Raw genomic sequence first — 72,089 nt, 5'->3', positions numbered from 1 at the left:
CCTCCTTGCCATGTGAGTCCTCTCCATGCCCAGCTCCGCAGGACGTGGCCAGGCTCTTTGTTAGTATTATAAGGGGTGATGCTAGTGGGTGTTGAACTGTGGCTGTTGAACCCTTTCCTTTGTGAAGGAGATCTGCTTCCTGTTTTTGAGAACCTTTGACACATCTGTTGTTTGAAATTGGGCAGAGAGAAGCCTTGGGCTAGAAAAGTGCCTTTCTTTGTCTCAAGAAATTCTGTTCACGTTTGGCAGATATATAAATTCCTGAAAATTACCATTTCCCTCTGATGCTCAGATTCCTCAGGACAATATTAACAGCAGCCAAAGTAATAACATGAATATTCTTAAGAGCCAATGCTCCTCACTGCAAGCCCCAGGAGCAGATAGCCCCTCCCCACCCACAGCTCCACCCGATGCCCAGGACATGGCCCCAGGGACCTATCCCCCTCCGGGTACCATAAGGAAGACAGGAGACAAGCTTGCTTCACCCACCGCCCAGGAGGAAGGTGAGCCACAAAGCTGAGCTTGGGCACTCTGTTCTCCGGGCATCTCTCCCCTTCCTGAAAGGAAATGGGCTTCAATCTGTCACAGTATCATAATCCTAACCAGCTGCTTCCCTGTCGCTCAGCACCATGGATGCTGCCTGAGCTTCTCCGGAGATGTAGGGAGCCAATGGGAGGGCCCATATCCTCAGGCTGTTGAGGTCATGTGTTCACCCAGGGGGAGTTGGGGAAGCCCAGGAGGGCAGGACCAGGTGTTGAGGAACAGGTCAAGAAGCCAAGTGGGGGCTAGAGAAGGAAGAAGCAGAACAGACTCGACAGGAGACAAGCCAAGAACCCAAAGGCCTTGGCGAAAATCACAAGTTAGAGGGGAACGAAAAGGGGGAAAAACCAGAACAAGGATTTGTAGAGAAAGCAGGCAAAATTGTATGTGAAAAGGTCAAGGGCCAGAGTGATCCAGAGCCAGAACAGCCATGTATTGAAATGCAGGGTAACCTGGGGGAGATATTAAAATGGGGGAGAAGCCCAGTGATATAAAAGGGCCTCCTGGTGTGAAGAAAGGGGGGCAGAAACAGAGATGTCAGAATTACCCCTTCCGTTACAGAGCAACTTAGAATCACAGAATCATAGGGTTGGCAGGGACCTCAGGAGGTCATCTAGTCCAACCCCCTGCTCAGAGCAGGACCTAATCCCCAACTAAATCATCCCAGCCAGGGCTTTGTCAAACCTGACCTTAAAAACCTCTAAGGAAGGAGATTCCACCACCTCCCTAGGTAACCCATTCCAGTGTTTCACCACCCTCCTAGTGAAAAAGTTTTTCCTAATATCCAACCTAGACCTCCCCCACTGCAACTTGAGACTATTACTCCTTGTTCTGTCATCTGCTACCACTGAGAACAGTCTAGATCCATCCTCTTTGGAACCCCCTTTCAGGTAGTTGAAAGCAGCTATCAAATCCCCCCTCATTCTTCTCTTCTGCACACTAAACAATCCCAGTTCCCTCAGCCTCTCCTCATAAGTCATGTGTTCCAGTCCCCTAATCATTTTTGTTGCCCTCCGTTGGACTCTTTCCAATTTTTCCACATCCTTGTTGTAGTGTGGGGCCGAAAACTGGACACTACTCCAGATGAGACCTCACCAATGCCAAATAGAGGGGAATGAACTTTTGCTCAGTGAGGATGGAGAAGGTTCCTATGGTCATTGTAGAGAGCCAGTTTAAAGAGACCTTGCTCCTGGAAGGGGAGGGCAGCCCACAGAGGGAAAGCAGAGCCCTGGGAAGGAGAGAAAAGGCCCCAAATGGGGAATGGGGGCAGTGTGGGACAACAGGTGAGTAGCATAGAGTTGAATCATCATTCCTGTGTATTTTACAAGGCTCCCCATATGGGCCAAACTGAGGAGCTAATTGGTTAAGGGCAGGATGATTAAACAGCTAGCAAGTTGATTCGGCTCAGCTCAGCAGCAGGGACAGTTAAAAGAGAGACAGGAAAGACAAAGTAGAAGGGGAAGGCTGGGCCAGAGAAGCTCAGGCTTGCAGAGAGATGAACCCCCCACTTTCTCCACTGTCTGGGGAGAAGGTAAAAGTGTATGTTGTGGGGGGCGAGCACTGGTCTAGCCCTGGGAGATTGCCATAGGCTGAATTTTTTTTTTTTTGAAAACTCTCAGCAGAAATAGTTGAGCGGCTTTTCAGAACAAGGTTGGGAAAAAAGTATGTTGTGGTGTTCATGCTAAAAAATTATCTCATCTGTTTCATTGAGACACTCCAGCACCTCTGTGCTTTGGAGTAGGGATTTTTAAGCTGACAGAGGTGAGCTTGGGGTCAGGGAGGTGCCTTTTGCCATTTCTGTGAATATCCACCCACATTTGGCCATGGCATGAACCACTGGGAATCTCAGTTTGCACATATTCAATAAAGACTCATTAGGGGCTGCCTGCAATGAGCATGCTCCATCCCAGGGCTGCTGGGGGCTGCCGGGCACTGGAACTGAGAGCAGGGAGACCATCTCTCCTGTGCTCTGTGTCCTCACTGAAAGTCCTCAGGCAGCATGGAGGAGTAGGAGTAGCCTGACTGGAACACAGAGGGGTGAGGAGCCAGGCCAGAGGAATTGGCAAGGGGAGAGACTGGAATGAAGTGCCAGAAAGGAGGGACTGGAACAAGGAGCCAGGGGAGAGTCGGGAACTGGGATGAGGAGCTGTGTGTGTGTGTAAAACAGACTGGGATAAAGAACTGCGGGTGGGGGGGAGAGATTGGGATGAGGAACTAGAGAGGGGAGACTGGGACAGGGACAAAAACATGGGCAGGGTGGGAGTGGAAGACATGGAGCTGTGGGGGGACAGGGATGTGGAGCTTATAGGGAATGGTGGGGACACTGGGACAAGGGCAGGCTGGAAGGTTCAGGGGCAGAAAGGTCCGTAACCATTATTTTGGGGGAGCTTATTAGCATTCCTTATGGGCATTCCTCTAATGTCTACAAATAGCTGTGGAGCCCACTGGCGAAGTATACAGCTCATTCCTCCTCTGGTGACTGGTCCACATAGAGATAACAGCCTATTGCTGCTCCCAGTTACTCTGTTAGCTCAAGTGGCAGAGGTCTGTGTACTAAAGTTCTAACCCTGCCAGTTACCTAAATGGGGGTCAGTATGATTCCACAGGATAGAATTAGCTGTTTGCCTTGTTAAAAATCTAGGAAATTACAGGCAAAAACCTATATTAAAAGAATGTGAATGTTGCAAAAATTAGGAAATGACAGAATTAAGGTTGTCTGTGCATGATATGTGACAGTCTTCAATTACATGATCACATACTACTTTTCCACAGGACTCCTGCATCATTCAGTGTACAGAACGGACCCTGCTCTGGGATGAATCAGGTTGTGTAGTGAAGGACACTGTTGTCAGTAGGACCCTTGCCTCATTTGTTGCAGGAGTTGGAAGGCGTAGTGTGAACGAGGCAGGGGATTGCAGGAAAAGAAAGGATGGTCTCATGGTTAAGGCAGTCAAATGCTGCACTGGAGAATTGGATTCTATTCCTTGTTGGGCAAGTTAGCTAAACTCAGCTTTTCACAGGTGGATACTAATTAATTGTAGGTTCCTCATTTTCTGGGTGCCCAGCCTGAGACACGGGGTATGATTTACAGAAATGCTAACTGAGAGGTCAATGGGAGAGGTGATGTGAACATATAACATGCTACAAATCTGCTAAATTCTCTAAAAAAAATCAGGTCCCAGGCAACTCCGATTGGGCACCCAAAATGAGTGGCCATTTCTGGCCTTAATCACTCTATGCTTCGTTCTCTATCTGTAAAATGGGGATAATAGGGTTGCGCAGGCAGCCTTAATTCTGGCATTTCCAAAGTTTTGAGTGCTTGACTTAGCAACCCAATAATGTTTTTTTAACATTTGTTTTTGGACGTCAGTACTTACAGACAGTGAAATTCTCCCTTGTGCAGAGGTCATAGAATCATAGAATAACAGAGTTGGAAGGGACCTCTGGAGGTCATCTAGTCCAACCCCCTGCCCAGAGGAGGACCAATCCCAACTAAATCATCCCAGCCAGGGCTTTGTCAAGCCTGACCTTAAAAACTTCTAAGGAAGGGGATTCCACCACCTCCCTAGGTAACGCATTCCAGTGTTTCACCACCCTCCTAGTGAAAAAGTTTTTCCTAATATCCAACCTAAGCCTCCCCCACTGCAACTTGAGACCATTACTCCTTGTCCTGTCATCTGCTATCACTGAGAATAGTCTAGATCCATCCTCTTTGGATCCATCTTTCAGGTAGTTAAAAGCAGCTATCAAATCCCCCCTCATTCTTCTCTTCCGTAGACTAAACAATCCCAGTTCCCTCAGCCTCTCCTCATAAATCATGTGTTCCAGACCCCTAATCATTTTTGTTGCCCTTCGCTGGACTCTCTCCAATTTTTCCACATCCTTCTTGTAGTGTGGTGCCCAAAACTGGACACAGTACTTCAGATTAGGCCTCACCAATGTTGAATAGAGGGGAACGATCATGTCCCTCAATCTGCTGGCAATGCCCCTACTTATACACCCCAAAATGCCATTGGGCTTCTTGGCAACGAGGTCACACTGTTGACTCAACAAGGGCACACTGGTCCAGCGTATGGCCTCCAAACCACTTAAGTCCTAAATTAATGGGCAATAGGTCCATCAACGGCTATTAGCCAAGATGGTCAGGGGCACAACCCCATGCTCTGGGTGTCTCTAAACCTCCAGTTGCCAGAAGATGGGATTGGATGACAGCATGAATCTCACAAAATTGTTCTGTTCATTCTCTGTTCTATTCATTCACTCTGAAGCATCTGGTATTGGCCACTGCCAGAAGACCGGATACTGGGCTGGATGGCCCATTGGTCTGCTGTAGTATGGCCGTTCTTACGTTAAGGTCGTAAATGGGGCTTTGGTGGTGCACAGGCATCAGGCTGGCTCCCTGCAGGGAGTGCATGTCATGCATTGTGCTCCAAAGCATGTCAGGTGCTTTTCAGACCTATAATAAACAGGACCCTGCCCTACAGAGCTCACCATCTAAAGGGGAAGGGGGGCAGGAAAGCCCAGTTGTTCATCTCCGTGTTTTCAGTTGTCTTTTACCCTTCTCTGATTATATTAGCTTTGCTTGTTTTAGCCCATTCCTTTTTTTTATTTCTCTCCCACTCCACCCCCCGCTCCCAATGCTCCCCCATTCCAGGTTTTTATTCTGTTAGTTTTGTTTTAGGAGAATGCCACCGTGGAGTGCCCCAATGGCCCCTGCACCCAGTAGCCTGACCCCTGGTGCCAGCTGCATCAGAGGAAACCCTTGTGCCACAATAGACAAGAGCCATCTGCAGAACCAGTCAATATGGAAAGGCTTTGTGTGATGGCTCCCCTTCCACATACCCTCCCTTCCAAGTACACCGCAGTCTCCAGCTGGGCCCTGACAGATCTCCAGAAATACCATCACAAATGCTTTTCCTAATATAGACCTTCAGCTTACAGGCGGTGAGGTTCAGCCTTTCTTTGTAACTATTGGAACCATATCTGCTGCGGGGGGAGGAGGTCTGTTGTTTTGTTTACTCACTTGGTCTTACTCCAGAATTGAAAGTTGTCCTAAAAATAGCTGTTACCAGATCAGTACACAATCCACATCAGCTCTGGCTGTACCACAGCCTAGGCGGGGCTTTGGCTAGTCAGGCCTTCTCCCAACACCAGCTGTTGGGCAGAAGTTGCCCAGTTTGCCATTGCCATCCCATTTCTAATCCTGCATCCTCTAAACCCTTGGCTTCAGGGGTCCCAGCTGGGCCCGGGCTCTTGCTTCAGCCAGGCTTGACAGGCAGGGTATTGAGCTGACCAGGTTTTCACATCATGTCCCAGGATCTTCGTTCTGCACCCCTGAAACCTCCATTATTCCCTGGGCGTTTGCCATGTTTGTTCTGGGTACTCTGCAGATTGGGGGGTGTTTGCACTGTGTGAACAGGAGCTGATGCATCGCTCTGGGAGTGGAGGGTGGGCGCTCAATCATTCAGAGCACTGCACTCTGCCACTTGCAGGGAGTGTGAGTGAGACTTGGCACTGCTGGTGAGAATCTCGCTCAGCCCCTGAGTTACTGGAGAAAACCCAGGCAGCGCCCTGCGTGATTCACCAGGTGACTGGGGGTGAGGCCCGTGATAGTGACACCCCCACAGAGGGGATAATGCAGCTGTCGTGTGTTTCACGACCCTGAAAGCGTCCAGAGAAGCAGAAAGCACTGTGGGACAGGTCTGTTGCGGGGGAGGCTGAAGCAGCCCTGGGGTGAGTGGGAGGTGCTCATGCTGGGGGGGGGTGCATCCTTGGAGTATATCTACACTGCAGCTGGGAGGTACTAAAATTAGCAGCATGGACATTGCGGCTCTGGCAGAGGCTCAGGCTAGCTGCCCCTGCCAAGTCCCCCCAAAGCCCTGAGTTTGAGCTCACATGCCGCAATGTCCACACTGCTATTTTTAGGTGCTAGCTTGAACTGTCCTCCCGGGCTCGGCCCCATCCCCACAGTGGCAGCGTGGCTTTGGGGGCCACAGCCCATTTGGAGCAGTGCTTGAAAGAGCCAGGAAGCAGGGCGGGGAGGTATGTCAAAGTGGAGCTGGGATTGTCCAAGCAGCTGATGGGAGTTTGTGGCCCAGACCCATCTCCAGCCAGTGGACTAGGGGCTCTTTGGGGTATCTGGGCTAGTCCACCCTGAGCTTCCACGGTGCCATGTTAAGCCTCTGTTTACCTGCCTGGCCCACCAGGGCACTGCTGCCTCCTGATTCCTGGCAGGTCCTGCCCTCTGCAGCCCTGCCAAGGGGCTCTGGCCTGGAGTGCACTCAGTCAGGGGTTTCCTTAGCCTGTCCCAGGCCAGAGGGCTGATCCTAGTTGAGTGCCCCAGAGGCCTTTTGCCATGTGTGCCCCTGGGCTTCGAGAACTATTGGCTGTGATGAAACTGATTCTGCTCCCCGCCATCCTGCAAGATGGTAAAGAAGCCCCAGCCCGTCTCTGGGCACTCCCTCTGGGAAGGCAGCAGCCACCCGGGAGGTGTGATGGGGTGTGGGAGCAGACAGGGCTGACCAGAGGCCCTGCAGCCAAGGACTGAACAGAGGCTCCCAAGGGCACAGAGCCAGCAGCCAGCCCAGAAGCCTGACAAAGGTCAGTGCAGACAAGTGCCCCACTCCCAGGTCACACTCTGGCTGGGGGCTGGAGATGAGGAGAAGGGCCCTCTGTACATCAGGGCTGGGGGCCTCGGAGCTGGAGTCCCACAGCAGCACACTGGCTGGAGCCCCGCAGGGTACAAAGCCGCAGCCAGGGGACAATGCAGAGGGGACATCGTGGGCTGACCGTGGCCAGAAAACTGTCAGGCGCCTGTTGATGGCTGCCAGGGGTGGGCTGGAGCGGGTACCTGGGCTCTAGCGCAGAGAAGTCTAACCTTGCTCCGGAGCCCCCCAGGGCCCAAGCGAGGAGCTGCTGCATTTTATTGGGACTGAGGGGATTACAGCCTTCGCTCTCCTGCCACCCCTTTGCTCAAGGCGTGGGACCCCCTGGACTTGTACCTGGAGGGTGTGGTGGTTGGAGCGATGTCAGCGCCTGCCCCTGAGTCACAATGCACCTGGTGCTCCCAAGTCCCTATGAGCTCCAAGCACCAGCAGCCGCATTGACTCCTCTGCAGCCCCTCCCCCTCAGGCCGGGACGTGCCGTGCGAGGCCTGCCTGTCACTATTAAAATGCTATTTGAGGGATTTTTACAAGAACCAGCCAGTAAACAGCAACTATGTGCTGACTGACAGTGCTGCAGAGCTTAGGGCGGCACCTCCGACAAACAAACACATGGGGCCGTGTGCTCGCCCAGCTTTGCTGAACCGAGCTGGAAAGCGAACTGTCCACAGCCGCTCGCTCGGCCTGAGGGGCTTGGCATGGGACGGAGGGGTGCAGGGGCCTCTGCCTTTGGAGCAGGGGATAAGCCTCTTCTGTGGGACACCCCCCAACCCCTCGGGAGGGGCTTCTCCATGTTGCCCCGTGCACATGTGCCCTACATGGGAGCGTGTGTGCAGAGCATGTTGGCTCGCCTTTGAACAGCTAGATGCCCGAGCTCAGCACCAGACAGACCAGCCTGCGTCCCCCCTCCCCCGCCCCATGCAGGGAGAGGTCTGGGCACCTAAGGCCAGCATTCGACAGACTGGCCTACATTGCCCCATGCTGGGAGAGGTCTGGGTTAGGGGGTAGGACATGCACATGAGCATTGTGCAAGGAGGCTCATTCACTTGCTGCTCCTTCATACAGACCCCAACCATTAGTCTAGGTATTCATTTGCCTTCCATCACCATAGTGTCTGGGCACCTCACTCTGGGAAGCAGGGCCAGGTTGTTATCCTCACTGTACAGATGGGGGACTGATGAGCTGCTTCTGCCTGCTTTGCTTAGCGCTGTGGCTGCCATGTCCCACCATGTGGCACAGCTGTGGCCTGAGGACCAACAGCCTCTGCCATCCCCACAGCATCACTAGTATTGCTTAGGTGAGTGGATTTGGGTCTGTTGGGAGGTGGGCCCTGGGGATGGGAGTCCTTGCTGCCTCTCCAGCACAGGCTCAGGGTGGGCTGCAGTAATGGCAGAGCCTTCTTCCCACAGTGGTGCTGCCCCAGGGGTAGGAGGACAGTCCAGTTTGCTGGGCGCCTCCAGCCAGTCAGTCACCATGGAGTCATAAACATAGCCATGAGGAGCTGGACAGAGACTCACCACATCTCCTCAGAGGAGACAGATCATTGTCTGCTGGGCACCATCAGTCTGCGGTCAGCAGAGATTTCCCCCTCCCTCCCCCAGCCCAAGCAACTGCCTACCTCAAGTCTCTTGCTGGCTGTATTCACTTCCCTAACGAGCCACTGCAGCTGCTGGAGGATGTGACAGGAGAGGCCTCTGTGTCTGTCAGGGCTACACTGCTCCAGAGCTTTGAAAAGTTGCTTCTGGCCTCCACACATCTCGAAAGCAGAGTGCTGAAATGCAAAAAAATCTGTTGTTTTTGTTAACACAGATTTGACTATTTACAGAAATTGCTCATGCCAGGAGAGTGAACCAGGAGCAGCCGATCTGGTGTAGCCTGCGAGCCACCAATCGCCCCTCTCTGAGTCAACCTGGTGTGGTCTGTGGGTGGACAATGGCCATTCTAAACCCACCTGGTGTAGCCTGGAGCAGCTAATGGCCACTCTCTGAGCCAACCTGGTGTGGTCTGTGGGCAACCTATGGCCACTCTCTGAGCCAAGGTGGCATGGACTGGGACTCTGCGCTAGCTGCTAAGCCACTGCTTGGAATTCAAACTCTTGTTATCTGGATGGTTATGGGACTATTTGGGGGGCAGGGTGCACATGTCTGATGTGCCCCTCCATCAGTGTGATTGGCAAGCACTGTGATTGGCAAGCGCAGTCAGAGATAACATGGGAATAGCATAGCTAACAGTTCAAGGCTTAAAAATGGTTTGTGTTCTCTTTTTTTTATCTCCACAATACCCCCGGCATTGGGACCAGACAAGCACCCAGCCTCAGCCATGCATTGAGCCACTGCACCTGAGATCTTTATGCAACCGAGTGCACCACGAATGTGAATGCAACTGCATGCGCATTATGTAAAAATACCATCCTAAATGCCCAGTCATGTGGCAAAGGTGGGCCATGTGTGCATTTTGCGGGGAAGCACCTCCAAATTCAGCTTCCGAGTGCACACGCTCGCATCAGTAACTGACTGAAGATCAAGCCCCACGTCTTGGATAAGGGCAACAGTTGTCAAGCTTTCTGCAGCCTCAGGAGCCCCTCAAGAGAATCGTAGAATATCAGGGTTGGAAGGGACCTCAGGAGGTCATCTAGTCCAACCCCCTGCTCAAAGCAGGACCGATCCCCGACTAAATCATCCCAGCCAGGGCTTTGTCAAGCCTGACCTTAAAAACTTCTAGGGAAGGAGATTCCACCACCTCCCTAGGTAACCCATTCCAGTGTTTCACCACCCTCGTAGTGAAAGTTTTTCCTAATATCCAACCTAAATCTCCCCCACTGCAACTTGAGACCATTACTCCTTGTTCTGTCATCTGCTACCACTGAGAACAGTCTAGATCCATCCTCTTCGGAACCCCCTTTCAGGTAGTTGAAAGCAGCTATCAAATCCCCCCTCATTCTTCTCTTCTGAAGTCTAAACATCCCCAGTTCCCTCAGCCTCTCCTCATAAGTCATGTGTTCCAGTCCCCTAATCATTTTTGTTGCCCTCCGCTGGACTCTTTCCAATTTTTCCACATCCTTCTTGTAGTGTGGGCCCCAAAACTGGACACAGTACTCCAGATGAGGCCTCACCAATGTTGAATAGAGGGGAACGATCACGTCCCTCGATCTGCTGGCAATGCCCCTACTTATACATCCCAAAATACCATTGGCCTTCTTGGCAACAAGGGCACACTGTTGACTCATATCCAGCTTCTCGTCCACTGTAACCCCTAGGTCCTTCTCTGCAGAACTGCTGCCTAGCCATTCGGTCCTTAGTCTGTAGCGGTGCATGGGATTCTTCCGTCCTAAGTGCAGGACTCTGCACTTGTCCTTGTTGACCCTCATCAGATTTCTTTTGGCCCAATCCTCTAATTTGTCTAGGTCCCTCTGTATTCTATCCCTACCCTCCAGTGTATCTACCTCTCCTCCCAGTTTAGTGTCATCTGCAAACTTGCTGAGGGTGCCATCCACGCCATCCTCCAGATCATTTATGAAGATATTGAACAAAACCGGCCCCAGGACCGACCCTTGGGGCACTCCGCTTGATACCGGCTGTCAGCTAGACATGGAGCCATTGATCACTACCCGTTGAGCCCGACAATCTAGCCAACTTTCTGTTCACCTTTGGACAAGAGCCATTGTCCCATCTCGTCCCGTCCCCATCACAAGTCTTGCACAAGAATCATAAGGGATGGCACCACTGCAAAGGGAAATGCACCAACAGGCTGCGGGGGAAGGGTGTGTCACCAAAAGCTGCAAAATCCCACCGCCACCATCACAGCATGGCCCAGACCCTGCAACCCGGCCTGAACGCAGTAGGACTGGACTACAAGTGTGGGGTTGGAAAACAACCAGACCCAGTTGGGTCGGGTCAGCTCTCCTCCTCTGGCTGAGGCGTCAGCATGGCAGTGTCCCACCGGTCAGCCACCACCACCTCACTACGCTGTGCATGTGCACCAAGGTGTCAAGAGTGCCTCTCACTATGCAGAGCACACAGTGCAGCAAGGGCTGGTAGCTGGTAGCAGGGCATGGAGCCGCCAGTGCACACAACCACCACGGGCAGTAGGTGACTGTGGTGCTGACTCAGGTTCGGAGGGAAGGGTCAGAAAACAACTCGATCCTCTTGGGCTTAGGCCCAGGGTCAGTCTGAAAAATTAGGACTTAAAAATTAGTCCCAAGCAGACCTCTAGCCCCAAACACCCTGGCTGGTGTAAATCAGAATCGCTCCATAGGCTTCTATGGCATTGCACAGATTAGCAGAGGGAGGAATGATGGGAACTGACCACTCCTTGTGAAAACAACCAGCACCTGATGCATCTGGGTGGGATACAAGCTCCTTGGGAGCTTCCTGCAGGTCAGAGTGGATCATCACAATGCTGCCTTCTGGTCTTAGCTTCTCTGGATCTTGGCTGAAGGACCAAAGCAAAGGAACTCGGGGACTGCAACTCCCCTCTCCTCAGGTCCATACGAGGACAGTCATGCTCTGCGTGTGCCCATTCACAGGGGCTCATACAGAGATTCCCCCTGACACTACAGCCTCTGGGAGTCTCAGCCCATCTGCTGGGGCAGCTCAGTATGGGAGAGGTGAGCAATTCACCAGTGATTCAGCAGAAGAGCAAAAGTCCTAAAGTGAGCCTGGCTGGAGGGGCAGGTCGCAGATAGGACAAAACAGGATGGGGGGGGAGAGCTCCGGGCCTATTAATAGGCCTAGTGGGAGATGCAGGCCACAGAAAGTTTTCATAGAATCATAGAAGATTAGGGTTGGAAGAGACCTCAGGAGGTCATCTAGTCCAACCCTTTGCTCAAGGCAGGACCAACCCCAACTAAATCATCCCAGCCAAGGCTTTGTCAAGCCAGGCCTTAAAAACCTTGAAGGATGGAGATTCCACCACCTCCCTAGGTAACCCATTCCACTGCTTCACCACCCTCCTAGTGAAATAGTGTTTCCTAATGTCCAACCTAGACCTCCCGCACTGCAACTTGAGACCATCGCTTCTTGTTCTGTCATCTGCCACCACTGAGAACAGCTGAGCTCCATCCTCTTTGGAACCCCGACTTCAGGTAGTTGAAGGCTGCTATCAAATCCCCCCTTACTCTTCTCTTCTGCAGACTAAATAAACCCAGTTCCCTCAGCCTCTTCTCATAAGTCATGTGCCACTGCCCCCTGATCATTTTCGTTGCCCTCCGCTGGACTCTCTCAAATTTGTCCACATCCCTTCTGTAGTGTTTCATGGTGTTACTGTGGCTTTAAGAGAATGACTAGAAACTCCAACGTGTGGGAGCTGACGGTGGGAGGAGGCAGCTGGTTGGAGGTTAGACTGGCAGGTTGACTGGAGCTAAGATGGTCTATCTGCATGTTAACTACGGATCTAATAAAGACTGTTGTTAAATTACTAGCAAGTAATTAGCACTAACACTAATGGATTATTTGATTATAAACCAACCTATGATAGCAGCAGTGAAGGAGGTGATTCTATGAAAAGAACTGGAAGATATTAAAAAATGGAGGTAAAAGTTACTCAAGAGTGAAAAAGAAGTTTGAATGGAATCAGCTGGCTCAGTGCAGAGTTCCCATTTCTAAAAATGGCACCCAATGGTGCAGAATGCTAAAAAGGGGTTACAGAATACTTGCGTTTATTTCTGAGGCCATTGGAATCTTCTCCTAAGGAAGATGAACAAAAGGTCGCCATCTTTTTTATTATTGCAGGTCCTGAAGCAGTTTGAGCTTAATGGTAGAGAATGAGCTGACTATGTGTAACCCACACACCTCGTGGGTGTGGTGTTCTGTCCCATCTAGTGGCACCAAGACCACATAGAGAGATAAAATGAGTCTGCTCTACAGCCTTTGCTAAAAGCTGGTTGGCTTTTAGCTCATGTGGTACAGGATCATGCACTAAGCTCCAGAGGTCCGAGGTTCAATCCCGCCCACTGACGGACCAGGGTGTGTCAGCTTTACACATGAATCATAGAATATCAGGGTTGGAAGGGACCTCAGGAGGTCATCTAGTCCAACTCCCTGCTCAAAGCATGACCAATCCCCAATTTTTGCCCCAGATCCCTAAATGGCCCCCTCAAGGATTGAACTCACAACCCTGGATTTAGCAGGCCAATGCTCAAACCACTGAGCTATCCCTCCCCGCAAGCTAACCCTCCTCTCCAGTTTGTCTTAGCAAAACTGGAGGGTACTGGTCACTAGAAGGATGAAGTGTGAAAGATCTCAGCATTACTCAAATGGAGGAAGAGCCTTTTGAACCATTCTTAACAGAAACAGAAGCTCCAGGGTGTGGGACCTGACAGTGGGAGGAGGCAACTGGTTTCCAGAGGTCACTAGACTGTTGTAAGAGAACTGCTCCTAGGCCTTGTTTCGATGTATCTGAAGACAGGTTTGTAAGTCTCTTACTCTCCAATAGTTTTAATACTGGAGCTAGTTTTATTAGTTGCTTAAGCTGCTTAAATTCTAGTTGACGGCTGAGCAGCATAAAACCACCCCCAGCATCATGGGCGGCACGTGAATCCCCCTCTTTGGGGAGGCTAGCCCCGACAGCCCCCTTGCCTGCCAGAGCACCAAGCACCCCTCCCCACCTGTCCCATCTGCCCCAAGCCCCTAGCCAGCCTGCAGTAGCCGTACCAGCCACCCCGACCCCCAGGCCTCCAGCTGGCCCAAGCACTGGGTTGCTGGCCAGCCTGAACACTAGCCTACCTGGGCCACTGGCCCAATCCCCAGGCCAGCCTGAGCAGCCCCAGGCTGCTGGCCGGCCCAAGCTGCCCTTGGCCACCCTGGCCCCCAGCCCGATCCCCGGGCCACCGGCTGAAGATGAGCCCCCACGGGGTGTGAGGGCAGGGCCTCAGGATGGAGCATGGGTGGGGACACAGCCTGCCCTGGCCTATGATACCTGCTGCCCATGCCCAGCATTAACCCTGCTCCTCAGCCTGGCACTTGGGGCCACTGAGGCCAGCACTCAGGAGACCAGAGCCCTGTTGCTAGCTGTGTCACACACCTGCTGGGTGACTTGGGCCCTGTCCCATTGCATCTGTTTCTATAACTGCGGCTAGTGGCATCGCCTGCCTCCCTGTCATTTGTAAAGTGCTTTGAGATCCAGGGAGTTTAGTCTCCAAAGGCTGCATGGAGCCTGCTCCCAGCACCTGGCCCTACCACAGGGGCGGTGAGGCCTGGCCTAGGCCAGGGCAATTAGCAATCCAACTCCAGCACACCTGCCCAGCCTGCAGCTGCATTGGCAAAGCTGGGAGCTAGAGTCCCTCCCTTCAGCTCCAGCAGCGAGAGGAATGCCGCCCTTGTGGCCAGGATCCTGGGCTGGAACTCAGGAGGGCTGGGACGTGAAGCCTAGCTCTGCCCTGGGTGAGTCGCACAGTCCCTCTGAGCCCCTGCTCCCATCTGTGACATGGGGACACTAATCTCTCTTCTGCCCTTGTCTGGTGTGTGCATTTGGCCTGTGAGCTCTTTGGGGAAGAGACTGCCCCTCACCCTATTCAGTGCCCCTCACAATGGGGCCTGATCACAGCCAGGGTCTCTGGGTGCTCCCATCCTAACGCAGCCTGCAGCACGGAGTAGGCCAGGCCAGAGGCCTTTAATGCCCTGCTTGGAGCACGGTTGAAGCTAGAGAGTCCCAATGCCCACACACTCAGCTCACAGCCTTGAGCTGTGGCAGAGGTGGCAGCCCATCCCTGTCCTGGGGAGAGCTCCGAGGAAGCAAGACAAGGAAGGCTGGGAAGAGCCCATGTGCTGCTCCAGTGCTGTCAGCCCCAGTCCCGTCTCTGTTTGCTGGAACAATGAAGACTCGATGGCTCCGTGAGCCTTGGCTGAGCAATGCTGGGAGCTCAGGCATGAATTCTGCGGGATGCATGCCAAGAGCCTAGCCCCCATACCAGGAGTGAATGGGCTGGGCGCACCAAGGAGCTGACACATTCACTCAGGCTAATGACCCTCCTCAAGCTGGCAGCTCCATTATCTCCGTGTGCTGGCGTCTGGCCCAGTGGGTTGTGTGCCGTGGAGCATTGTTTGTATCTCACTTCACAGCAGATAATGAGAAGAGTCCATTGAGGGGTGACAGTCACTGCTAGGGAAAGGGCAGAAGCCATTAGAACAACAGAAAGACACAGGGTGAGGAATTAGAGGGGAAGGATGGTCCAGTGGTTACTGCACTCACCTAGCAGGGGGGAGACCCAGGTTTAAGTCCCTGCACTGTTACAGCCTCCTTGGTAGTGTCTCTCTGAGCCTCGGTTCCTCATCTGTGCAATGAGGATCAGAGCCCTGCCTTGCCTCACAGGGGCAGGATAAATACCTTAATGACTGTGAGATGCCCAGATCCTGTGGTGATGGAGGCCAGATAAATGCCTTAGATCTCCTCCCCACAGGTCTGCTAGTACTCCTGCCTACAGCCTCTTCTGTTATTCAGTCCACCCAGCTCTGCCCTGCCCTGCGCCCATGGCTCATCTGACCACCCTTCCCCCAGCTCTGCCACTACCAGAACCCCCTGGCTATTTCAGTCCCAGGCCGTGAAATCTCCCAGGGGAGGAGTGTCTTGTACCAGTGCTGGAGTCAGCCCTGAGCCCAGCCTCCACTGTGGGGAAGCTTAGCAGCTGAACTCTGCAGCTGCCCTGCCTCTACAATGGGACGAACTAAACTCCAGGTCCACACACCCCGAAAGGTTGTGAAAACCTGCCTTGTCCCCCTCCAAGGGCAGAGCAAGGCAGGAGCTGGCTGGGGAGGGACACTGAGTCCACCGTCCACCCTCAAGGGGGATAATGGGAATTTCACCACAGACAGTGCAGGGAGACATGCCCATGTTTTGCAGGTACTGCCCCCAGCGGGGTGCTGCCCAGCTATCCATTAGGGTTGGGGTGACTGGAGCCCCCAGTAACTAGGGTGCAAACCAGACCCCCTTGGCTGGGTCCTACTCCCATCCCATCTGCTCTGCCCATCTGTCCTGCAGGCCTCACCACAAGCTCTGGGCCCTTCAAACTGTGCTTCTATGGGCTCAGTCACTGCTGTCCTCTAGCGGCTACTCAGGAGTCTTACATCCTGCAGGCCCAGGTGAGCGCAGTTCCCCAGGCAGATTGTCCAATAAACCCAGCTCCTGCCGTGCTGACCACCTACCCAAGGGAGCGCCTAGAAAGCCCTGCTCGAGTGCCAGCTGCGTTGGGAGGGTCTGAGCAGTGCTGTGACAGGCAGTCAGAGCACAGGGGGCTCTCAGCCTGTGCTCCCTGATTGCAGCTCTATAGCCTTCACCGGGACCTTCCCCTTTCAGCCCCCAGGCAACGGTGGGTTTCACTGAGATGGAGACAGTGAAGAGGGACAATCTCCCAGGGACTTTGCCCCAGGTATCAACTCTTCCACTTTTTATAAAGGTCGGATGTAGTTTTACTGCACTGGACAGGAGACTAGGAAAACCTGTTAGACATTGTTACTTCCCTTCACAGTTCTGCCAGTGCCCCTTAGTCCTGACCCACATCCCCTTGCTCTCCCAGCCCCGGGCTCCCTACACACAGAGTTCTACCAATGCTCATTAATCCTGACCCGTCAGACCCCGGCTAATTCAATCCTGGGCCCCTGCAGAGAAGACTGCCAGTTGTGCTGCATTGCGCAGTGTTTTTGATGCAAGCTGGTGACCCCTGTGGATTCGGCTGAGCCCACCAAACTCATTTCATTTGTAATTGGAGCCAGATTGAAGCTCAATGCTGCAAAAATGCGGGCTGGTGCCTTTAACCGCAGCATTACAGAACCTTGGACTCTTTCCTGCTGCAGGAAAGGCATCAAAGCGCAGACACCGTTCCAATGCTTTCCCCTCCAATGTATTCCAAATGTTCTAATTATCCCGGCCTCCCACCAGCATTTACACTCTGGCTCTGATACCGAAAACAGATGAAGAGACATAAACATGAGGGGACCTCCCCTCCTCCTGGAACGCGCCAATCCACAGGAGTCAGCCCTGAGCAGGGATTTTGCCAAACACCACCCCGCCCCCCTTCTCTTCCTCCTTGTGTTGGGAAGCAAAGCCCCAGGGGGTGAGCCTGGCTGCAGGGTCTGGATGGGCCTGTGCTGCAGGGAGGATGCACGGCCTAGCTGGCAGAGATGGGAGGGAAATGGTCACAGAACCCAGCGCAATCATTTGGAGCCAAGGCTAGGCTGGGGAGAGGCCCCATCCCCCAAGGTTATGGGGGCTGTAAGTGGGGCGCAGGCCATGCTGGTCTTTGGCACAGGGGTGACGCGCTCACCCAGGCTTCTGAGCCTTGTCACATGTGTCACTAACCTGGAGCCATTTCTGCCCCAGGTATTTATTCAGAGGCTGCACAGGTGCTTGGAGGATTTGGGAGAGTCAGGTCCTAATCCTGACTCTGCAACTGCCAGGCCTGGGTTCAAATTCCCTATGCCACCTTCCTGTGAGATCTGGGGCAAGTTCCTGTGGGACACTGTGCCTCAGTTTCCCCTAATGCAACATGGGGATCATGTAAAGCACTGAGGTCTGGTCTACACTAGGAAATTAGGTTGGTATAACTATGTCACTCAGAGGAGTGAAAAATCCACCCCCCTGAACAATGCCGTTAAATGGGCCTAACCCACAGTGCACATAGCACTGGGTCAACAGGAGAATGCTCCCATCTACCTTGCTACTGCCTCTCAGGGAAGTGGAGTAGCTACGGCCACAGGAGAAGCTCTCCCGTGGGTGTAGGTAGTGTCTTCTCTGAAGTGCGACAGTGTGCAGGTGAAACGTTTTAAGTGCAGACAAGGCCTCAGAGAGGGGCCAATCAAAGGAACAGGTGCATGCACAATGTGAATGTAAACCCGGCCCTGGGCTCCCACTCACAGATGTTCCTCTTTTACCACTTCTCAGACAAAGCCCTCAATTTGCACCAGAACCAAGGCAGCAGTTCCAGCCTCCTGGAGCTTTTGCTTCTTTATAGTCCATGAACAAAACCTTTGTTTTAAAGGTCTCCAAGTTGGGTAAGGGAGATGTCCCCAGCACAAGGAACTGTGGAGTCAGGGGCCATCTCTGAAATTCCCCCAGCACCCAGCCAGCATGTTCCACTGACTGACAGACTCTGCATTGTCCAGGGAACAACTTCCATCTGCCTCCACTGGATCAGGATATGCACTACACACAGCACAGTGTAAGCCAAGCCTGCCCCACACCCACACCACCCTGTGCATGCTCCATATGCCTGCCCCACACACCCACACCCTGAAATCCTGAAAAACCAAAACTAAAACAATGAAAATACAAAAATTTCTAAAACAAATACTTTCTATTAAATTTTTGCAAAAGGTTTGGTATAGAAAAAATTGTTCAGGCTCTTGACTTTAAAGGAGTCAGGATTGCACCCTCAGTCTGTATTATCACAGAGCCCAAGTTGCATCCACACTCCCAACAATCTGTCCAACCTAGGTGCTTGGCTGCATTGTCTGTAGTCGCTGCTTAAACCACTAGACCATCATTGCCTTCACACAGCCAGGAGAACACCCAAGGATTTCTGACTCCCAGCCCCCACCCCCCTCTGCCCAACTCTAATCATTAGACCCTACTCCACTCCCAGAGCTCAAAACAGAACCCAGGAGTCCTGATTTCGAGCCCCCACCCCCCACACTATCCCAGTAGACCTCACTCTGTGTCCTCCCAGAGTTGGGAATAGAACCCAGGAGTCCTGATTCCCAGCATTATACTGCAAATAGTTATGTAACCCATTGGGAAAGCATAAGTGTTTCTGACCCTTTTGGGGGCTGCTCCAGAAAGGAGTAACAAGTATTGCTCCAACTCATCCCAGTGGTCAGGGGGTCATGACCTGCTGGTCCCCAGGGGAGGGGTCATTAGTCCTGTCCATGATCTCAGTGCAAGTTGTCCAGTTTTCTTTAAAAAACAACTCCTCTTTCATTTACTTCACACACAGAGAAAACAGTCTGAGGCCGTGAGCTGCGGCTGTCCTGTTGCAGGCAATCTGTATTTTATCTACCTGAGACACCGATCTGCCCCCTCATTGTAGTGTGTGAGCCTCACAATCTTTAATCATTATCCTCTCCCCCGTTTCCGGGAGCTAGGGCACTGCTCTTCCCCCCACTCAGCTGGGAAATGGAGCAACAGCAGTGAGCCCAAGGCTAGCCACACAAAGATGCTTAGCTAACCACTGTGAGGTCACCTTCTGGCCCGTGGAATCCATAGGAGGCATGGGGAACACGAGCGCCTCATGCTGGGACCCACACATGGCAGTGTGTTGGCAGGGAGCCTCAGCCGCCGAAGGGAGATGCTGACAGGAGCAGTGTGTACTCAGCCCCAGCCTGCTCAGGGAGTTAGGCACCTGAGCTGCCCCCCTGCAAGAACCAAGGCAGTGCACACCTAACGCCATAGAAAATGGGGTTGGGAGGGGAGGCGGTGGCCTTCTTTATACCCTTTAGGCTGGGGATTACATCACTCACCTGGATGTGGGAGCCCTGGTTCAATTTACCCCTTCACCATAGTCATTCCAATGCTCCCTCTGGCCCGATGCACGTTTAATTATTCACACAAAGTAAAACAGCTTCAACAAGGCAGATTGAGAGTCCCCTCAGAACATCCCCTAGCCCAGTAGCTAGGCACTCAGCTGAGAGGTGGGGAAGCCCTGCTCAAATCCCTTCTCAGCAGGCAGAGGTGGCAGTCGAACTAGGGTCTGGGGGAGTGCCCTAACTGCTAGCCCAAAGGGGGGCCTGTGCCTCCTCCTGCTAGCTGTTAGGTGGGCTTTGAGACTGTGTATCTGATCTGAGCAGGCACTGCAGGCAAGATAGGCAGGACAACACTTACCTTCCCCTGACTTGAGGAGCATATTGGGGCACAGGTGTGAGCTAGGCCTCCAGATACCCAGGGTGAGGCATTGTGCACACAAAATTAGGCTTCTAGGGAGCTTTTACAGCAAACATGTAGGTGCAGAGGGATTTGGGGCACCTTCAGCCTCAGACAGCAGCTGCCTGGGGGTTCTGAGGCTCTCACTGGCACCAGGGGTGGCCCTAGACTAGCTGCCAGCAACTGGCGCCCTTGGAGAACCATGCAATTGGCGCCCCCAACCGCAAACCCCAAGGGCAGATCTAGGCTGAGGTTTTGGGTAAACTAGGAAACATTTTGCCCCTTTTTTCCTTTTAATGTTTTTTAAGCATTTTTTTTTAAACAGAGGCTTAATTATTTGGTTTGTCCGTCCGTCCGTCTGTCCAACCAATGTTTCTGAGATCAGATAAAATAGAAACACAAAATTTTCAGAACAGATTTGTTAACAACTAGATGATATTTCAGTCCGATTTCAAATAAAAATGCATTTAAAATGTTAATTATAATTTTTATTATTACAAATCCAAAATTATCCATTACGCTGTCCTGCTTTAACTGCCATTACTACCACATCCAATAAAGAAAGAAATAAGAAAACTCTTCAATGAACTCTTCAATAACCTGTATTTACAACACACTCCAAATAAAAAACACTGTGCTCTTAAAACATGACTTTTCTTGCTTTAAGTTTTGAAAATTCAGTCACTAGTTCTTTTAGATCCAGTTTTCCAGCTATTTCATGCTCTATTGACATTGTGGCAAGTCCAACAAGTCTCTCTTGCACCATTGTTGAACGCAGATATGTTTTTATCAATATTAACTTTGAGAAGCTACATTCCCCACTAGCTATGGAAACTGGAAAAGTTAAAAGAATGCATAGAGCTATAAAAATGTTTGGAAAACTGTGTGAGAGTTTATTTTCACAAACAAACTTCAGTACTTCTTCAGGAGTGGAATATTTCTTAAGCTGTCTTGAAAAAGCCTGAAGCTCACTACACAAATCTGTAGCATCAATGTTTTTTGAATTTTCATGAGTCAATGCCGACTCCAGTTTTATATAAAATTCTCTTATCTGTTTCGCTGTTTTCTTTTGCAAGCTATGGATCTCATATAGAAAGCAAAATACTGACTCTAGCTGCTGCATCTGTTGAAATCTTTCGTCAACCAGGTGAATAGCAGTATCAAGGCCTGGGAAGTAGAAATTCACTTTGAACCTTTCTTTTGGGTTCTGAATGGGTGTGTCTCGTCTTTCATAGGAAAACTGCTGTTTCTTTTGCCAAATGCGAACTGGCTCTGGTTCAAATTCTGTTGGAAAGTCTACTTCTTCAGCAAGCTCAAGGGAATCTATCAATGTTCTTTCAAACCCTTCATCACTTCTGAATTCCTCCAGAATAGCAGAATGTACATTCAAGTTCTTTTCCTGAAGCTGCTTACTAGTGAGGTTAATCTCAAATAGGATATTATGTCACAAAATGAGTGAAGTCACAAATTTGAACTTGGAAAGGCCATTTGCAAGAGCTTTTGCATCTGAACGTGCCATATTGCCAGATGATCCAGTAAAGGTAGTATCATCAGAAATTTCAGTTAGGGCATCATAAATGTTTCCAAGTTCATAGCAAAGAGGCTTCAAAGCATCAGTGCAACTCTCCCATCCTAAGTGGTTTCACAGTTAGAGAATTCACATGGCGAGTCAGAATCTCCCAACAGTGTGTTGAGCCTGAGAAAAAACACATAAACACGTTGCACCAGGTCAAAGAAACTGCTGCAGCATCATTGACAACCAAATTCAGAGAATACGCACTGCAAGAAACGAAAAAGGCCCCAGGATTGATTTCCATCATTCTCCTTTGCACACCATTGTCTTCACCCTTCATATTACTCCCATTATCATAGCCACGTAAGTTTTCAACAGATGACAACACTGTTTCAAACTCTTGTAGAATAGCTTCAGTCATAAATGCTCCAGTTGTCTCCTTCAGCGGTATGAAACCCCAAAAATGTTCCTTTATAAGCACTTCAACATTATCTTCATCTGCAGACTTTTCCGTAGCCACAAAATGAATGATCGTCGTCATTTGTTCAACATGACTCACATCGGGTGTATAGTCCAGTATTATTGAAATGTATTTTGCAGAATGGGCAGCTTCTACAATTTTCTTTTTAATGCCATTTTCTAGGATTTGAATCAGTTCATTCAGCATATTTTTTCCTAAGTAATGAACCTGTGTTTCATGATCAGTTATTTTACGTAGATGCTCCTTCATGACTGGATCAAACAAAGCTAGGTTTTCAACACATTTAAAAAAGTTTCCATTACCTGGAGTGTATAATTTTTTATTTCTACCATAGCCGCAGAATGCTAAATTTTGCCCACCAAGAACTCTCATAAAGCAATCAGACACTCTAATATTTGTTGCCAATATTCTTCTTTTTCCTTGATCACACGTAAATTTTCTTCATCTATAGTTTTTGCTTTTTTCAATCGTAATTCAAGTTCTTTCCAATTTTGAAAACATTCCAAATGTTCTGTACTTCTTTCATGTGAAGAGAGAATTGAAGATATGTTTTTCCAGTCCTTCGAACCATTTTCAATAAGTGATGTACCAACTGCTTGATTTCTAAACAACTTGCTGCAAACGCAAAACGCAGAGTCCTTTGACACTGAATATTGTAACCAGTTTCAATGAATTCCTTCCCCATTAATGAGTTTCCTCTTGTAATGCTGAGCAGAGAATTTTCTTTTATTTCCATCCTTAGGGAAGGGAAATTCATGAACTTGTTCGGGTCCATGTTCCACGAGAATTTGCCACACATTGTCATCATATCTGGGCCATGAAGCTGGGTCTCCATACTGTAACTTGTTTGTAACTTCCTCATCCTTTCTTCCTTCTATTTCATTTACTTCAATTTCTGCATGTGTCTCTGAAGGTGAATAAATTTTCTCCACTTCCATATTAGTCTGATGCTGTGAGCTGCCTTCATCTAGAAGTAAGTTTCCATCATCTTGAGTTTCCAAGCTGCTCTTTTGTGATGTGAGCTACCCTCATCTCGAAGTAATATACCTTCATATTGATATTCCATAGTGCTTCCATGCGGACGTAAGCTAACCTCCTCTCCAAGTAAAAGTCCTTCATCTGGATGCTGTGAACTGCTTCCATCTTTATTTGGCTTAAAGAGAAGATATTTCAGGAAGGATCCCTGCTGTTTTGCTTGGTCCTTTTCCCTCTCAGCCTTTTGTTTACGATACTCAGCTCCTGAGGGTTTTCTTCCTCCTCTTTCTGCCATGGGACATTTGAATATTATGTACTGTGCTCCTGACTGAAAGCATTATAGCATTAAGGATGGCTGACATACCCACCACATGGTTGACTATTTAAACCGCATTGCAGCCATCCCAACACGTCTTTTCACTGGTTCAATGATTAGTAACATAAACTCACTTACCTATTAAAACAGTTAGTTACAGAGTTTACATGGAAAAAAATGACCTTTTTCAACATTATAATCCGACACCAACTGTTTGGAAAGTAATCCCCTTTCTCAGGGTTACCCGCTTGGAGTGTGACGTTATCACTTTCGTAGTCTATTAAGCGTTAACGCTGTTACTTTTCTTTTATGGACCTTATTTATTACATGTGAACCAGTTATAACAAAGAAAAGTTCATAGTTATACAGCCCGATAATAACGCCAAGGTTTAATAACGCTTAAAGATACTCACATTTTGGATTTATAATGCTTAAAGACATTATTCTTTATTCTTTGGCACCAAGAAACACAATTTTCCACAGTATTCGCTCAATTCTTAACCATCTACCTGTGACGTGTGTTAAAATGACTGTTTGACATGTATCAACTCGCAATATCGCCGCTCTACATGAATTTCCTGCTATGCGACCTTGATGTATATTTGAGTTAGGTGTCGCTAGCATTGCAGCTCTTGCCACTGGAGATGTGTTTCACTGTGGCTGAGTTATTGCTTATCAAAATTGTGGAGTGGGTCATCTTGACCCTATGTCACAAATTGGAAAAAAAATTTTGCTAAAATATTATTTATTTTTGCAGTAAATAAAAGATTTGACATTAATAAATTCTCAGAAATGTAGATAAATTAATTATAATTCATATTCCCTCCGTACACACATGGGAATTGAAATAATGACAGCTTAGTTATTTTATTTGTGGGTTTTTTCCCATCTTTTTCATTATTTTTTTTTAAATTTGATTTTTTTCCTCGACTTTGGTGCCCCATTTAACTTGGCCCCTAGGCGACCGCCTAGTTCGCCTATATGGACGGGCTGCTCCTGACTGACCCCTAAGTGACTTCCCAAGGCTGCACACAGAGCTGTGGCAAAGCAGGGGAGAAATGGTTACTTACTGGAACTGAGGTTCTTTGAGATGTGCTGCAGGGTGTATGCTATGTAGGTGTGTGTGCGCCCAGTCCCTGGAGCTGGAGAATTGTACCAAGCAGTACCCGTAGCGGCAGCACTCGGCCTTGTGCTCATGGCCCCTCCTCTGGCTCTATGACGTGACCCTGCCCTGGTCGCACCGAACGCCCAGGGAGCAGACTCCAGTACAAGGGGATGGAGGGTGGTTGTGGCATAGAAGTTGTCAGGACAAATTTTTTGATGGCCTCAGAGTGCAGCCACCAATTCTTGCTGGTGGCCGCTCTCAAACTTTTCCCTAAAATACTTAATTAGCTTTAGGAAAACCAAATAAATATGCACATAGACACACCCAAATCATTGTAATTTATTTATTGCTAGCTAGCAAGTCTGTTGTGAAATGTGCCATTAACAAACATACAAGTACAGTATCACTTTTCACGGCAGACTTATTCAGCCCTGGCAAGCCGGAGACAAATTAAGCCCTGGATGGAGGGTTGGGGAAGGCAGCAGAGGCCAGGAGTGATAGGGGTGGGTGGGGGAGGCAGCGGGGGGCTGGAGCCTGAAGCCCCACGGCTGGAGCCTGAAGCCCTGCAGCCAGACGATGGGGCCCAGGGAAGGAGCCAGAAGGCATGTGGCCAGAGCATGGGGCTGATGTGCAAAGCCTGAGCCCCACCACCCCCGGGAAGGTGGGGAACTCACCGCCTGCCTGCTCCTCCAGAGTCCTGCCTGAGGTGTCTCCAGAGGGGGCAGGGCCCAACCCCTGCTGGCGGCCACAGCAACAACACCAAGGCGGAACACCAAGGAGGGGGAGGGGCCACTACTTTGTCCCCTCTCCCCCCATCACAGCCCAGGAGGCTGTGGCCATAAGAAAAGCCCCTGGTGGCTGCATTTGAGAAACGCTGCCACTTAAAGGTAAGTAACTGTTTCTTCTTCAAGAAGAAGAATACACAGCCATGTATTCCACTGAGGTGACTCACAAGCAGTACCCCGACAGGACGCAGGGCTCAGAGTCTACCTAAACAAGAATTGCAGCTCCACCCTACCAAAACTTCCATCTGTCCTGGAAGATGCGATACAAACATTTACGAGCCATCACTGCATCTATGACCATATAGCAACCCTGCAAAAGTCCAGTATTGAGACGTCACTGAGGAATGCTATTGACGTTGCGGCACTCTCATAGAATGAGCTCACACTGCTGAGGTGTAGCCAGAGCTATTTCAAAGCTTCCCCTCCTGTCCCTGACACCCCAACTGTCCCCCTCTCTGCATGCAGAGCACCCGCCCCACTTCCCTCCTATCATAGAATCAAAGGGACCGAAAGGAACATCTAGTCTAACCCCCTGCCAAGATGCAGGAATTGCTGTGTCTAAACCATCCTAGACAGATGGCTCCAGCCTCCTTTTGAAAACCTCCAGTGAAGAAGCTTCCACAATCTCACTAGGCAGTCTGTTGTATTGGTCTATGTTCTAAATGCGGAGGCTTTTCCTGAGATTTAATCTAAATCTGCTGTGCTGTAGTTTGAACCTATTGCCTCTTGTCCTGCCCTCTGTGGCAAGAGAGAACAACTTTTCTCCATCTTTTTAGGGCAGTCTTTCAAGACTGCTATCATATCCCCCCTTAATCACCTTGTGACGCATGGCTAGAAAGGGTTAAACATCCTTGTCATGAACTCACAGGTCGTGCCCACTCTTGGCCCTGTGCAGTCCCTGGGAGGAACCCCCTTCAGTGAGACAGCCCTTTTCGGGAGTCCACTCTTTCTCTTGGGGGTTAAGCCCCTCCATCTCCTGGAACCGTACCCCTCAGGGAGTCCACTTGCTCTGGACCCTCGGGCCTCCATTCCCAGAGGGAATAATGCATCCCTGTTCTCTAGACCGGAGTGACTCTCAGCCAGCGTAAAACAGGAGGGCGTCTGAACATAGCACAGGAAACTCTCAGGGCCCTCAGGCTTGGCCTCCCTCAGCAAAGCACAGCACATCTAAGTCTCCCCTGCATCCAGCTCTCTCTCTCTCCAGCCCAGAGCACCCGCACTTCCCAGCTGGGCATCTGACACCACCAGCCCAAAGCCCACCTCCATCCACCATCCTCTCTCCAGGCAAACAAGGCCACCCGGGTCTCCTCTCCTCTCCTCTCCTCTGTCCCCTGCCCACCCCTGGCTTGAACCAGCCGGCAAGGTCACTGGGGTCCTCTCTTCACAGCCGACCATCCTACCACAGGCCAGAACCGGCTGTGACTCCTGAGCTGGGCCCCCGGTGACCAGGTCCCCAGTCGCTGGGGCATCCACCCTCCAGGCCATTGGCTGGGGTCCCAAGCTCCGTCGCCAGTCTCTGTAACAACAAACTCACTCTCCCATCACCTCGCCAAACCAGCAACACCCAGAGAAACTGAGTCCCACCCCCTCTGCATGCAAACCATTGGAAAAACAAGGAAAAACCAAGAAAAACCCGCACTTCATCACAATCCTGCAGAATAAATAACCCTCAAAAGACATGTGAGGAGATAATGTTTGTGTTTTTGTGAATTTTTACACATATATGAGTAGGGTCGACAATGTAATCAACAGTCCCTGTCTATATTGTATTCTGATATCTTTTAAATGAATTGTAAACATAGGATATCTCGGTATTCATCTATCTTTGAAATGTACTGTGAATGGTGGAGGAAAAAGCAAATGGCCTTATGTTAATTCATATAGCTAAGTACCGGTAGTGGACCTCCTTCAAAGTCATCCTAATTACCTTTTGTTCCCTGAGGAAATCCCAACTTGTCAAAGGGGACATGAAATTGTATAAAAGATCCGTGGGTCCTGATTCTGCAATCTTAAATCTACTTAGGCTTCATCAGGGAAAATTTGAGTCACATGATTGAGGTCCCAGTTATGCTGGTATGCCCAGAATATGAGATTTGGACATTGGACTATAACCTATGACAGCGTTCTTCCTGGCAAGGCCCACGAGCCAGTGGCGGCTCCCATTGACCCTACGTGCGGCTCCCTAAGTTCCCTCTAAGCTGCGCGGCTGCACAGCCAACTATAAATAGCCGTGCAGCAGCTCTAAAGGGCCACGCAGCAGGGACCTGGAGAGGAGAGATGTAGGGAGTGGGTGGGAACTGGGGAGGGGAGCAAGTTGGGCTTACAGGGCTGCTGTGGGCCTCTCCCCCGACCCTGGAGCTCCCGTGCTGCCTGCTGGCAGGGAGAGAACTGGAGGAGTCCTCTGGCCTCAGCCTTGGGGCAGCCTGCTTGCACCCCAAACTCCTCAGCCCCGACTCCACCCCAGAGCCCGCACCCCGAGCGAGAGCCCTCATCCCCCCACAGCCCAACCCTCTGCCCCAGCCCTGAGCCCCCTCCTGCACCCCAAACCCCGCATCCCTAGCTCCACCCTAGAGCCCTCACCCGCAGCCAGAGCCCTCACCCCACCCTCTGCCACCTCCCACACTCCAAACCCCTCAGCCCCACCCCATGCAGCTCTCACATTGAAGGTTTTTTTTGCCAAAGTGGCCCCCACTTCAAATATAATGAAAAGCACGGTCCTATGAACTATTTCTGAAAGAACTTTTTGCAACTACAAAGCTCACCATCTCTGGTATGAATTTGAACCTCAATGAATTGATCTCATGTCTGTATGTATAATGATCTTTTAACCTTACTCTCTCTCTTTTGTTTTTTAATAAATTTTAGTTAAGTTAATAAGAATTGGTTGTAGCATGTATTTGGGTAAGACCTGAAACATTCATTAACATGGGAGGTGATGTGTCCGATCCTTTGGGATTGGTAGAACCTTTTCTTTTATATGATGACATAATATTTACAGAAATTTTCATCATATTTGACGTGGATACCTGGATGGAGGCCTGAGGCTAGATCACTTTAAGGGAACTTTGTTGTTTGAACTTCTAAGTAACCAGTAAGGTAATAAAGAAACCGTTTTGTGCTGGTTTGGTGAATCTAAGTATTGGAATATCCACCAGCCTTTTGGGGCCTGTCTGCCCCATTTTTTGCAGTTCACCCAAATTGAGTGACCACAGCTGGCACCCCACTAGGACCCTGGTCACAGTGGCATAGGCCTGCTTGGATACACATTACCACAGGTTAATTGGGTCTTTGGATCAGAACCACACACTTGTCAAAATTTAATTCTGATATTGGAGATTTTAAGGGTTAAAAATCAGTTACAGTGAGTGACCCATGATTGAGATCCTGACTGAAAAAGCCTGGAAGAACTGTGCTCACAGAGGGGGTTGTCTTTTAAGAAAAAGGCCCCAGAACAGGAACTGAAAAATCTGTTAATTGCCAGTGATAAGGAAGCAGACCCAGCGAAAATGCTTGCAGTAAGAAACCAGCAGCAGTGTGAATATGAACAAAGAATGGCGTATCTTCGATTGCAAGAAAGGCAAAAGATAGCTAATATGGAAAGAGAACGCCTGTGTTTTGAACAGGAACAAAAAATGGCATAGATTAGATTGCACAAACTAGAAGCTAAGGCAAAAGTGGACAGACTTAAGCTCCAACTCAAAAGCATAAAGAAACAACAGGAATTGTATCATCCTGAAAAGCCAGCTCCTCTCAACAACAAAGATGGGGATAGAATCCATCCAGTTTGTAACAATGTTGGTATGTTGTTTGACTCTTAGCCAGGGGTGGCCAACCTGTGGCTGCGGAGCCACATGTGGCTCTTCAGAAGTTAATATGTGGCTCCTTGTATAGGCACCAACTCCAGGGCTAGAGCTACAGGTGCCAACTTTCCAATGTGCCAGGGGTTGCTTGCTGCTCAACCCCTGCCCCCACTCTGCTCAGTACCCTCGCTCCCCCTCTCCTGCACACCATGAAACAGCTGATTGGGAGGTGTGGGGAGGGAGGGGGTGGTGCTGATCGGCAGGGCTGCCAGTGGGTGGGAGAGTTGATGGGGAGCTGCTGACATATTACTGTGGCTCTTTGACAATACACATTGATAAATTCTGGCTCCTTCTCAGGCTCAGGTTGGCTACCCCTGCTCTAAGCAGTTGTCTGTGTGTAACCAAATTTACCCCAACACTGCCACCTTTTATATAAATGCTTTCACTGTGAGTTCAGGTGAAGGTAACCCCATAATTTGTGCAGAGAATGTAAAAATCAATGGTAAAAGCTGTTTAGGGAAAATTAACAGATAATAGCTCATCTTAATTAGCCTCTTACTCCACCTTTTCGTGTGTGTGTGTGTGTGTGTGTATTTTGCCTTACTATATGTTCCATTCTATGCATCCGATGAAGTGAGCTGTAGCTCACAAAAGCTTATGCTCAAATAAATTGGTTAGTCTCTAAGGTGCCACAAGTACTCCTTTTCTTTTTGCAAATACAGACTAACACGGCTGTTACTCTGAAACCTGTTAAATGTGTATGAATCCACTGGCCTTGCTTCAGAAAGACCCAGTGTGGATAGCTTTGAAAAGATTTTAGATGAAATAAAAATTAGGGAGTTTAAACAGCACTACAAGCTTAAACAGCTTGTTGAGGAGACAATGTTGTTGGAACATGAATGTCTCCACGTTGATTCTTTAAGTAAGCAGTCTGTGACTCAGGTACTGAGGAAAGATCGGGTTACTGGTTTTTCAGAGCAGAACAGCCTTATAACTGAACCCACAAGGATGCAGGGGAGAGCAGGCAAATTCTCATCTCTAGATATTTTGGATATGACTTGCAGTCTCTTAGTGGACTTGACATCTGATTCAACGTGGAAGAAGAGGTTGGTAATGGAAGGACAAAAGAACCTTGAGTCTAACATGCTAATGAAAATAGATAGAATCTCTTTAAGACAGAGTCCAGCCTTGGAATTGGTAAAGCTTGAGGATCTGAAAACTAGTAATGAAGCTAGTGTCTGTGTTGCTGCAAATTACCTGACTGATTCCGGGGGGAACAGACTTGCCTGTAGCTGTTAGCAAAAGGGACACACCCAACCAGTCAATGGATTCTGTTAAGCAAAAGAGCTCAGATTTTGACCCTCCAGAACAGGAAGGAAGGGAAAAAGTTTATTATGCTAATGGAAGCCACAGGTGATCCCTAAAATACCAAAACACCAAGGAAATGGTTAAACTAAAAACCCATGTTAAGGAAGACCCTAAGGTCAAGAAAAAGCTACAAAGATTCAAAAGGGATGTTGAACAAGCTGACCTAAAGAATGATTTGTCTAAACCAAAGGCTTGGCATGACAAAAATTATTGTAAATGTACACTTGTGATAAAACTGATGTTGTTGCTAATGATTATAACTGACTTGTTGCTGATACCAAAAACTGTAAAAATGTACAATGTGCAGGGTTTTTTGAAAAAACCCTTGAACATCTTGGGAGTGATACATAAGAACTCATTATGTAGTAAAAGTCTTCATGGTTATACTGTTTCATTAGATGACAACACACTTTATGTTAAAAGGCCTGATAATACTGATATTTCACAGTTAGTGCCTGTATCTAATCTTGAAACTGTACACAGCAGAAAAACCACTACAAGCTTGAAAAAAGCTGTGCACAAAGGGAAACTGAGGTACAACACCTCACAGCCTTTATGGCTGAATGCCAGAGTAAGTGCTCTCTGAAGAACATTAATGGCTATGTTAAGTCAGCACATAGACCAAACCCTGGAGTCACTGAAGTATTTCACAAAGTATGGACTAAGTTTCTGGCTAGGGCCAAAGCATGCATCAATAATTTGGCCTTACAAAGAATTCAATGTAAACACAGCTCATATCAATGTTTGAAGGTCCTTAAGGTGTATCCAGGAGCTCTAATTTCGCCCTTCCACACCAATCTCAAGTTGGGGTGTGATGCATGGCTAGAAAGGGTTAAACATCCTGCAAAATAAATAACCCTCAAAAGGCAAGTGGAGAGATAATTTTGGGTTTTTATGTATTTACATATGTATGAATAGGGTCAACAATGTAACCAACAGTCCCTGTCTCTGCTGTATTCTGATATCTTTTAAATGAATTGTAAACATGGGATATCTCGGTATTCATCTATCTTTGAAATGTACTGTGAATGGTTGTGGAAAAAGCAAATGGCCTTATGTTAATTCATATAGCTAAGTACCGCTAGTGGACCTCCTTCAAAGTCATTCTAATTACCTTTTGTTCCTGAGGAAATCCCAACTTGTCAAAGAGGACATGAAATTGTCTGAAAGATCCTTGGGTCCTGATTTTGTCATCTCAGATCTGCTTAGACTTCATCAGGGGAACTTTGAGTCACAAGACTGAGGTCCCAGTTATGCTGGTATGCCCTGAATATGATATTTGGACATTGGACTATAACCTATGAACTATTTCTGAAAGAACTCTTTGCAACTACAAAGCTCACCGTCTCTGCTATGAATCTGAATCTCAACGAATTGAACTCATGTCTGTATGTATATTGATCTTTTAACCTTACTCTTTTGTTTTTTAATAAATTTTAGTTTAATTAATAAAAATTGGCTGTAGTGTATATTTGGGTAAGATCTGAAACATTCATTAACATGGCAATGTGTCTGATCCTTTGGGATTGGTAGAACCTTTTCTTTTATATGATGAAATAAGATTTACATAAATTTTCATATTTAACGTGGGTACCTGCATGGAGGCCTGAGGCTGGATCACTTTAGGGGAACAGTGTTGTTTGGACTTCTGAGTAACCAGTAAGGTGGTAAACTGTTTTGTGCTGGTTTGGTGACTCTAAGTATTGGAATATCCACGAGCTTTTTGGGGATTGTCTGCCTCATTCTTTGCAGTTCACCATAATTGAGTGACCACAGCTGGCTCCCCACTAGGACCCCCACCTCACTCTCTTTTCCAAACTACATATACCCAGTTCTTTCAGCCTTTGCTCATATGGCTGACATTCCAGCCCTTTGAACGTCTTTGTTGCTCGCCTCTGGATCCTTTCCAATTTCTCTACATCCTTTCTATACATTGATGACCAAAATTGGACACAATACTCCAACTGAGGCTAACCAGCACTGAATAGAGCAGTACTCTCACCTCCCGTGACTTGCAAGATATGCCTCTGTTAATGAAACCGAAAATTGCATCTGCTTTTCTTGTAACAGCATTGGATTGCTGACTCACGTTGAAGTTGTGATCCACCACTACTCCCTGATCCTTCTCAGCAGTGCTACTGCCAAGCCAATTATCCCCCATTCTGTATTTGTGCATTGAATTTTTTTTCCTTAAGTGTAGCATCTTACATTTGTCTTTGATAAATTTCATGTTGTTGTCTATAGCCCTGTTCTCCAATTATCAAGATCCCTCTGAATTTTAGCTCTATCCTTCTAAGTATTGGCACACCTCCTCCACATCCTTGTATCATCTGCAGATTTGATCAGTATGTTCTCTATTCCTACATCCAGGTCATTCATAAAGATGTTAAACAACACTGGACCCAGAATAGACCCCCAGCGGAACCCCACTTGAGACCTCCAATCTGACGTCATTCCATTAATAGCTTCTCTTTGTTTGCAGTTGTTTAACCAGTTCTGTATCCACCAAGCCCATATTTCTCCAGCTTACTTATCAGAATAAGTGAGACTGTGTCAAAAGCCTTGCTAAAGTCTACATATATTATGTCCACTGCATTCCACCTATCCACCAAACCAGTTACCCTGTCAAAGAAGGAAATCAAGCTGGTTTGGCATAATTTGTTCTTGGTAAATCCATGCTGGCTGCTAGTGATTACCCCTTCATCCTCCAGGTATTCACAAACTAAATGTTTTCATAGAATATCAGGGTTGGAAGGGACCTCAGGAGGTCATCTAGTCCAATCCCCTCCTCAAAGCAGGGCCAATCCCCAACTAAATCATCTCAGGCAGGGCTTTGTCAAGCCTGACCTTAAAAACCTCTAAGCAAGGAGATTCCACCACCTCTCTGGGTAACCCATTCCAGTGCTTCACCATCCTCCTAATAAAAAAGTTTTTCCTAATATCCAACCTAAACCTCCCCCACTGCAACTTGAGACCATTGCTCCTTGTTCTGTCATCCGGTACCACTGAGAACAGTCTAGATCCATCCACTTGTTTTATACATTGCTCTAGTAGCTTCCCAGGTATCGAGGTCACGCTGACTGGTCTAAAGTTCCCTGCCTCTCCCTTTCCCCCCTTTTTAAAGATGGGCACTCCATTAACCCTTCTCCAGTCTTCTGGGACCTCTCCTGTCCGCCATGAGTTTCCAAATATTATTGGCAGTAGCTCTGAGATTTCTTCAGCTAATTCCTTCAGTACCCTCGGCTGAATAGCATCTGCCCCGCTGATTTGAATTCATTCAAATTAGTCAGAAGATCTCTGTGTTCTTTACTTATCCTGATCCGCACCCCTTCCTCTTTATCGTCTATGGTAGCTTTGCTAGTCATCAGGTCACATGGTATTTTTTGTGAGAAGACTGAAGCAAAATAGGCAATGAGCAGCTCGGCCTTCGTATCATCTTGTTACCAGCTCACCTTCTCCAGTGAGCAACGGACCCACAACAGCCTTTATCTTTCTTTTTCGCCTGACACATTTGTAGAACCCCATCTTGTCGTCTCCACCATTCCTTCCAGCTATAACTCATTTTTTGCCTTGGCCTTCCTGATTTTGTCCCTACACCTTGAGCTATTCCCATGGATACTTCCCTTGGTGACATGCCCCTCCTTCCATTTCCTATATGTATCCCTTTTGGGTTTTAGATTGCTAAAACGATCCTTGTGCAGCCACACTGGCCTCCTGTGGCTCTTCTTCTCTTTCCTCTGTGTCAGAATAGCTTGATGCTAAGCCTCTATTTTACATCTTGTAGGAACTGCCAGCCCCCTTTGACTCCTTTTCTTTATTGGTCTTTCCATGGGGCCTTGCCTACTATTTCTCAGGGTTGGCTGAAAGCTGCCTTTCTGAAGTCGTGTCCTTGTTTTGCTTTTTTCATGTCTCCTTTCCTTAGGATCTTGAATTCTATCAGATCACAATCACTTCATCTCAAGCTCCTGACCACCTTCAGGTTCTCAACTAATTCATCCCTGGTGGTCAACACCAGATCCAAAATGGATAACCCCCTAGTTGTTGCCTCAACATTCTGAATCAGAAAGTTGTCCTGTACACATGCTAAGAACTTGCAGGACATATTACACTTTGCTGTAATAGTCTTCCAACAGATATCAGGGAAGTTAAAATACCCCATTAATACTAACTCATCCCTGACACCCCAACTGTCCTCTGCTGTCTGTACAGAGCACTCACCTCTCTCCCCCTCCCATCTCTGACACCCTGACTGTCCCCAGTCCCCTCTTATCGCTGACACCCAAGCCTCCACCTGCTGTGTCTGACTCACCTGGCTCCTCATGCAGAGCAGCCACCCCTGCGTTCCCACTCTGGCCCACTGCCCACATAGGGCGTGCCAAAGGGTTTTAGTGGAGTTTGTGCCCCTCTACTACCTTAAAGTTGCCCATCCCTGTGCCAAGTAATAGATTTAGTTGAAAATACCTAGAAAATTCACTCTTTACCCACAGATTATTTGCTCTAAATTGAGGGAAGATTCTTCTCACAAAACAAAGATAGTGAATTCCCATTTTAAGTGAAAACCTGATCCAACCTTAATTTCAAAGGGGCTTTCAGGAATAAGCAAAGGGAATTCAACACAAATACTGGTGAAGCTGTAAAGTACTGTCAGCATTGGGATAGGAGGCTATGCAACTGGCCAGGACTGAGGGGGCTGTGTGTGCATAGGGAAGGCAGAGGGGTTGTGGGTCAGGATTGAGGTATATCAGCAGAACTGGGGCAGCCCAGGGCTGGAATAGCAGGGAGCTGTGGATCAGGATTGAGATGCATCAACAGAGCTGTCCCTATAAGAAGCCCAGGACTGGCAGTCAGGATTGCAAGGTGCCAGTGGGGCAGGAACAGAATAGCATAAGATCATTAGAGAGGAACATAAGATCATTAGAGAGGTGCATGAATTGAACCGGGGAGGATAGAGATGGGGGGAGCTTGCATTGGAAATGCCCACGAGCTGCACCAGTTTTCCCCTGGGCACCTCTCAGTGCAAGGGTCATGATGCTCAAGGGAAACTAGAAACAAGAACTGCCCAGGCTATCAGGAGCCACAGACATCGGTTAAAAAAGGCTGGCAGCAGGTTCTGGCCTAGCTGATGAAAGGGTAAAGGGCCTAGAAGAGGATAAAAGGGGTTGGGGCAGTTTCAGGTCCCAGAAACCCAGAGAGTATCAGAGCAGGGACTATTTAGCACAGTGCTGTCTCCAGGAGGTCAGCATTTGGTATTGCACAGGAAGCTGTAACCTCCCACTAGACCATTTTACAGCACCAAGCGAATGGCAGACAGCACTCCGCTAACAGCCTGAAGCACCGCTTCTCTTACACATTTCATCCTAACATAACTGAACTGTCTCATGAGCCAGAGAAGCACCTCATCCTTTAGGAATCCTGCTGAGCTTTTTGCCGCGAGGCCTTTCTGCTGCCAGGAGTTCCAGGGGTTAGTGATGCAGTGTGTGCAATATTGCAGGAGTCTCTCCTATGAGATCATGCACTACTGCCATGAGGACTTGTCTAAGAAAGCAACAGTAGCTGCACTGCTCCCAGATGAGCATCCAAGGGGCATTATCGTGGGTTTCCAAAGAGGGACACTTTGTGGCAGTGGATTTGTCACCCTCTCAAAGGCTCTGGTACCATGGAGTGGATTTAAACATGCAGTGAAGACCGCTGAATGGCTTGCTGTGTTTTGGATTCTGCAGTCAGTAGGTTGATTGCCAGACTGTATAGAGGGGTAGCAGTGACAGTAGTGTGGAATCCAGCATTCCATCCTCCAACGGAAGCAACAAATTGACCCAGCCTGGTTTGTTACTTTCTTAACCACTACTGTCCCTTCCCCATGCAAAGCTGTAGTTATAACAAGAGATGCAAGTTCTACAACTCCCATAGTTTAAATGGAAGGGGGCTGCAGGCAACATGTCTGGGGTGAGGGATCCTTGATGCTGGCATGCCCTCCCCTAGGTATACCAGAGTCAGGGCATGCTGTAACTTTGCTCTGTGGGCACTTGGGGGAGGGGCAGGTTAAGCCTGGTGTGCATGCAGCATTACTGCTGTTGGGGACAGTGCTGTAACTGATGTGCTGTTCACTGAGGTTTTAGAGACTGGGCTACGTGCTGAGGAAACAGCAGGAGCCAAACATGCACACTCCAAAGCGGTGGCCCAGCCCTGAACTAAGACATGGCAACGCAGCCACACAGGGTGGACGGTGTGAATCACACATGGAGCAGCTTACCCTCACCCATGCTAAATGCAATTTGTCTCACACCCTCCTCAAACATCTGACATGTCCCTCGGGGTACGTCCACACAGCATTTTGGAGCAAGCCCGCCAGCCCAGCTTGGCAGACATGGCTTAGCAGGGCTTGTGCCAGAGCACTAACAGTAGCTGTGTAGCCAGCACTTTGAAGTGGAAGTGCTGGCTAGAGCTCAGGCTCTGAAATCTAGGGAGAGGGGTGGGTGTCAGAGCCTGAGCTCCCACTTCAAAGTGCTGGGTAAACAGCTACTGTTAGAGCAGCAAGTGTGTTGAGGGGGGCTGGGAGGCTTGCTGCCATGGGCTGTGTACACATACCCGCCCTGGAGAACTGGTGTTTTCACAGAAGACAGTGCACAACGCAGGTCTGGATGTTAATGCTGCTGCGACCAGGGAATGATGGGAGCTGAGTGCAGGTTAACAAGTTCTCTGTTTCTGGTCCCAGGCCCAGCCACACTAGTTTCCATTGTGTTCAAAAATCATTTTAAAACAGTTTTTAAAAGTGATTTTTGCAAACATTCTGTTGCAACAGGGAAGAGCTTTGCTCCTACAGGACAGGTAATCACACTGGACGCTCTGGTTTGGTGAGAAAGAGAATCATGTATTTCTGCTCTTACTATGGTGTCACATACAAATTACACAGTGTGGTTAATACAACGTCAGACACACACTGGGATACATGGAAATGAACCCGCCCCATGAATTACACTCCTGCTACATGACCCAATTCTTACTGAGCGTGCAAACAAAGCATGAATACAATGTAAAAATATATTATATATTTACAGACACAATCTTTTAAAAAGCTGTGACATGAGTACAAATTCTAGAGCAAAAGTGGTGGAGAGAAGACTGGGGTTGACTAAGTGGGTTGTTTGTAGGCAAAGTTACTGTCACTCAAAACAAGCCCCCCACAACCTCCAGGGTGAGCTGCTGTGGACCTTTTGGGTATAAACCTGAGAGAGGAGTCCGTCTACACCAGGTAATTTAGTAAGCAAATAGAGACATAGTTCCATCTTTAGAGTAACATTAGGGCCAAGATGAACCTCCGAATTTGAAGTCAGCAGCTCTTACTCTTCAGGATCCCTCCCAGGAGCAGGACAATGTGAGCCATTAGGTGGGGGATTAAAGATACCACAGTTTAAAACACTGAAATTGTGATGTCTAGTCCACAGGCAGCCTCCTCCCTGCCTTGTCACAGATTTGCTCATGAGGGCAGGGACACTCATTCCACCCAGTCAGGAATCTCATGCTGCCTTCTGCCAACATCACCTTTAGGGGGCTTTTCAGTAATTCTGAGCCTAACTATTAATCTCTATAATGGGTATTTCAGAGCTGCAACCCTTGCTCAGCACTGGAGATTCCTGCAGGGTTCTGAGGATTTCTAGCGGCCCTGTCTCACCAGCATTTGCTGCCTTGGGAGGTGTTGGCTGCAGTTTGAGCCTTCACTCCTTGCTTTTCCCTGGCAGCTGCTCTGGGGTTGACATCAATTGTCAGGGTCTCTGCCCCACAAACAGAAGGAAGTTTATATTTAATGAATCTCAAAGACTGAAAATCCCTTTAACAAAAATAATTAACAAACCCAGCCATGTGCTCGAACTACTGATCTTCCAAACCAAGCACAGGACAGCGTGGGGTGTGGATGGGGAGGCACTAAAACTTTCCAGAAAATTCAGCTGAGTTAGGTGTGTAAAGGTGAGAGAATGCAGCTAGAGACACACACTACTTTGGACACTGCAAGCTGCTCCCCAGTGGACAACTGCACAGACATCAGCACAAAGAACCCACCCTGCTTGACACAGCTGGCCTGACAACACAAACAGGTAAGGCCCCAGCACACCTACTTCACAGCCTAGTCACTGCACCCTATGCAGTTTCCTCTGTGCTTTACATTCTGTAGATTGCCTAGGAGATCGCTTTGACCCTATGTTTTAGGAGACTTTTTCAGTAGTATATATACAGAAGTGACTTTACAACTGGACCTGTGACCATGCACATGCATTGGAGCAGTCAAGTTCCATCAGCCCAATTCCCTCACACCTCTCAATCTGCCAGGCCTTGGAGTTCCTCGTGCCTCTGCCCCCACCCACTGCACAAAAGAAACAATTACACACAACTGCTATTTTAATTTATTAAAAAGGAAATGCCAACTGCCCAATGCTGATGAGACACCTCCAGCAAATCATCCCAAAAAACTGAACAATATGCATGAGCAACTGAAAGAAAAAGCAACAGCCTGCAGTTTGAAGCTTCCCAGGGTGAATATTAACAAGGACCAAACACAAGGGTAAAAGTGATCAATGTATGAGGGAGAAGCTGACGACACTGCAAAATCCCAGTGCAGGGTCTCCCCTTAGCAGAGGGGGAGGAGCACTCAGTGTGACTTCTCCCATAGCAGGTCCCATGAAGTTCAGACCTACCATGGGGCACCGATTCTGTGCATTATGCTGGTGACACTTGTGATGCAGATCTGCTGAAGCTGCATATTGGGTACATTCCTATGCATTTTTCAAACTTGGAGAAGAGCCGGGTAGCTTCGTCACCTGGGCTCCTCTGCTGTGGTCCTGTAACCCATTTGCCATCAGCAATTTCATCTGGCCGTAGGTGAGTGGGGGCCCATCTTACGCTCAAGAGCATACATTTGTAGAACTTTAGCAACCCAGGCAAACTGCAAGTGACTTATGTACCCTACACCAGGTTCCAGCAGGAAGAAGCCACCTCCACTGAGCGGCAGCCAGCCATCTACAGCTGGTCTGGCCTTTGCAGGACGCTCACATGTGCTGAGCTCTTGCTTTTCTCCCCCTATGCTAGTTGGAGCCACTCAGCACTAATGATCCATAGTGGTAGGTCAGCTTTAGGTTTAGAGTGAAACAGAACAAGAATCATTACAGGAACAGAAGCACACACAATGCCCTCCAAATGCTTCACGACCATTAAGGTACAGACTGCTTTAAAACAATGAATCACACATTCAGAACCCTTCTGAGACTCAAACAGCCCAGCCCCTTGCCCAGTGAACCCACTATCCAAACGTCAGATGCCACTTGCTACATCTCTCACTCTTAAGTGCTGTAACAAAATGGTTTCCTTTGAGAATGATCCTGAGTTAACAGGCAGTACAAAGTAACGTGGTGCAATGCTGGGGTAGCGTTGATTCTCTCCAGCACTGGATTCCCCATCAGTGACCTCCGTTTGAGACAACTGACACTGCATTGCTGACTTCTTGTTTCTTTCCTGCACAAGGGGATGCATGTGCTCTAAACAGCAGGGTGGAGCCAGCACCATGCCTTATTCTTAGCCCAACTGTTTACAGGAAGAAGCACAAGAAAATGCTGAAGAATTGGGGGCTGGTGTGGAGGTATCAACGGGTTTGTCCTCCCCAGTGCTGGGAAACAATATGGCCCCCCCGCTTTCTCAAACTGTCCTGTGAGAATAAAGACCTCCCTTCACAGGGCATGGTCCTCTGCTAAGCAACCCTGGGCACCCCCACAGCAGGCTGATGAGTCATTGGCTAAGAGAAGGATGCCCAATTCTTAACCAGGTGCTGCATCCACAGGCTAATCTTCAACTTTCCTGTTTGAAAGTCACTGGTCTACGATAACAGCAGAGCAATGCAGATAGCAAATTGAGGCCTGCTGCATGTGAGTGCATGGAACTTGACTCACTGCCAGACACACGGACTCCCCGGAGGGTAACAAAAACACTAGCTTGACATAATTAGCCAAATTAAGTGGTTGAATAAAAGCAATTAAGAAAACCCCTACTGCAGACAGACAAGTCATGCGGAGCTGGGCTGGCTCCTGCTCTCTGCCTCTTTGCAGCCTCCTTCCAGTGCAGGGCATCCAAAAGCCCAGTCAAACATTAGGAGCTTCCGACAGGATTAAGTCCAAGCTTCAGAAGTCACTGAGGATGCTGATGTCTGCAAACTCATTCCTGTACCGGTGTGAGTATAAGCTGAGCAGGAAGGCCCATTTCAGGGAGATGAAACTCCAGATACACGACAGGTAGTAGCTGCTGGGGTCAGTCAGGGCTAGGAAAGAAAAGGAGCCAGTTACATTTAAAATCCCCCTTTAGATTTCCACATAGAATTATAGAAGATTAGGGTTGGAAGAGACCTCAAGGGGTCATCTAGTCCAACTCCCTGCTCAAAGCAGGACGAACCCCAACACATGCACCGTGAAAGATTGTCCCAGGAAGAACCTCTCTCCAAGCTCCCGTTCAACAGAAGACTTGTGCTCCTGTCTCCAGAAGGAACAGAGGTTTGCAAGCTGTGCTGTGTGCACTGGTGCCACTGAACTGCATCAGTTCTGCTTAGGGTTCTGTAGTTCTAAGAGCAGTGGGTCCTGGAGGCTCAACATGAATCCAGTTGCAAGCAAATGGAAAGGACACTCGTGCCATCTCCAAGGAAGCAGCATTCCATGCACGATGCTATTCTGAGCAAGGGTCACAGTGACCCTTCATCACTCTGTGAAGCCATTCCCTTCCTCCCGTTAAGAATCCTCCAGGTGTGAAGCAGCGATTGCAGCAAAACACCAATAATACAGCTACCAATCCAACAGCCAGCTCAATACTATGGCTAAGTGGGTCCCGAGAGTAGAGAGCTGTGGTTACACGATGGACCAGGCTTCCACACAACTATCCATTTTCCATTTGAAAAGACCACTGTTTTCTAGGAACTTGGGTGATTTGGGGGTTCTGAGGAGAAGAGATGAATCACACACACACAGCAAGAAGGATGTTTGCCTGCCAGTGACAGAAAGAGGCACTGAAGGGAACACAGGACTGCATGAGGTGGAACAGCTGATAGCACAAGTGTTGTAAGCATTTGCAGAGCAGGACAGCATAAGAGAGGCATGCTAACTGGAGGAATAAGAGGAATGTTGTTATTTCTCTATACTCCCAGTCTTTCAGAGGAGACCCAGCCTCACTCACAGAGCCCTACGACACTGTCTTGCTTGAAAGCTTATTCCATGTCACTTAAAGCAAACTGGGATGATCATGCATCTAATAATTGAGTGAAAAAAACCTGCATGGTTTGAAAGATCTTACACTACTGGCATAAGCTTACGTATCAATTGCCCATATTGTGCAGGGCTCATGGAGATGTAAAGGAAAGAAGCATTTTTGGTTATTCATCAGAGAACAGCTAGCGCAAAATGAGACACTAGAGTTGGTAAGTGCCATTGCCCAGGAACGCAGTGCTCCATGGCCCTCAGAGGTGGTTCAGCACAAGGCTTTCATACACACTTCGATCCTCGGCTTCTTATATTGTAGGCACAATGGTCTCTCCATCTCTGCCACAGGAAAGTGCTGTACAGTCCAGACTTAAGCATGCAAATTAAGTAGTGTTGTTTCTAGAGCAGTAACACCTAGGAGCCCCAAAGCCACACTGTGAGCCACAGTAACCCTCATTGCTCCCCGACCCCAAGCCCACATCTTGCTGTGGTGGGTATTGACTAATTGGGCACAATTAACATTTTCTAACATTTCAGTAGAATATGTCACAATGAAAGGAGACCCTCAAATCTCTGCAGAAGAACTCTACTTGGATATAAACAAAGGGAAGTTAAGAGGCTCTGTTCCCAATGAACCCTGCCAATCCTTGGCAGATGGGATTGTTTGGGTGGCTGTCTATACATAAATATCACAAATGTGAACAGTTTTTTTAAAAGTGAGTTCCATCTAGAGAATATGGTGTTTATGAATCCCTGGGGGTGACAAAGTTAGTCCAACAACACTGACCCTTCCTCTTTGGCTTATTGTTAAATATTTTATAGCACCGTAACTTTACATGGTGTGCTGGAGATTTGACAGGCACAGACGCTGATGCAAAGAGTTTAGGGACTTGTATGCTTATGTGGCAAAATTCCAATCCAAACTGATTTATGAAGACTGAATAGACAGGTGCTTAGAAGTAATTTCAATATCTTGGGCAAGTCCCTAACTTGTGCCTGTTCTCCCCTCTACAATCCCTGCTTCTCCTGCTTTGAGCAGGGGGACTAGATTGGACTAGATGACCTCCTGAGGTCCCTTCCAACCCTGATATTCTATGATTCTATGACCCCATTAATTCCAGCCCTCCTAATGACCTCCCCATGATCACTCTTGGCACAATATACTTACACTGGTGCTTGGTGATGGCCAGAACAAGGAATGTGCAAAATCCCACCACGGAGAGAGCAGAGAAGAGGATCCCAATGAAGAGGAAGAACCTCAGCCCTTTTAACCAGGTCCTCCAGTAATCCTGCACATACATCACATGCGTGATTAGGGCCCAGAGCGCCAGAACACCTGCTCAATTAGACAGCAAGGGGAATCAGTATAATGGATCACACAGCAACACAGAAAGGTGTCTATAAACAAATATACAGCTAATTACATCCAAAAGCTACATTAAAAGAACATTAAGGCTTCAAAGTCAAGCGCTCAAAATTTAGGAAACGCTTAGAATTAAGGTTGGCCATGCAACCCTAATTCAACCCCCTTGTGTGTATGAATTATGAAACAGAGTTCAATTACAGGATCTCACAGTATTTTTTCCAAAGGACCCGGCCTCATTCAAGAATAGGTACTTATTCAATAACTTTTTATCCTCCACATTCAGTGTGTGACTCCAGGACTTATTTAAAAACACAGTGGTTCAAACCCTGCTCTGAATACAAAGATTAGTTTCCTCCTGGGCATTTTTATGGTTCTCTCACCACAGTATGGATACTTAACAAGCAGTTCAGTGCATCAAATATTAATGATTATTGCCACTGCACTCAAGAGATTAGATGGTGTTATTAACCAATTTTACATCTGGGGAATTGAAGCACAGAGATTAAAGACAACAATGTCACATGCAGACTAATTTTGGGTGCCAAAATCTTAAGGGCTGATTTTTCAGAGTATTTAGCATTTTATAGCACTTCAGTTGTTCAAATCACAGTTCTGTGGAATTTTGCACCAAGAATTTTAAAATTCTGTACAATTCTGCATATTTTGTCAAAATAACACGATATAATCACGCTGGTTTCAATTATTTTGGTAATTTGTTTCAAAATACCTGTCAGCAAGTATGTCTGTAACAATACAGACAACAAAAGAGAGTCAGGAAATATTTTTTGACAAATAGATTACTTACTAGGCATATTAATACAGAACTCTGAGTAATAATTCATTTAAACTGCAGTACAGAACCGTACTTCCCGCACCCCTCAGAAGCTGTTCAAAGGCTTGGGGGGGCCAGGGGTAACAGAGAAGCTGAGGGAGACGGAAATAATTGCTGGGTATGAACTTTAAGGGTTGTTGGGTATGGGTGGGAAAAGTATGAAACAGGTTTTTTTGCGGAACAGGAAGGGATTGTTAGGAAGTGTCCCCATGCAGACCCTGGATGACCTCTAGCTTTTCCCATTCAGTCAGGCACATCTACCTCCATCTCCACTCTGCCATTCCCCTTTCCCCCTGTAGCTTTGCACCTCCTCCCCCTCTGCCCATGTCCCTGCACCCCCTCAGCTCCCTCCGCTCATCTCCATGTGTCCCTGCACCTCCTGTCCCCATGTGTCTGTGCCCCCACTCATCATACCCCTTCCCCTTATAGCCCTGCACCTCCTTCCCCCATGGCCCTGCGCCTCCACTCCCATTCCGCCCTTGTCCCAGTCTGTCCTCCCGCACTAGCCATTATGAGCCAGCCTGTGACCCCCTCAGCAGCCCCATGCTGTCAATCTCCCCGTAACCCCTGTCTCCTGACCCGGCCCAACAGGTGCTGTGAAAAAGGCAGGTTCTTTCTCTTCACTATTCTGGCTGGGGCTTGCCAGGAGCAGCTACTCTATTCTAGTGCCACAGCGCCCTCCAGTGGGCAAAACGTGGAACTGCAGTAACATGTCAGCAGAAGCTATTTTCTGCAACAAAAATTCAATATGCGTGTGGCACTTGACATATGCATGTGCGCAGTGGCACAGAATTCCCCCAGGAGTATCACTTGCAGTCAAAGACTCAGCACTTCTGCATATCTGGCCCAAGGTGTCTCAAATAGGGCACACAGCAAATGAGGCACACAAAATTTGCAGCCACCTGTGAAGAGTTTGGTTTAAGTGACTTGTCCAAGATCACATAAGAACTCTGTGGCAGAGGCACGGATAGAATGCAGTTCTCCTGGGTGGCATTCTACTACCTTGACCATGAGACTGCCCTTTCTCTTCCTGCAGTCTCCTGTCTCTTTCAGTACAAACTTTCCAACTTTTGCAATGAACATTCCATCCATCTCCCTCTGGGTCTTTGGCTGCTAAGTGCCAATGTCCTGGTGACTGGGTTTTCCATTGTCTTCTCAGATTTTCCACTGATAGAGTGTCAGCCTTGGCCAGTCCTTTTTAATGGCCCATTCAGGCTTAGACAGCTAGGCAACACAAACACACCCATGTCTCAGCCTGCCCTGAGAGCAAACTGAGTCCCTTTCCTCCTACTGGGTGGGCATTCAAAATAAAGGGGAAACTGAAACAAACATAGAATTCCTAAAAAAATTACAGAAAATTCTCACCGTCACAGAGCCCTCAGCCCAAATTCATGCTGAGGGGAATTCGGCAGGGATCACATCCTTTCTCAGTGTATAAACAGATAGGCAGGGTTTGCCTCTTGTTGCTGTTCTGTTAATCTGGCTGGACAGACAGCACTGAAGCACTACTCCTTAAAGCAACTTCAGAGCTTAATGCCACAAATCTTGTGATGTCAGCTACTGCCAAAGTTTTTGAACAGCTGATTTGACATGACAGCATTCTGTACACACGAGAGATCAGAACTGAACTGAATGTGTTCAGCAGAAGGGCACTCTTGTGCTCTGTGGACACATACAGAAGACCACCACAGTGTGAGCAATGCTTTTAATAACATGGTGTGAGGCTTGTTAGAAGAACCTAGCGCTTAAGAAGGTTAAGCTACTAACCTTGACCACCATATTAACTAAGCTTGCTCTCTCTGAGTAGCTAAAAGCTCAAACCACATTTAAAACACAGAAAATGGGAAGCTCCATGTTCACAGTTTGCAGAATGTAAACATTTCCCCATGGTTGTTACAGCCGCCCGTGCACTTTCACACAATGACTAAGCACATTTTACTTATTAAAGTGCTGATTAATGGTGCTTGTGTTACAGCACTAAAGCTGTTGTTCTTAGGAGAAGTTGATGGTGTAGTTCTCCCATGACAGGAACTGATTCAGCACACAGGGAATGACCTGGTTCCCTCCTTATACAAGGCCTGACACAGCACTTTCTGCATGAAAAGTTACTTAGTAACATTTATCATCAGTTAAACCTGTGAGCCCTAGAGTAATCATCTGACATGACGGGGCAAAAAAATTGGTGACAAGTTTCAGAGTAGCAGCCGTGTTAGTCTGTATCCGCAAAAAAAACTAGGAGTACTTGTGACAAGTGTGACTGACACATGCAAAAGAAGATATAGTCAGCCTCCCTTTCTCTACGGATGGTCCCAAGAGCTTCCACACAGTTATTACTTTTAAGACAACAACAGTGTTATAATTCAAATGATTCGAAATTGGGTTTAGAACTGTGACTCCTGGCAATCAGCCCACATGGTCTGAAAGGAACATATACATACCTTGGCCCTTTCCCCAAAATCATCTGCTACTCCTGAAACTGAAAGGCCTCTGCCTTTAGATACTGACAGGTCATGGTGTTGTACTACACAAACTCTGCAAACAGGTTCAAGTCAGCAAAAGCCCAGGTCTTAGCATTATGCTGAATGGAAGATCTAAAAGGTTCGTGTTAGCCCAGAATTCCATCTGTTCATGCTGACTGTTTCCAAACTCTCAGAATTGGGAAGCTCAAAAACAAAACAGCACAGCATATAGGCACCATCCCTAGGAATAGTGTTTCACAAGTGCTAAAGACTGCTAGGCTTCTGAAATTGCAACATCTGTTAAGTCAGCATAAAATGACTATATTTCGGACTTTATATTTTTTATAAAGCTCATGAACTATTTACAGCTGAGGGTCAGATCACTAACAATCCTGAATGATGCAGCACTGTAAAGGGCCACAGTGAAAACAGTTTTCCACAAATGCATTATAACTGGATTCCTAGTGAGTTAAGAAAAGGAGTCCTTGTGGCACCTTAGAGACTAACCAATTTATTTGAGCACCTTTTGTGATAAACACCCATTTTTTCATGATTTGTGTGTATAAAAACAAACATCTTCTGTATTTTCCATAGTATGCATCCGATGAAGTGAGCTGTAGCTCACGAAAGCTTATGCTCAAATAAATTGGTTAGTCTCTAAGGTGCCACAAGTACTCCTTTTCTTTTTGCGAATACAGACTAACACGGCTGTTACTCTGAAACTAGTGAATTAAGAATGCATTCACTGCATTCAGAACCTAGAAGACTACAAGAGATGCGACAGACACAAAACTAGCTACTTTATTATGATTTATTCAAGTTTAAATTCATTCTAATGCTTCAAATACACACAGGGTTGGAATCCAACTCAGAGCACAGCTGTCTAGAATCCAAGAACTACACTGCAGGGAAATGAATTCTCATTGAGGAGAATTAGGATTTTACTGCAGTATCAAATAAGCCAGGGATGGCTTCCACCACTTGCTGTTCACATTTTCATACTTAGAATCAGATGAGCTAATTGCCTTGAAAAGCTGTAAAAGTAGTTTGCCAGTCCAGGCACCAAATCACAGCCTGCTTCTAACCATGATAATACTGCTTCTGTGTTCCCTGTAAGCTGGGCACCTGAGCACTGTGCAGGAGAGATTTAAGTGCTGCCCAGCTGATTAGGAGGGCAGCATGTGTTCAGGTGCCCCTCCCCTCCCAGGTTGCTCCATCCTGCAGCTGCTCCTGGGTGCTGATGTCAGGGTGTCCCCCTCCACCTGTACCCCATCTCCGCAGAGTAGGGGAGAAGCAGGGGACACAGCCTGGCTCAGAGCTGCTGTGGGGAAGGATGAGTGGCTGAATGCCTTTTTTAAAGAGACAGTGCACTGTTTCTGAGATTGCCCCAGCAGCCAGCACACACAGTCTCTCTTTCTGTCTGTCACTCTCTCTCTCACACACACACTCACTCACTCTCCTCTCCCTCCCCCCCCCCCCCCCCATCTCTGCAGAGCGGGAGAGGGGAGACAACAGGGCTCAGGACAGAGCAGGAGAGCTTTCAGTGAGTCTCAAAGAGACAGTGCAGGGCATCTGAGAATCACAGAATATCAGGGTTGGAAGGGACCTCAGGAGGTCATCTAGTCCAACCCCCTGCTTTCCCACCAGCCAGCACACATGCTGTGTGTGTGTCTCTCTCTCTTTCTCACATACAGTCTGTGTCACACACATTGTCTCTCACATACAGTCTGTGTCACACACACAGAGTCTGTCACACACTGTCAAACACAGTCTGTGTCACACACAGTATTGCGCACACAATCTCTTGTGTCACACTCACCTCCCAACACATACTTCCATTATTGTTGTTTTTAACTTCTTGGTAATTCCTGCAATGCACATATATTCTCTATAATTTTATTATTTCAAAGTGTGTTATTTTACTGTTTTGACTGGTCTATGTATTTCATAATTGTTATTTCTCTTACACTTAAATTTAATTCTTTGAGTAGTGAGTTCTAAAATGCCTAACCTGTCCTGGCTGGAGTAATTATCCCTATTTCACTTTTTAAAAATATATTATATCTAGGTTTTCTGTTTCTACTGGTGGCGCACATCCACACATACCTTGGTGCATATAACAATTTATTCTGCACATGGATCGAAAAAATTAGAGGGAACATTTCTTGCTCCTACTTAATTTGTATGGTGGTAGCACATGAAGGTACAAAGCAAGGTAACGACTCCCTTGAGCTAGGTGCAATTCAAACTCAAGGCCACTAGTGAAACTTTACTCAACCATAAAAAAAAAAAAAAAAAAAAACCAACAAAAATACACAACCAAGGCAAGCAGAACTTAGAAACCCGCAGAGGTCCAATCACACTTCTCTTGTCCTATGTGGCTGAACAAAAGAAACACCTGCTCTGAGAAGTGTCCTCACAAGTTTAAGGTAAAGAAAAAACAAATGTCTAGTGACAAGAGAGAGAGACCTGCACAGACTCAAACATCAGAGAGAATTTGCTAAATTACTAATCCCCAGGGTATCAGTGCTGAGGCGAAGTAAGCCTTCCCCAGTACAGTTAACTTTTTGGAGCACTTTCCTGACACTGGCTTCAATGCTACTGCATCCAGAGTTGGCTTTATTTTAAAGAAGTGTATTTGTGATCAAAACTGGAGAAGATTAATTCAGACTTGGCATAACTGACACATCCTGGGCATGAGCAATAGCACTAAAAGCCACTGCCAGGTAAGCACAACCGAAAGGTTCATTTAAAAGGGGAAGGCGTGCCTTCCTTTTCAATATGTACAGTAACTGAAAAAACACGTCAATGGCAACTAATCACTTCAGGATCACTAGAATAATCTCCAATCAAAATGAAATCCAGACTGAACATCAGGGCAACTGGAGGCTCTGGGAGCTGGTAATGGGATATGTAGAGTTCCATTTCTAGGGAATCAAACAGAATCCATTTCTAGATTTGAACAGGGGCCAAGCCAGTAGTGACAGCTGCTCCTGGTCTGAGTTCTCAGGGAATAGGTGACTCACATGTCATGCCAATTGGCTCCCATTCTGGTGTTCTGGCCACAGGTCCATGGCTGAATGGGCCTGGAGACTGAACGCCCATCCCTCTCTCCCACAAAGGCCATAGAACTTCCTGTTCTGTAACAAAAAAGTGAGGAGAGGGCGGGCTTATATAAGGGAGAAGAAGCTTTCATTTCAGAGGGCTGTTTAGTTTTGAAACTACCCAACTAAGTGACCACTGTTATTGACAGTACAGTACCTGAAACACTCATATACAATCTCTATCATAATGCAAAAGGGCTCTCTCTCTCTCTCCATTTGGCAATTTCTGATCTTTGGTGCACCTGCTGGGCCACAAGAGAAGCCTTGTTTGAGATGTGGCAATGGAAGGCATTTCCCCTATAGTCCACTTTGTGTGGTTCTCTGGCCAGGGCTATGAGCATTATGCAGATTATTAGACTGGTTCCTTCTGGTCTTAACATCTGTAGGTAATAACAATTGCACAGGTGTACTGGCTGGTCAACAGCTGCTCCTAACTGCAAGTGACCAATGCCCAAGTAATTGGACTTTGAGAGTGAAGAAGCAATATTAAATAAAAAAGACTTTCCACTCAAGCCCGTGCATTTCACGCTGGAGAAGTTCTAACAAGGCATTCCTTCCACCCTGCTCTGTAAAATTAACACACAACTATAAGGGCAACGTGGTTCATGAGCAGCACATTCTGAAGCATTGTTCCCACAGGCCAGCAGATACCTTCTGCTGCTCATTACAGCTATAGCCCGTTATTCCAAGTCAGACCAATACATTGTTAAACACAAAGCAATATGATTGCTGAGATTAAAGCCCTCACAATAAAAAAAACAACAGGGAAATCGGTGATAAACTGGACCATTTATTGCTAAGTTTTTGGGAAGCTGTTCAGGACAGCATATACAGTGTCTGAAATTCAGAGCATTAGCTTCCTGGAGAATTATGACCAGTCTCTGCCCAAAAGGTAATTTCCCCTCACACGCTCATTTACTGTAAGTATTCACTGGGAAAACTGAAGCCTTGGTTTCCTTCCAAGCCACAGGAATCCAAGGCACTTTATATAGTAATAAAGGCAATGGGGTTCCATGGATAGCTCAGCAAACATTCTTATTGAAAACATGAGCAGATAGTGAGAGATTGCTGGACAAAAGCCACTCCTGGGTTGGGACTCAGGGGGGAGAGTGGAGGGTTCTGGATCCCTCCAAAATGGACTGTGCTGTAACTACCTGCTTTCTGTGCTAACAAGATCTGTTCTCTGCTGTGTTCCAGATTATTAAAAAAACGTTCTGTTTTACACCACTGGCTGAGAGTCAAGTTGGGGGTTCATGGCCCCTTTGGTGGGTAAGTAAGGCTTCCCCAGATGTCCTGTTTAGGTGGACTCATTGCAAGGAGCTCAGGGCATGAACAGGGGTGCTGAACACTCCAAGGTCAGACCCCAGGAGGTGCTGAAGCCAAGGAGGCTTGCCCTAGTGAGAGTATGCCCTGAGGGGAGACACTACAAGAGGGTCCTGTCTGAATTTCATTCAGAGTGGTTCCAGAACACCGAGGCTGTGCACCCCATGACACTTCCATGCGTGGACACCTTCATTTCACAGTAAGAGTGCCATATCCATATTTAGTTTAACCCACTGTTTAGCCCACTGAGTTAAGCTTAAACAGATACAAGGCCACCTTATTGAGGAATACAAATGTCCACACATGGAGGTATTCACGAACAGCTGTTCCTCAATAACTCCACATGTAGGCAAACCCCAAGACTTTGACTTTACCAACAAAGATTACAGAAGCAAAGCTCTTCACCATACAAAGCCACATAAACAAACTTGTCTTAGTGGAGCTATGAAAGGAAACCATCTCTATCCAATAACCTCCCTAGGGTAACTGGTGAGGGCGCCAGGTCAATTTGCCAGATTAAAAATAAAAGGGTCTTGAAAAATGTGATAGTAGCCATAACAACTATGTGGGAAACTAAATGAGAATACATGGCTGTTTCTGGTTAATATGAAACCTACAAAGCCTGAGCCTGGCTTCATTTTGATGCATGCTCTTACAATGGTCTTAAGACAAGATGATATTGTGCGACATCAGAACGCCCCAATTTCAAATAGCCTATCCTTCTGTCTCATAGTACGCTCCCATTAACAGGGTAACACGGTCATGTTGTGGTTAGAATGCAGTCAGACCATTCTGCTCTCCCAAGAACAAGGAGTACACTCATCATCTATAGGAGAACACCTCCAGCAGATATATGGCACACATCCAATAAGCATGCACTATATGGCTTTGTAAGCTCTACTGGACTGGCTCCAACACTAATACAATAACTGACTGATTCAGTTGTTCTGCTCCAAAAAATTGTTTTTGGAAACAATTTTTACTGGAATAAAATTAAAATGATATAATATAAAGCGGGGGAGAGACATTTAAAGACCTCAAGAGGATTCAGTTCATGACTTTCCGTGTTTAAATCTTCTGTTCCACATAATCCTACTCCCAAAAGATACTCCATCTAACCACTGCCACCCAACACTGCATCCAGGTAGTTCGATCCAAGCCCCACACCACAGTCACATACAAAAGCAGTATCGCGGCCTCTGGAAGTAGCCCTGCAGCAGTAGTTTTGGAAGGTGGTCAGATGAAGTTGCCTCAGTGGCCCAAACACTACTCATATAATCTTGCTTCTTTCACAGTTGGAAATATTTGGTTGACACCACCACTCTCGGACAATTGCTCTCGGAACTGTCCTGGGCTAAAATTGCCATTCAGCAAAACAGAATCTGTGGGATTTCTTACTTTGAGCTATGGAAAATCGTCACATCTAAAATAAAGATTACCTAAGTAAAGCACATAGTAGATCTGAAACAGCGCAGACAGAAGCACAGTTTCTTTAAAGAAAAAGTCAACTTGGGTATTTTGACAAATCTTAAATCCAGATTTAATAATATAAACCCTATAGAGTACTTGAAATGTGTGTAAATGAACAACTTCCTAAAAATAAGTGCAAAACAAGATGTCACCAAGTTTGGTAGCCAACTCTTAAAGGAGAAAAATACTGATAATTATCCTCAGTATTTCAACAGCACAATTCCAAAGCTTCCTATACTTCAAGGTACATAAAACAAGTCTCATTTTCTCTAAGTGCAACAACTAAAATGAACACCAGGTTGTATTTTTTTAAAAACCAGTTCCTCGTCATTTTGACTAATTTTTCAGAGCCTTGATAAATGAGCTGCATTGTTGACTAAGACAATAAAAAAGCTGCCTCTGCTGTCAAATCAGGTGTGGGACAAATACCCTTCATAATTAGTGATCTCACAGCAATGGGTATCATGGACAGTTTGACAAAGGACAAGACAAAAAACCCCTAACAGCTCTTCTTCCCACAGGGAGTTCCAGAAGACCGAACAGTTAAACAGGAGTTTAAAAAAACAAACAACCAAATTTGTTGACAATGACAAATGTGATGATGATGCAAAATTAAAATAAATATGGATAATGCTATTGTGAACCACTGGCACATTTCTGGGGAGAATTATATAAATATTTGAACCCACAGTAGTCTCTTCAGAACACGTTATCCGAATGCCATTTTCCATCCAACATCCATAAGACTCTTGTTTTATAAGCGCAGTTATTCAAGCTCAAGCATTAGTGACACCTATATGAAGGGACCCTATGCATTTCCATTCTGACCCTCTTTTGTCATTCATAACTATCCAAGACCTTGTCCTGTCAGGCTGAAGAATTGTACGTCTCTATGAAAGGGTAAAATGTTTTCTTCTGCAAGTCTGAGCCAAAATAGTTCAGCTTCAGCCATTTTTGGGAACAAGTTAAAAAAAAATCTTCTTAAGATTTTGTTTGAACAGTTATTATGCCAAAACAGCTGGGGATTGAAAACTTAAATTTGTTAGGGAAACAGTCCTCTGAGGAAAAGAATCTTCTGAGTGTTCCAGTGAAAACTGGTTTTTATTTGGCCAACTTCTCAGCCCACAAAATTGCAGTTTGGGCATGTGCAGTACAAGTAGATTGACTTTTTGGTTCAGAGCAAAGTAGGCTGGACTGCACATGTGCAAGAAGAAAAGCAATTGGCATTTGAAGTCTTTGCTCAACTCGAAGTCTGTCTGATCATCCAGTTTTAGTAGCAGGAAATGAGACTTATAGATTTCAGATGCTTTGTGCATCTAATATAGCACTTTAAAACTAAACCAACAATATTATTTATTATTTTTGCCTGGCATTTCAGAGACACATAATACGACAGATCTTGGCCTCTAAAAATGTAGTCTAAATAGACAACAGCGAAAGGAGGGAGAAAGGGGCATCAAGACAAAAATATACATTCATATTTTCTCATTTTGGTGTATGTGTATATTTTTCATTCTTTGCCTATTTTCTTCAATTTTTTTATTCATTCCTAGCTGCTCCATTTTAAAGCATAAAATTCTACTGCCATCACCCCAAATTTGATGACGAATTTGTAGTATTTTTGTATTTAAACAAGAGTTATTAATATTTAAAGACTGACTACTGAACAAACACAGCCCTTTTCTACAATCTATTCCAGGGGTTCTCAAATTTCATTTCACCGTGACCCCCTTCTGACAACAAAAATTACTACATGACCCCACAAGGGGGAAACTGAAGCCTGAGCCCGCCCAAGCCCCACTGCCCAGGCGGGGCGGGAGGCAAAGCCAAAGCCCAAAGGCTTCAGCCCCAGATGGGGGGCCTGTAACCTGAGCCCCACCACCCAAGGCTGAAGCCTTTGGCCTTCGGCTTCAGCCCCAGGCAGTGGAGCTCAGGCTTCGGCTTCAGCCCTGGGCTGTGGGGCTCAGGCTTTGGCTTCAGCCCTGGGCTGTGGGGCTCAGGCTTTGGCTTCAGCCCCGGGCCCCAGCAAGTCTAATGCCAGCCCTGGCGACCCTATTTTTAAGGGGTCGCAACCCACTTTGGGGTCCTGACCCAGTTTGAGAACTGCTGACTATTCTACTATTTAATTCTGTGCAGGCATCAAGACACCCATATGGAGTTGCACAATATACCTAAGGCCTTAAGTTAGTCAGCAGGGTCTCCAAAGAGTCAATAATTCCAATATATGCCTGCTAGAAAGGAGAGGCTTCTACTCTCCCAGTTTATCAGGTATTTAAAAAATGCTTTAAAACATCTCTACAAAAAGTGCATCCTTGACACACATCAGCTTTTTTGCAGTTGTTCCAGCCTATCTGGTGTATATTATGTTCTCAAAGCACGAGAGTTCTATGTTTTTCCAGAAAGACCTGAAAAGTTTGGAAACAAGTCACCCATCCTCTTCGGAAAATAAAATGCATTTGGTGTTAAGTAAAAAGTACAGAGACAAAATATGTAGAATAGAAAAAATAAAACGGAATCAGGAAGGGGCATGATATTTGAACAGCTTAAGGATGTCCTGTTTTATTGTGCTTCTTCTTTTACCCCGCATATGACAGTACAAATTACCAACGCAATGTCATTCTGAACTTTTGAGTTACCTGGGCTTCCCCAAAACAACACACCGTAATTTAAGAATAATCACTGTTTATATACTTTTTGCTTTATACATTCCAACACATGGACAAACAGTACCTAAGTAGGAAAACTACTATCCACACTTTACAGGTGGGAGAAGTTACCACACACAAAAGTTAAGGGACTTGCCCAAAGTGAAGTGGTAAATCAGTGAGAGCGCTAGGATTATTACTCAAGGGCCTTGCTCTCAGCCCATTAACTATGCTGTCCATCAGGTTGCTGGAGCTGTGTTGTTTGCTGTCTGCCTAAAATGAGAGGATAGTACAATAGGTATGTGTCTCATTTAAGACAGAGATCAGCATTTCTCAAACTGGGGTCCCCAAGGGAACTCCAGGGAGTCCACAGGCCCTGCTGATCAACTCCTCCCCCACCCTCTATCTCCTGGAGGCTACTGAAGCCAAACCAGGAGGTTTTAGGTGCTAAAAGTCCAACGGTGCAGCAGGTCTAAGGCAGGCTCCCAAGCTGCCCTGGCTCCGTGCCACTCCCAGAAGCGGCCGGCATGTCCTTGCAGCCCCCGGGCAGGGTGTGTGTGTGTGTGTCTCTGCATGCTGCCCCCGCCCCAACTCTGCAGCTCCCACTGGCTGGGAACTGCAGCCAATGGGAGCTGCTGGGGTGGTGCCTGCAGGCAGGGGCAGCGCATGAAGACCCCCCTGACCCTTCCCCACACACACACACTTAGGAGCTGCTGCCAAAGAGATGTGCTGGTCGCTTTCGGAAGCCACCCTAAGTAAGAGCCGCCCGGCCGGAGTCCACACCCAAACTCCCTCCCACAGCCCACACTCCCTCCCGCACCCCAACCTCCTGCCCCAGCCTGATGAAAGTGAGTGAGGGTGGGGGAGAGCGAGCAATAGAGGGATGGAGTGAGCGGGGGGTGGGAAGAGGTGGAGTGGGGGTGGGGCCTGGGGCTAAGCGGCAAGACTTGGGGGTTGCCAAAAAAATTTAAATCACAATGGGTCCTCGGGTTGCTACAGTTTGAGAACCACTGATATAGATCACAATTTTCAAGTCTGGGTGCATATTTAAGTTCCCGAAGTCAATAGAAGATGTAGCTGTTTGTCATCTTTGTAAAACAGGCTGTTCTTTAGGTACCAGAAGATGGATTTCAGACCTCACCTACAGGCACCCGGGTTACCACATCTTTGCAATGGTATATAACTTAAATAAATAAATAGTATGTAGCCAAGAGTAAAAACATGTAGAAGAGAAACACCTGAAAAGGACTGCAGGTTAATGAAAACCAGCAGGGGAAGGCAGATTAGAAGGCAGAGAGCAGTGGGGAATAAAACATCATAGGTAACCGAAAAACATAGGCAGTGTATAGACTGTAATAAATTGATTGCAAACACGGAGGAACAGGCTCCACAAGAGAGAGAAATATTTGACACTGCCTATCAAATTCTTAAATCAGAGACAGGCAGAAAAGTGAACCATCAAGGAAAGAAGGAAAAAGCATTTGGTTAAACAGACTCTGAAAAGGAGTTGATGTCACAAACAAACAAGAAAGGACGGAATTAAAGTCAGTGAAGTAATCAATTTCACTTCTACCGACAATCTCTCAGAACTGGACATCCAAGAGATGGAAGAGGACAAGAATACAAGAGGGGAGGGTAAAACAGAAAGATGTTAAAGCTAGATAAATATGTACAAACAAATACAAAATGATAAAAACAGACAGGCAGGCAAACTCTTGGCTTAATCAGAGGCATGCTAATGAGGAACTGCTGCCAGGCTGCCAAAGATACTCAACAACCTTCTCCCACATACACAGTACCGGACCTACAACTCTCATTCAGGTGCCTGAGTGAGGTTTTGAACCTTGTGAATGCAACAGGTACATTTAAGTTAAAAGAAAGTTTGTGCCAAGAACCAGCATATTCTGATCCCATGCACGGGCTATTCTGCATTGACACATCTAGCTCAGCTTTTTGTTTTCACAACAGCATGGGCTGCAGCAGCACAAACACTATGCCCCCCAGCCTTTGTGGGCTGTGTCACAAACATTAGCTAACAAGCAATCATTTGGTATTTACTATCCTGTTAAAAATATGGAAAGTCACAAAAAGGCATCTACCGTCCTCGCCAATTTATTGAGAAATTTCTAAAGTTAGGGAACTTTTCAAAAGCTTGCCCAATTCCCCTCCTTCCATCTCTTCTCAATGGAAACAATTACTAATTAATAAGTTAAGATAAAAACAGACTAATCTATTTAGTGAAGTATCCCAGAGACAAAAATTAAACTAAAGCACTGTTTACTTGAGACTTAAGGGGCCACACTGCTTAAATATAGTGGGATCTTCTTAAGCGTGGAGTAGTGAACAACTTTGCTAACTGAAGATTCACAATATTCCAGGAATGCAGTCTGCACTGTGATGCAAAGTGGAGTTAAAATAGAACCACAAATGCCAAACCAGACAACCTCAGACCCAACAATTTGGAATGGCTTTGATATTGTTTTTGCCTTTCACACTAATACCCAGTCAAGAGGCAGGCTCTGGAAACCCCATTGCAAAGTGGGAGGACTATGTGTGCAGGCAGTAGAAAATAGGTTTTTCTTTAACCTCTTTTGTATTTATTGTATACCAAATAGCTCTATAGAACCAGGAGAATGGGGCAGGTAGGTGGCACCTCCATCTGATTCTCCAACCAGCAAAGAACAAAAGCTCCCAGTGTGCAGTATGTGCAGGGCACACAGAGGAAAAGTCAGTTGGGAAGGAACAGACTATTGGCAAATGGGAATGTCTGTATCCTGTGTGTCACAGAAGCCCCATAGCTTGCTGCTGCACTGGACAGGGCATCAGAAACACACTGGAGCAGAGGTGGGCAAACTACGACCCGCGGGACCGTCCTGCCTCGTCCCTGAGCTTCCGGCCGGGGAGGCTGTCCTCCTTCCCCCACAGCCTCAATTCGCCACACGGGCAGCGTCGCGGGCTCCGGCCGGACTGCGAGCTCCTGCTGCTCTGAGCGGCATGGTAAGGGGGTGGGGGGTTGGATAAGGGGCAGGAGGTCCCAGGGGGCAGTCAGGGGACGGTTGGATGGGGTGGAGGTTTGGGGAGGGGCACGCGGTCAGGGGACTGGGAACAGGGGGGGTTGGAGAGGTGTGGGAGTCCCGGGGGGCCTGTCAGGGGGCGGGGTGTGTGGATAGGGGCCGGGGCAGTCAGGGGACGGGGGGGTTGGATTGGGGTGGGGTCCCAGGGGGGCGGCTGGTCCCGGGAGGAGGCGATCAGGGGACAAGGAGCGGGGGGGGGAGGGTTTGGGGGTTCTGAAGGGGGAAGTGGAAGGGGGCCAGGCTTACACCACATTTTGGGCTAGCCCTAATCTGTTATTGAATTGAGACTATGTTCATAAAAAGTGTGTCTGGAGCCTGAGAGTAGTAAAAAATGTCTCCAAACCCTCATTTACAAAAAACCCACAGACAAACTAGATATGCAATCCTCCCTTAGCCTTTCACAGTGAAAACAGCAGCACTGCTAAGAGATAGCTAAGAGCTGCTGCAATCACATTCTAGGGACTGATGTGCTACACAAGAGCAAAATCAGCACCTGTTAGCAGTGAGGTTCCAGAAGTGGAAGGAATTAAATTATTTTTTTACTTAAATTATTCATTTACTGAGTTTTCACATTTGGTAAGAAGTTAACGTAATCCTGAAACAACCACTTTAAATGGCAAATTTCAACTTGGATCAGACATTAACAGTGCATTATAAGTCTCACATATAGTCCTTTAAAAATCCTGATTTCAAGGGACAACACTAAAGAAAATTCAGAATCCTACCAGATAAAATTTCAAAGGTCCACGTGCAAAAGTTCAGGGAGGGATTCCCTATATATCTGCTGCAACTCTTCAGTTTTTGAAAGTTCTGATCACCTATACACTGAAGGTATACATCATTGTCTACATTAAGGACTGTTAAAATTCACCAGTTATATCACACAGGTTGCCAGCTGAGCCAAAGTGGACTGTTCACTGAACAAAAAGTGCAGCCCACTTTGGCTCAGCTGGCAACCTGTGTGATATAACTGGTGAATTTTAACAGTCCTTAATGTAGACAATGATGAAGTTTCCATACCTCTCCCATTCTTGACAAGCACACTGAAATCATAAGGGCTTCCCCACTCTCTCAGAAGGCTTGCAGAAATCCCTGACCGACTGTCTTTAATTACCACCAGTTACAGATAATGCTCTGACACACTTTTAAAGAGTCAACAATGGCAACATTAAGGTTCAGACTCTAGAGAGCCTCTATCATTTCCACAAAATCCTTAGAAGTATCTCTGTTACCCTGACTACATATAAAGTAGACAGTTTGCTGTTTAAGAACTCCATTTATTTCTACTGCCTCTCTCTTACACGGTGCCACTTGCTGATCTGGAGGTGATTTGACCAACGGCTAAAAATAAGTATATGGGAAGACATTTCTGATCTGACTGATTAGACTCTCTAGTCTAGCAGAAAAAAACATGACGACTTCCAGAACATGAACTGAAACTAGAAAAATTCACACTAGAAAGAAAGGCATACCCTTTTAGCAGTGAAGGGAATTAACCACTGGAACAGCATACCTGGGGGCCTGGTGGATTCACCACCACTTGAAATCTTTAAATCAAAACCAGGTGTTTTTATAAAATATACTCTAACTCAACCAAAAGTTATGGGTTTGATGGAGGACTTACTAGGTGAAGTTACACAGCCTGTGTTATGCTAGAGGTCAGACTAGAAAATAATGGTCCTTTCTGGCCTTCAAATCTATGAATCCTCCCACAGACGAATGAACACACCCAAAAGCAGAAATTACAACACTTAAGATCCCACTCCCATCTACCATAACATGAGCAGCTTACTACAGCTGCCTTGTAATTATGAAACCCTAACAATCTTGAGAGTGGCAGCTATAAATATATTACCTAAATGAGCAAGGACAAAAAGTTTTCTATAAATCTAGTCCCACAAGTATCAGAATGGGCTATTCTGATAGCCTGTATACACCTGCAGGGACTCCAAATCTCCTGCAGAGAGGCAGCATTAGTATCTTCCCAGCAGTATGAGAGCTGAATGAAGTGGAGCAGAGGACAGCCACATTTACAGCAAACTTGGTGGACCGTAAATCCCAGCATAGGATCCTCCATCTTGACAGGAACAGTCTTGAAAATACTGGAAGCTGAGCCCCTGTTAGAGAGGGGAGTGGCTGTGGGCTATACAGCCTCATCTGCTGAAAACTAAATAAATGTCAAACTCCATGAGAAAGCCTCACAGATGATGAATAAAATGAGCCACAACAAACAGAGCAGCCAGCCCAAAACACAAGATCAGAAACTGCTCCAAATCCCTGAGAAACAGTTACTAGCTCATGAAAGCACTTTGGGGACCTGCCTGAATCCATCTGATCCCCCGCCAGGTGGTGAGGTGCACCCAGTCCAGTCCCCAGTCAAGTGGCAGGGTACATACAGTATAAACCCCCAGCACAGTTGGGCTAAAAGATCTCTCAGCACAGGGTCCCAGCAGTGCAACATGCAAGAGCCCCTGACCATAAGGGGCTGCATCCCCCACAGAACCCAAGCTAGCACAGCACAGACTGCTAGTACCATGATCTCCCACCCCCAAGAATCCCCAACAGACACACTGGCCTGGGCAGTAGCTACAGACCAGACGCCCCATAAACTCCCCTGGTTCCATCCTACAGAACAAAGCCCTAGCACCTGCCTGTACGGGAGCACACACCCCAGTGTCCCCAGTATTGGAACCCCTCACCTCCCCACTCCCCCAATACTGGAAAGACCACTGTGTGCCTGGAGCCCCAGCTGCATGAGGACCCCAGGGAGCCCCCCTGCTCCCTAGGTATTGGAAAATGCTCTTCATGCCCACACCTGCCCTCCCCGATACCAGGGAGCCCCACCCATGTCTGTGCCACCCCTCCCCCCCACTAGAGGGCCCCACCGTAACCTCCCATACTGGACAGCCCCCCATTACCTGTGCCCAGCCCCCATATACAAGAGCCCCCTCGTGTCCCCCATATTAGCCCCCCTAGTCTCCCGTACCGGACAGCAACCCTCCGGGACTATGCCCACCCCCTCACCCCATGCATGCCCCGCCATACCAGACCGACCCAAGAGCCTGCCACCGTACACCAACCACCACAGGTGCCCGTACCGGGGACCCCCCCTCGCGCGTGCCCGGCCCCCGGAACCGGAGACCCCCGCCCCCACGCACCCGCCCCGCCGTAGCATAGACCCCCCCCACACGCGCCCGCCCCGCCGAACCGGAGACCCCCCCCAAGCACCTGCCCCGCCGTAGCATAGACCCCTCCCCCACGCACCCGTCCCCCCGTACCGGAGACCCCCCCAAGCACCTGCCCCGCCGTAGCATAGACCCCTCCCCCACGCACCCGTCCCCCCGTACCGGAGACCCCCCCCCCAAGCACCTGCCCCGCCGTAGCATAGACCGCCCCCCCCGCCGAACCGGAGACCCCCCCCGTACCGGAGACCCCCCCCGCGGCAGCCGTGGCGGGCTGGCGGAAGGCCGGCGCCAGGCTCCAGGCGAGGAAGGCCGAGAGGCCCATGAGGGCGCCTGCTGCCGCGTAGGCCAGACGGAGCCCGAGCGCCCGGCTCACCGCCATGAGAGAAACCGGCCTGTGCGGGCCGCGCCGAGCCGCCCCGCCTCACCCAGCGCTCGGCCCCGCCCGCCCCTGGCGGCCGGGGGAGCGAGCCGGGGTCGGGGGTGCGGCTTGAACACGCGGACCACGGGCACGGTCTGCGCCCACGGACCAGTGTTTTCCCCGGGAATTGAAAGGGGGAGGGGTGTTCGAATTTGGGGGTCAGGGCCGATGCGGGGTGAGGGCGAAGGTGGGATGTATGGCATCACAGGAAAAACTGAAAAACGTTTCATGATCATTTTATTAGTTTTAACTCGTTTTAAAATCATCACACAAATTAAAGTTGGCTACTCAAGCCTTTGATGAAGCACTACATCTACATCCTTCTTGGTTTCTTGTTATGATTTTGCACAGCTCTGTTAACGAACTTCTTGAATGCAATGCATTCATCTTTGGTGGCTTCTCGTGTGACCGATACTTCCATTCCTTCAGTTCATTAGTTCATTCACATGATCAGGCAGAAGGCGACTTCTTTCAGAACACAAAATTCTATTCAATGAGGCAAAAGAACGCTCATCTGTAGCTGTTGTGACTAGGAGTAGCAAGAGATGAATTCCTACTTCTTTCATCCCAGGAAACATAGCACAAAGATCTGATCGAGCCACTAGTGATGATAAAAAAGAAGTTGAAGTCAAATCTTCATTCATTCGTCATATGATATTCCACTCTGTGTTCAAATTCTCTATTCTGTCCTGAGCACACGGCAGCCCCATTGCTGGTAGTGCCTCTCTCCACTCCATTGTTGGTGTTTTATAGGACAGGGATCTGTAAAAGCTACGTAGAGGTTGAGTAGAATCTAGAAGTCGCTGTTGTAGATTTTTAAGAATCAATTCTGTGTACTTTTTCAGTTGTCTTAACAAACACTTCTTGTCCTCTTCACTTAAGGATTCAATATAAATGTCATCATTAGTCAACTTCTGGACTGAAGTCTTTGCTTCTTCCAGTACTTTTTCAATGGATAGCTCTCTGATTGATCCAAATGTAGTTTCTATTGCTGGACAAAGATCTACTACTGTTGTAGCAGATGCCTGGATGGCATTGTTTAATGACCCAAGTGGTTTCAACAGTAGACTTACAAGAGAGAGAATGGCAATAGTCTTCTCTGAATGTAGTAGCAAAAGTAATCCACCAGCCTCACTACTTAGATCCATCCCATCTTGGTAGATCCTTTCCAAAGCCAGTAATAACGGCTGGAGTAAATTTAAGACAACAGCCAAGGATCGCTCATGAGAAAGCCAGAGGGTTTTCCCAGGTTGGACTAATTTGAACTTCCGTCCCAGTGTATCTTCTATATTTTCCAAGTTATTCAGTCTTTTTGGACTTTTGCTGAAAAAAGAATATAATGAAGACATTACATTTATAGCTTTTTTAATGTCTTTTGAAGAGTCTGCAGCTCGTACTAGCACTAGGTGGAATAGATGGCCTCTGCAGTGTGTATAGGAGAGATTAGGGTTACACTTTTCTCTGAGGAAAGCTTGTACTCCACCATGTCTTCCAGAGAAGTTTGCAGCTCCATCAAATGCATAAGCAGCCATCTGTTTGGGGTCCAATTGACAAGCATTTAACTCTTCTAAGATGTGGGTTGTCACAGATGCAGCCGATGTGTCTTCTGTAACTTGAACATGTAGAAATGCATCTACTGGCCTACCACTGACATCAAGATAACGTACACAATGACTTAATACTTGATGCCCTTTTGAATTGGTGCATCCATCAGCCATGGATGCACATTTTTTGAATGTGCTGAGAGAGTTCTTCACTTTTTCAGCTGTTGAGTCTTTCACTCTTGCACCACATGCTTCTAGCCAGTCAGTTGAGTTTCTTGCAGAAAGATAGTGAGCATTTGCTGGTCTTGTCTGGAACCAGTGTTCAACTTCAGGATGAACAAGTGACAATGTACTTAACACTGGCCTCCAGATAGTAGTGTGTGGTATCTCTTGCTTAAATAGTAAGTATGATGCCACAGCCATGTTTGTTCGCATGAACTGTGTTGTGTCTCCAGCATTCTTAACAGCCTCATTAACACTCACCAGTGTTGTCCTTGGTCAGTGGAGACTCAGAGTTCAGAGCTGCTTTCACATGAGTTCACCTCCCAGGTGGCACCTTGCTCATTCCTCCAGCTGCTCACTGTTTGCTCTGGCCACTGTTGTTCGTTTTGCCACCGTTCACTCCATCGTTCTGTTGCCAATGGCCCTGTGCCGTCACCTTCTGCTGCCACCTGCCACTGTGACCTCTGCGAGTTGGTCTCTTGAGGTTCCACCCAGCTCTCAGTGATTTCAGCTGAGCTCTCAGTGGGGGAACCTCACTGCTAGAGCAGACTGGGCCATCTCTTCCACAGAAACACTGTCCCACAGCAGGTCTAAGCACTTAGACCTGATTATCAGTGATTTCAGCTGCAGTGGTCACTTAACAAAACAAAAGACTATCTATTGAGCCTTATCAGCTCTGTCCTTAAACAGTGGAGAGGGGAAGGTCAAATAGTACTTGTGACTCAGACAGACCATCAAGCAAAACACCTGTCCCCACCCTCTCTCTTGATGCCCTCAATCAGCAAAGGCTAAGTACAGTTCTACTGCCCTTTACTCATACAGTAAGAATAATAACATTTCATTACTCCCCTGCATTCAAGTGATTTGTAACCCAACCCCAGGCAAAATCTATCACTTGGGCAACACAGCTCTGTTTTCTGGAAACCTAGGTAGATTAGGTGTGAATGTAAATACAGTCTGGTCCTGAAGCCTTTCCCACTAGCCCCCAGCTCATCACTAGCTGTCAGGGAGAGCTCATTTAGACTTCGCTTACAAATCATAATTTGAAATTATTAGGTTGGCCAGCGTCACTGAAATGAATGCACTGACATTGTCATAAAAAACAACAGCTGTATAAGGAAGCTAGTCTATGTTCATACTTTTCAAATCTATTATACTTTTTCAGATACACGTATTTTATCATACACTTTATACGCTTTTAAAGTGTGTATTAATGTTTCAATTTCAATTCAAATTTCCAAACAATCACTAAATTGGCAACACTGCATATAACTAGTTCACAAAACTGGGGGGGTGGGGGGGTTTGGTGAAATTCAGGGTGGGTGTAGGGAAATCCCTGCCACAGACAGTCATGTAACATGTGTGCAGTGTGGACACGGGTACAATCTGTGCTCACGGACACTCGTATAATACGCGTGCAGCATGGACATGCAACCGGTCAGTGCCCATGGACACACATGTAACATGTGTGCAGCGCAGACACGGGTCCAGTCTGTGCCCAGGGACACTCATATAACACATGTGCAGCGTGGACAAGGGTACAGTCTGTTCCCAGGGACATTCATCTAACACACATGCAGCGTGCACACAGGTCCGGTCTGTGTCCATGGACACTCATCGAACACATGCGCAGTGCGGACACGGGTCCGGTCTGTGCCCAGGGACACTCATATAACACACGTGCAGCGTGGACAAGGGTACAGTCTGTTCCCAGGGACATTCATCTAATGCACATGCAGCGCAGACACAGGTATGGTCTGTGCCCACGGACACTCATCTAATACGTGTGCAGCGCGGACACGGGTCCGGTCTGTGCCCATGGACACTCATGCCTCACACATGCAGCACAGACACGGGCAAGGTCTGTTCCCATGGACACTCATGTAACATGCGTGCAGCGTGGACACAGGTACGGTCTGTTCCCAGGGACACTCATCTAACACATGTGCAGCGTGGACACGGGTACAGTCTGTGCTCAGGAACACTCATGTAATACGTGTGCAGCACAGACACAGGTACGGTCTGTGCTCAGGAACACTCATGTAACACGCATGCAGCACAGACACGGGTACAGTCTGTGTCCACGGACACTCATGCCTCACGCGTGCAGCATGGACACGAGCAAGTTCTGTTCCCAGGGACACTCATGTAGTACACGTGCAGTGCAGACACAGGTACGGTTTGTGCCCATGGACACTCATGCAACACGCATACAGCATGGACACTGGTACAGCCTCTGCCCATGGACACTCATCTAACACACATGCAGCACAGACAGAGGTATGGTCTGTGCCCACGGACACACACATAATACACGTGCAGCACAGACACAGGTACGGTCTGTGCCCAGGAGCACTCATGCCTCACGCGTGCAGCATGGACACTGGTACGGTCTGTGCCTATGGACAATCATGCAACACACGTGAAGCGCGGACATGGTTACAGTCTGTGCCCATGGACACTCATGCAACATATGCAGCATATAGATACTGATGCAGAATGTATTCATGAACACTCATTCAACACGTGAAAAATGTGTGCTGTCATCAGGTGTTTGGCTGCATGTGTGTGTTCTCCCTATGTGCTGTCCCAGCTCTGCGCAGAAAACTGGCATGGCAGACCTCAAGTGACTCGCCCAATGACCACAAGATCCATTAATGTGCAAAAGTGCCCAGCCAGGTTTATTGTCAACAAAGCAAGGTAATAGCACCTGGCAGACTCTACGAGGATACTAAGACATGTATGCCTGTGATAATGGACGCAGCTCAGTGAATGGCAGGACTTTCCGTTTCTCCCTCGGCTGGCCAAAGACACTCCCTCTGAGATTCCATTGTATACATCAATGCAGAGAAGTTAGGTACTGCCCCTCTGACGTAGTTAGTTAGTTGACACCCTCTCATGTAGCCAGTTACCACCTTGTACATCTCTATCCATCACACTGTCATCCTGACCTTACCTTTGGGATGGGTCAGCGTGTTCCTGTTCTCTTTAGGGAATGTGTTGGTCTCAAGGTGTTCTGATACCACTCTTCTGGAATGTGTTTGCTTGAGTGCTCTGTGTTTAGCACCTCTTAGGAATGTGTGTTTTTGCAATATCAGCCTGTTCTTGCCAGATTTGTGAGCAGGGCCTGCCTCTAGCTCACAGCCTGATTTTGCTTTATATCAGCAAAGCTTTGACCGCTACTTTAGCCCAGGCCTTGGGCCTTATATCAGGCCTCTGATACAAGGCCTTATGTTTCAGGCCCTCTTCCTACTACACATGCAACACAGTCATACAAACAATCTGTGCGCGACATATGGGTGACATGTGAGAGATGCCACACGTGAGCTGTGTCTTCTATTGGACCACCTGCCCTTGGTGGAAGGGACAAACTTCTAGCTTCACAGGGCTCTTTTTTAGGGTTGGGGCTCTGCAAAGCTGGAAAGCTCGTTTCTTCCCCAGCAGAAGTTGATCCAATAAAAGATATTGCCTCACCCACCTTTTGTCTTTCACATCCTGGAACCTACATGGCTATGAGAACATTACAAACAATACATAATGTGTAGCATACATGCAGCATGGCATCATAAAAGCCTTAGACATACAACACACAATCAAAATACATTTAATGCAGTCACACATGCACACAACACACTATATGCACACATGTGCTCAATGCACATTCACACATGCAACATGCACCTAGACATGGTCATGTGTGCAGCATGTGACACGCAGTCACAGGGGTAGCATGCCTGCTACACCTTGTTGTGTGTGTGACACAGGGTCATGTATGCAACAGTCACACATGGCAGTCATGTAACTGTGTAACATATGTCCACATGTGCAACATTTATGTGACACACGATTTCACATGCAACATGCATTGGACATAGTGATATATGCAACATGCATACAACACAGTCTCACATTCAACATGTATGCCACATAGTCACATGTGCAACATACATGACATACATTGCATGTGACAATCATGTCTGCAACATGTATGCAACAGAGCCATGGGTGCAATGTACATGTGACACACCATCACACACATGATACTTGATCATATATGCAACATTTATGCCACATGTATGCAACACATGGCCACATGTGAAACGTGTGTAACACAAAGTCCTATTTTTCCAGATAAATTGGAGATAGTAATGGTTATGTTTGCACAAGGTTTCTATGCTGAGAGAGTAGCCAGAGTAAACTGTATATTTAACCCCCTCCCAACTGCTGGGAATGTAATTTGGGATTGAGAGTGGAAAGAAACAATTGAGACAGGACAATTAGGAAAATTAATAATAATATAGTTAATATTATTATAATGAATAAATAGGTGTTATCTAGCACCTTGCAGCCATTGGTCTCAGCACTTTACAAAGCAGAGGGTAAGATCTATAGCTAGTGTTATTCCTGCAGCTGTGTTACCAGTAGCCAGTGGCTGGGGAGAGTTTCCCCTGGTGCACACAGACAGAGCTCTCTCTGCTGTAAGCAGATGATAGTGATGCATTCCGGACACCTCAGGTAACACCTCAGGAACAACTTCCCAAGAGTTGCCTACTGCCCACAAGGATCCTTAGGGTCAGTACAGGGTGGGCACTCTGTCTGTAGCTCAAGAATTGGTTATTTTTGCCTTTTTCAAAAATTCAGATTTTTTTCCTTAAATTCCCAATTTTGCTCCATTTGCCAAAATGATGTTTACAGATCCAAGAAATTGATACCTGCTCTCTACAGAGTTTTTGGTGCATCTGTGTGACTGTGTCTATAAGACTGAACAAGTTTAAGCTCTAGGTGGCAGCATCCTCCTATGGTTACTATACTGGATACAAACAGAAACATCTTTCTGTCTTTTATGCCATTATTTATTGTTATTATTAATATTAATAATAATAATGATTTGTGCCAGGCACTATCCAAACACACAGGAAGACTGAGGAGTCCCTGCCCTGCTTACAGTCTAAGACATTTTTACTAAATCAGGAGCTATCATTCTTTTCCCTGGTCGACTTGAAACCTGGCTGATGTGAAAGGTTCATTCACAGGAATAATGGACCAGAGGAATTGCCAGATTGGATCAGAGAAGTGATCCAGTTAGTCCGATATCATGACTCTGGCAGTGGCCGGCGCTAGATGGTTCAGGAGAAGGTGAGAGAACACTGCAACAGCAGTTATGGGATAAACGGCCCCTAGGGATAGTTATAGGGAAGAAGAGGGAAGTATTATTAATAGGATTGCCAACCCTCCAGGATTGTCTTTAATTAAAGATTATGTCATGAGATGAAATCTCCAGGAATACATCCAACCAAAATTGGCAACTCTAGTTATTAGCTCTTTCACATAAAACAAGAAGTGGTCACCCAATTAAATTAATTAAAATAAACATAAGGAAGTAAAAAGAAAAGGAGTACTAGTGGCACCTTAGAGACTAACCAATTTATTTGAGCATAAGCTTTCGTGAGCTACAGCTCACTTCATCGGATCTTCTTCACACTTCTTCATTACCAGCAAATGCTGTGAGGGCTGAAAGTATAATTGGGTTAAAAAAAGAATTAGGTAAGTCATGGAGGATAGGTCCATCAGTGCCTATTAGCCAAGATGGTCAGGGATGCAATCCCATGCTCTGGGTCATAGGTGGACGGGGCTTTTTCATTTGGGGAGGCTTATGCAAGTGCCAGAAGCTCCCTAAAATGTGGCGAGGCTACTGGCGCCAACTCCCAACTCTGCCCTGAGGCCTTGCCCTTGCTCCATCTCTTCCCATCCCTGCTGGCCTCTTCCCCTGAGGCCCCGCCCTCACTCTACCTCTTCTTTCCCCAACTCTGCCTCTCCTCTCCTGAGGCCCACCCTGCCCACCGCTCACTCCTCTCTACCCCTCCCCCCCCATCACTCTCCCCTAAGGCAGGAAAAAAGGGTATAGCCCTCCCACTTTTAAAAGTGATGGGGCCATGGCTCCCTGCCCCCACAGTTCTGGCACCATTTAGCTGAGTTGCTCTGGCATCAGCATGCACAACCTATCCCTGGCTTGCCCACCTGTGGGACTTCTCCTCCTGCTGTGCGAGCTGATGCTAGAGCAACTCAGCTAAGGGATGCCAGAACAGGGGGAGCCAGGCGGCTGTGGCCCGTCACTTTTTTCCTGACTTAAGGGTGAGTGACTGGGGGAAGGATGGAGAGGAGCAAGTGGCTGGCAGAGGGGGCAGGGTCGCTGGAACAATTTGTATAATGGGGGTGCTGAGAGCCATTGGACCAAACTGTAAACCCTGTACATAATGGAAACCATTCAGGCCAAGGGGAGCTCTTGCACCCCCAGCATCCCTAGTTCCAGCACCTATGGAGGGGGGACTCGGGGAAAAAGGCAGAGCCTCTTGGGTCTTGGGGGGGAGCACGGGCAGAGCCACAGTCCGGGTACCAGGGCCCCTCTGCTTCTAGGGAGCTTCCGGTGGTGGCGTTCCAAAGGTGGCAAGCCGGCATGCCTCCAAAGGAGGTGACCCGCACCCGCATCTGGCATTTCTTGCCTCCTGCATGGCCAGCCTTTTTGGGGGAGGCTTAGCCTCCTCAAGCCTCTTATACGTGCCACCCATGCTCGAGTGTCCCTAAACCTCTGACCGCCAGAAGCTAGAAGTGGGCAACAGGAGATAGATCACTCGATTATTTCCCCTTTCTATTCATCTCCTTCCGACTGGACACTGTCGGAAAACAGGACGCTGGGCTAGATGGACCATTGGTCTGACCCAGTATGGCTGTTCTTATGTTCTGGGAAAGTTCCTTTCCAGTCCCATTAGCTCCCATGCCCTGAAGCAGGAGGTTTCTAGCTCTGGCAAAGCTTTTGTTTATTTCAATATTGACTGTTTTAAATGGATATTCATGTCATCCATCCAATCCATCCAAATGTCCAACCTTGTGTGAACCCTGCTAAGGTGTCCCAGTGATTGCAGACTCTCTTTGCCTCTGCGCCACCATTGCCAGTTCTTATACATCTCACTGAGAGCCATTCCCTGCTGCCACACTATCATGCTGTAGCACTAACACATGGCATTGGCAGATCATCCCTGTGACAGAATATACCCCTGTCCACTGTTGTGATAATCTTTATACAAGTATGCCTTATGAGGTATCATTTGAAAACTCATAATTTCTGGTCATTATTGTCCTGGTAAAATATGTGTGGTAACTGTGTCTGGAAAGTTATAAGTTTCCACTGTGTGGTGTTACTAACACATGTTCCAAGTCTAGGGAGTGACCAAACCAGTTCCTCAGAGACAAAGGGCAAGCTGACACCCCAGCCAGATGTAAACAAGGCCAATGGGCCATTACCTTCTAAATGGCCATTCTTTGGCAGAAAAAGGGGCATGGGTGAAAAATCTATATCTTAGCAAAGAAACAGCATGGAGGTCCCATCCACACAGCCTGTCGCCATGCTCCCAGCTGGAAATGCTTCTCAGAGAGGGAACAGGACTATAAAAAGAAGGGGCAGACACCCTAACACTCTGAAGCATGAAGGGGCATACAAATGTTTAGCATAACTGGCACATAAATACCTTGCAAAGCCAGCTATAAAAGTGCCATGCAAACACCTGTTCTTACTTTGAGGTGACATTGTAAATAAAAAGCGGGCAGCATTATCTCCAGTAAATGTAAACAAACTTGTTTGTCTAAGTGATTGGCTGAACAAGAAGTTGGACTGAGTGGACTTTAGGTACTAAATTTTACATAGTTTTGTTTTTGAGTGCAGTAATGTAGCAAAAAAATTCTACATTTGTAAGTTGCATTTCCATGATAAAGAGATTGCACTAAAGTACTTGTATGAGGTGAACTGACAAAGGAGGTGCTGTCGTCATCATGAATAGGTCGGAATATGAACAAGAGGCTGCTAGGCAGCTCTCCAACACCACTTTCTACAAGCCATTACCCTCTGATCCCACTGAGGGTTACCAAAAGAAACTACAGCATTTGCTCAAGAAACTCCCTGAAAAAGCACAAGATCAAATCCGCACAGACACACCCCTGGAACCCCAACCTGGGGTATTCTATCTGCTACCCAAGATCCATAAACCTGGAAATCCTGGACACCCCATCATCTCAGGCATTGGCACCCTGACAGCAGGATTGTCTGGCTATGTAGACTCCCTCCTCAGGCCCTACGCTACCAGCACTCCCAGCTATCTTCAAGACACCACTGACTTCCTGAGGAAACTACAATCCATTGGTGATCTTCCTGAAAACACCATCCTGGCCACTATGGATGTAGAAGCCCTCTACATCAACATTCCACACAAAGATGGACTACAAGCTGTCAGGAACAGTATCCCTGATAATGTCACGGCAAACCTGGTGGCTGAACTTTGTGACTTTGTCCTCACCCATAACTATTTCACATTTGGGGACAATGTATACCTTCAAACCAGTGGCACTGCTATGGGTACCCGCATGGCCCCACAGTATGCCAACATTTTTATGGCTGACTTAGAACAACGCTTCCTTAGCTCTCGTCCCCTAATGCCCCTTCTCTACTTGCGCTATATTGATGACATCTTCATCATCTGGGCCCATGGAAAAGAAGCCCTTGAGGAACTCCACCATGATTTCAACAATTTCCATCCCACCATCAAGCTCAGCCTGAACCAATCCACATAAGAGGTCCACTTCCTGGACAATACGGTGCTAATAAGTGATGGTCACATCAACACCACCCTATACCGGAAACCTACTGACCACTATTCCTACCTACATGCCTCCAGCTTTCACCCAGATCACACCACACGATCCATTGTCTACAGCCAAGCTCTACGATACAACCGCATTTGCTCTAACCCCTCAGACAGAGACAAACACCTACAAGATCTCTATCA

The 72,089-nt window shown here is 47.5% G+C and overlaps 1 protein-coding gene across 1 annotated transcript; it reads right to left on the bottom strand.

The window, feature by feature from the left end:
- Window positions 1–37,231: 37,231 nt before the first annotated feature.
- Window positions 37,232–61,499, bottom strand: SLC48A1 (solute carrier family 48 member 1). The gene is made up of 3 exons (XM_074934943.1): window positions 61,312–61,499; window positions 42,782–42,949; window positions 37,232–40,688 (listed from the first exon to the last, which is right to left on the bottom strand). The coding sequence occupies exons 1-3, from the start codon at window positions 61,448–61,450 to the stop codon at window positions 40,552–40,554; spliced, it is 444 nt and encodes a 147-aa protein (XP_074791044.1). The 5' UTR covers window positions 61,451–61,499; the 3' UTR covers window positions 37,232–40,551.
- Window positions 61,500–72,089: the final 10,590 nt, after the last annotated feature.

The sequence above is a fragment of the Natator depressus genome, chromosome 20, assembly GCF_965152275.1.
Source record: "Natator depressus isolate rNatDep1 chromosome 20, rNatDep2.hap1, whole genome shotgun sequence".
Lineage (NCBI taxonomy): Eukaryota > Metazoa > Chordata > Testudines > Cheloniidae > Natator > Natator depressus.
This window is presented reverse-complemented; position numbering and strand designations above follow the sequence as displayed.

Bases quoted from the DNA above. Each gene is read 5' to 3' on its own strand.
- SLC48A1 (XM_074934943.1), bottom strand. From the start codon at position 61,450: ATGGCGGTGAGCCGGGCGCTCGGGCTCCGTCTGGCCTACGCGGCAGCA. The intron at 42,950-61,311 runs GTACGGGGGGGG...CTAATTGAGCAG, and splicing joins TGCCGCGGGGGGGGTCTCCG to GTGTTCTGGCGCTCTGGGCC. The intron at 40,689-42,781 runs GTAAGTATATTG...TTTCTTTCCTAG, and splicing joins GGCCATCACCAAGCACCAGT to CCCTGACTGACCCCAGCAGC.